Source organism: Xenopus tropicalis, chromosome 8 (assembly GCF_000004195.4).
Source record: "Xenopus tropicalis strain Nigerian chromosome 8, UCB_Xtro_10.0, whole genome shotgun sequence".
NCBI lineage: Eukaryota > Metazoa > Chordata > Amphibia > Anura > Pipidae > Xenopus > Xenopus tropicalis.
In genome coordinates, this window is record NC_030684.2 from 46,441,220 (window position 1) to 46,513,308 (window position 72,089).

General features: G+C 39.9%; 3 protein-coding genes across 6 annotated transcripts in view; all 3 read left to right on the forward strand.

Moving 5' to 3' along the window:
- Window positions 1–2,795: 2,795 nt before the first annotated feature.
- Window positions 2,796–4,609, forward strand: shisa1.2 (protein shisa-1-like). Its single transcript, XM_002931797.5, has 2 exons — window positions 2,796–3,112; window positions 3,535–4,609. Exons 1-2 carry the CDS (start codon window positions 2,803–2,805, stop codon window positions 4,065–4,067), a joined length of 843 nt encoding a protein of 280 aa, XP_002931843.2. The 5' UTR covers window positions 2,796–2,802; the 3' UTR covers window positions 4,068–4,609.
- A 299-nt stretch (window positions 4,610–4,908) lies between these two features.
- On the forward strand, window positions 4,909–57,209 carry mtmr8 (myotubularin related protein 8). 3 transcript variants are annotated; one of them, XM_031890833.1, is made up of 15 exons: window positions 4,909–5,041; window positions 29,466–29,601; window positions 33,456–33,578; window positions 34,454–34,616; window positions 40,222–40,379; window positions 40,864–40,992; window positions 42,834–42,968; window positions 43,993–44,125; window positions 45,075–45,184; window positions 46,245–46,370; window positions 49,217–49,266; window positions 49,757–49,957; window positions 50,680–50,805; window positions 51,653–51,779; window positions 52,520–57,209. In XM_031890833.1, the coding sequence occupies exons 2-15, from the start codon at window positions 29,578–29,580 to the stop codon at window positions 52,943–52,945; spliced, it is 2,031 nt and encodes a 676-aa protein (XP_031746693.1). In that variant the 5' UTR covers window positions 4,909–5,041; window positions 29,466–29,577; the 3' UTR covers window positions 52,946–57,209. The 3 variants fall into 3 exon arrangements, with proteins under 3 accessions (XP_031746693.1, XP_012823087.2, XP_004915812.2); XM_012967633.3 differs by lacking the exon at window positions 4,909–5,041 and adding an exon at window positions 29,075–29,174; XM_004915755.4 differs by lacking the exon at window positions 4,909–5,041 and having other exon boundaries at window positions 29,311–29,601.
- Window positions 57,210–63,312: 6,103 nt separating this feature from the next.
- asb12.2 (ankyrin repeat and SOCS box containing 12) overlaps window positions 63,313–72,089 on the forward strand; it is a 12,755-nt gene continuing 3,978 nt past the window's right edge. The window contains exons 1-3 of one of the 2 annotated variants that reach the window (XM_012966714.3): window positions 63,313–63,371; window positions 63,838–63,985; window positions 70,656–71,499. In XM_012966714.3, the coding sequence (XP_012822168.1) occupies window positions 70,680–71,499 (820 nt within the window). In that variant the 5' untranslated portion in view covers window positions 63,313–63,371; window positions 63,838–63,985; window positions 70,656–70,679. Of the gene's footprint in view, window positions 63,372–63,837; window positions 63,986–68,532; window positions 68,694–70,655; window positions 71,500–72,089 lie in introns of those variants that run through there. The other variant, NM_001045757.1, reaches the window with a different exon arrangement.

Below are 72,089 nucleotides of genomic sequence, written 5' to 3' on the forward strand. Positions count from 1 at the left end.
TTTAAACAAGACCAGAACTAGGGGTAGGGAAAAAAGGCATATGCCTAGGGCACAATGGTTTGACATGTTCCTGTAAGTTATATTAGTCTTGTTTTCAGTTGGAATATTGTAGATATCTTTCCAGCACATTCACATATTAATCCCAAATCTGTCTTTCATGAAATATAATCCATCTTTATTTATGTAGAACTAAGAGCAGTGTTGGGTAGCCTCAGTCACTCTGGAATTATGGGTGGGTATAAATGCTGCATTATGGTTATGCCAATTTTGTTCCCGTTATTGCACCTTGCTCACTGCACTTGTGTATGTAAATGACCCCTGTAGTCTTGCTTCCAAGACCAGAAGATATCAGCAGGCCAGAACTGGCAATATGTGGATTCTGGCAAATGCCAGAGAGGATGTAAGATGCAACAGAAAGTCACTATTTATTGGGCTTTGGGGGGCTGTTAGGGCCTCTGTGCGCTTTAATTGCCAGGGCCTATTTTGAATTCCAGTTCAGACCTGGATATCAGCATAGAATTATAAAACAGTTTGGACTTGTCAATGGTGTTTTTACAGTAGGGTTGAGGGCACCTTGGATTTCCCCATTGGTGAACATCACGACAGAAGCATTTCACAAGACATCTGCCCTGGCAATGCAGTAAGGAGTCCTCATTCTCCCATTTCTGTCATAGTTTTGAACTTGGCATGCTGCTGTGTCTCAGCTTGAGCCACTAAACCCCTCTTGGTCTCCATTTGGACTAGGCGGTCTTGACCCAAACACCAACAAAAGGTTTGGTAAACAGAAGAATTACATTTAAACCGTTTTACAAGATCTTCTGGTTAATATCTCCCTCTCTAAAGCCACAGTGACCCAGGCACAGTAAAACTGTGTGTTCCAGCAGGGCTAAAAGCTTCTAAATCTCTAAATCCCTCAAATAGCAGGAGATACTGCAAATTCTAGTGAGAAATAATGGCTCCTTCTGTGAGATCTAACAGCAAAGTTTTCCTGTTACAAATACAGTATATGCACAGTAGATAGCACAAGCTATGGAATATTTTTCAAAGAAACTTTTATCATTACCACAATTTATTTCCAACAATATTAATTTGGGTGTGTTCTTATTTGCAGCTGTGTCTCATACCATTACTGGCCAAGCTGTGGTAATAGTACCCCTGAGGCGGTGCCCAATGAATCTTCAGATGAAAGGAATTGATCATATCCATACCCAAAACAAAAATTGTAGTTATCAGTTGCATAACAGGCAGGCCACTGAAGGAACACAGCATATTGTTTTGCCAGTTTTGGGTTAGCTTATGACCTACTGTCACTCAAACACAAGCATTTTCCCTCCCAACCACATTAGCACTCACATTGGCACACAAGCACTCACTCTACAGGCAAGTACACAACATGACATACAAGTATTCACTATACTGGTTGCACAAAATGTATCAGGCTGCTTTAACAATGTTTTGTCAATAACTACTACTGGCCTGAGTGGTTCTTTTCAAGTGCTTCTCTTTTTTTTTGCAAACTGTAACATACAAGTGCCCTTTCTGACTGCAGTTGTGTCTATTTTTCCTTCAATGTCAATGATCATGTATTTAGTGATACCGACTGACAGACATGAACCTGAGATGCAATCTGTAGTAAAAGCCTTCCGAAACCAGTCAGCAGAAATGCCTACTTTACAAACCAATGGTTAAAATATTGCCTGCAGTTTTCAACCAAGCAGGTCCCTCTGCTCTCTGTGCATCCTCAGATTTCTGTGAAAAATATGCAGAGAAATTCCAATAGAATAATACTGTTTAATATATCTAAAAAAAAATGGCGTGTTTTGCTGGACGAATTGGCTTCCTGTGGGTGTCAGAATCAGGGGTGACTACAGAGGAAATATATATATATATATATATATATATACTGTATATATATATATATATATACTGTATATATATATATATATATATATATATATATATATATATATATATATATATATATATATATATATATATATATACATATATATATATATATATATAGTGCTGAAATATTGTGCAGCCAGGGCCATTGCCACCATGACAGGCCCTGAGTGAGACGAAATTCTGTTTTTAAAAGGCTTTTCTAATGCAGAGAGAACAATGGACCTTTCCGTAATAATGATTTGAACCTCACTTACCCATTGCAAAGCTCCAAAAGGTAAATATAGGAGGTAAAAGGACAGCTAGGAGCTCAGAATTACCAATTTTACAATGATTATACCTTGTTCACATCAATCTCTGTCTATTGGGGAGTTCAAGGTCCCAAACCCAATTGACTAACACACTAGGGTCAGTTTGATTCACGTGTTTTTCCTTGCCAGTAATGTTGGGTTACTTGAGGTGATTCTCATGGCTTCACATTTAAGAAAGTAGATGATTTTCAAAAACTGCCAAATGCCAACAATTTCATGTTTACAGAAAGCCGAAACCAATGCACGTTCATTAAAATTGGGGGCATCAAACAACTAAGTTTACACTAATCTTGATATGGGCAACTTCTGGTTGCAAACTTCCAAACTCTGAATGTTGCAGTTTATCACTTGTAATATTAGTTAAAGGCCCATTGTTGCCACTTGATGGAACTAAACAGACAGCAGATCCACAAAACTTTTTTTTTTTTTTAACACTTTTTGATTTTTAAATAGAGCATGTTGGCTGTAGGGCATCCCTTGCTTAGAGGGCGTGTCCTTTTAAAGTGATCTACCCCCTGGGCTGTGCAGGTCAGGAAAGGGGGTGGGGCATGAGAGAGCAGCTGATAAAAGTGATTTTACCCATCATATGCTCACCAGAAGTTGCCTAACAATGGAGTTCTTATTTCTGCTGACTGTGTGTGCCCTGATGGGCCTCTGCTCCGGACAGCATGGGGAGTATTGTCATGGTTGGACTGATTCCTATGGGATCTGGCGCCCTGGCTTCCATTGCCCGGAGAGATATGATCTGCCTGAGGCCACTCTTTGCTGTGGCTCCTGCGGGCTCAAGTATTGCTGCTCAACTGTAGAGTCCAGGCTGGACCAGGGATTGTGCCCCAATGAGGAGGATCTGGATTTGCTGAGAGACGGATTGCCCTCCATTCATCTGCCACCCACAGGTAAAAGTTTATCCTCATTTCTGGCCCAGACTAATGTTTAATTGCACTTTATAGATCCAGGCTCCCTATATAAGCTGCCTTTTTTCTGCTCAGTAAAGCACGTGTATAGAGCAGTGTAGGAGCTGCCATACCACTTTTATACATTTCAGCTTTGCATTGTCCCAGTGAGCAAATCTTGTAACTTATTGAGAATGCTTGATAATGGTTTCCAAGCAATCCCTTTAGCCATCTATGTCCTGGACACACTGTTTGTACTAACCAATGCTTGAAGTGTGTGCAGCTATTCTGTACTCAGTAAGAGTCCAACCTCAGTGTTATACCGCATCCCTAGTGGTGATGGTATACTCTAGTTGGTAGCTGTGCTTCCCTAACTGCATGTTGCAAAAACTAATCTTTTCTCATGCTTTGTTTTTCTCCTACAGTCCCCACATACTTTCCATTCCTATTGGTTGGCAGTATTTTTGTTAGCTTCGTTATCCTTGGATCGTTAGTGGGCTTGTGCTGCTGCAAATGCCTAAAGCCTGAGGATGATACACAAGAAAGTGGACCGGTCCCTATCCAGAGTCGACTCCTGGACACAGAGCCGTCTACAGACACCTCAAGACACTCCAGTTCCAGCTCTGCCTCCGTGCCACGGCCCCCCATAGGTGCCCGTCCGCAAAACCTCTGTTCTCTGGGAGCAGAAAATCTCAACCTGTATATGAACATGCCTGCAGCATTTCCTATGATGGGATGTCCCCAGAATACACAGTTTGTGCACCCTGGAACAGCAGGGCCACCCTTCATGCAGCCTCCTTTTATAAATTATGCCGTACCAGCAGAACATGCCATTCTAATGGCCCCTGCGCCTTATATTGATGCCAGGAACTGTTATGGGCAAACATCAAACATCTACTGTCCAGTAACCCAGCAAAGTGATCAGAACATGTGTACTGGATCCTCTTCTAAATGTTAAGGGGCACTTTGGGAACTATTTATTTTTCCTATTTAAAACACTGGTGATATCATCAAAGTTCTTGCAAAACTGAAGCAGGATCAGCTTCACTACTATGGCTGATATTCTGAACACTTTGTGCCAGCAGACTAGTAAAGTTGTAGCAGTGGCAGATCAGTACAGTGGCACATCCGCTAAAGTCTGTCATTAATCCCCAGCTTTGGATGTTGCATCTCAAGTTGCAAGTGTGCAAATTTGGTCATGGTAATTTGCTAATTTACACACATGGGATTCGAGTCTGACTTTAGTGCGCCACTGTGCTAATTTGATTTACACCCAAGATAGCTTTACATTAATTCAGGATGGGGATTTTTTTTTAATGGGCATAATAATTTCAATGTAAATTGTTTATACAATTTTCAGGTATTTACAGCCTGTTATAGTGTATATTTTTGTTGTGTATACAGCATTTGCTTCTGGAAAAGGAGCGTCCTGTTTTACTTTAACCATGTTAAATGCACTTTATTTTAATGGTCAAGAAAAATTAAACACAATCGATGGTTTTTCCGCGTGTGTTGACCTTTTTATTCTTTGTACATAGGTTACTTAGCATTTATTTTGTTAATAGTTTTAATCTATGGATTTATTTTCCCATTAAAAGATTTAAGGAAATTGCATATTAATTGCATGCTGGAAGTTCCCTCACATAATGTGTGGCCAGACTTGCAATTAAGAAGTGTTAATTGTTTCTCTGGTTTGCTGCCTATTTAACTAGTGGCCCTTTGTTATCTATTCTCCCCCCCCCCACCCCCCCCCCCCCAGACACACAAAATAATGGCATTATGCACCCCTCTGGCAAAAGGTAATGCAGGTGCTTGTGGTGAATACATTCTGGGCTTAGCTGCCCCACAGAATTGCACAACAATAGAAACCTGGGGGCTTTCTGTATTTGGTGCCTGGAGGACAGTAGAATCCAATAGCAGAGATCCTGAAAGGTGGGGCTTTCTTATGTTAAAGGATTATGCAAAAACTGGCCTTTAAACAGGGAAAACTGCTTCTAATGGTTTAATACGATGGCTATTTCTTGTACTTACACAGAAACTGTACAGGTATGGGACCTGTTATCCAGAATGCTCAAAACCTGGGGTATTCTGGATACGGGATCTTGGATTTGGATACTCCATACTTTAAGTATAAAGGTTTATCCAGAATGCTCTGGACCAAGGGTATTCCGGATAAGGGATCTTTCCGTAATTTGGATCTCCATACCTTAAGTCTACTAAAAAATCAATAAAACATTAATCAAACCCAACAGGATTGTTTTGCATCCAATAAGGATTACTTATATCTTAGTTGGGATCAATTACAAGGTACTGTTTTTATCACTACAGAGAAAAAGGAAATCAGTTTGAAAATTCTGAATTATTTGATTAAAATGGAGTCTTTAGAGACGGGCTTTCTGTAATTTGGAGCTTTCTGGATAACAGGTTTCTGGATAAAGGATCCCATATCTGTACTAAAAAATCATTTAAACATTAAATAAACCCAATGGGATGGTTTTGCTCCCCCCCAACAAGGATTCATTATATATTCTAGTTTGGATCACGTACAAGCTACTGTCTTATTACTACAGAGGTAAAGGACACATTTTTAATTTTATCCCCTTAAAATGGAGTCTATGGGAGATCCTTCTCATAATGTGGAGCTTTCTGAATAAAAGGTTTCCGGATAATGGATCCCATACCTGTATATAGCATGCCCTATCTGATTAGTTTCTTTGCCAATATTGCAGCCCCCAAACCCTGTAAATCAGTAGGCAGTAGTAGCTGCCGATGCTGCCTGTGCTGCCCCCAGCCGGCACTCTTCCTCCCTCAACGTGCTGAAGGTACGTGCGTCTGGGGGATGGGGTTGGATGAGTCGTGGGGTGGGGTGGGCAGCGGCCCCTTGGGGGGTGCAGAGGCCCTAAGGCAGCAGCCCTGGTGGGCCCTGCACCCCCCAGTCTGACCCTGGTAGTAGAAGCATGCGTTCAATATAATGCAAATGCTTAGTGTATAGGGTCTGAAGTGATGATTCCATTACTGTACCAGTTCTAGCGCAGGTCCCAAAGTAAATGAGCCCCTTTAGGTCAGTGTTGTGCAGCATGCAGCTGGAAAGCTAATTCGTTTAACAGTTGTTTGTATAAAAAAGGCCTTTCTGAGTCTGTCAACTAAATATGACCCTAGTGTTATTATTATGACCTTGCTCTATACACCATCCCAACAAAAACACTTTGTATCTGTGTTTAAAAATATCTGGCAAAATCCTAACCAAGGATGTTAACCTTTTATGTTACCTTGTTAGTATGTTATAGAATGTCCTGTTCCTAGCAACTTTGCAATTGATCTTTATTAATTATTTTTTTATATTTTCCAAATAACTTGCCTTCCACTTCTTTTTCAAACAGCAAGACTATTGCTCTGTGAGCTTACATTTTTATTATTATTGTTACTTTTTACTACTCATGTTTCTATTCAGTTCCTCTCCTATTCATATTCCAGTCTTTCATTTAACCACTGGTTGCTAAGGTAAACAAGACCCTAGCAACCAGATAGCTGCTGAAATTTTAAACTGAAGAGCTACTGAACAAAAAGGTAAATAACAAACCACAAAAAATAAAAAAACAAATTGCAAATTGTCTCAGATTATCGCTGTCTACTTTATACTAAAAGTTAACATAAAGGTGAACAACCCCTTTAATTAAAGCAGTCTCCAAATGAGTTTTGAGATGGTTTGAGGGGAAAATGTATACAATCAATTGGAAACATTTCTTGTACAATTTAGGAGAAACAAGAGATAACATACAACTAATGATTTATTCCGAAATGGCAAAATGAACTGCCAGGAAAACTAGTATGCCTAAGTGCTAATGGCCCACAGGGCACCCAAAGCAGCTATTACTGATTTTATTGGAATCTGTCTGGTATCGGACATTGTCTTGACATTTAAGTAGTTATTGACCTGAAAATTCTGGAATGCACATTTGTAGCCTGAGAATTTCCTGCAATATGTGGCTGTTTGCATTACAGCCAATGGAAGGCAGGGTCAGACTGGGCCAGCTCCCCCGGCCCCCAGATCCCCCTTTCCCAATGCACCCAAGGTAAGAATAAACTATGCTCGCTCGGGGGAGGGGGTTGAGGCAGCCCCAGTGGGCCCTGCACCCCCAGTCCGACCCTAATGGAAGGTGGCATCATGATCAACATTTATTTATATATTGCCAGCAAGTTAGGCAGCATTTGACTTTAATTTATAAAAAAAATGGGGTCTTACAATACAAACAAGGGTTTCAGAATAAAAATGCAATCTGAGGGTCCTGCTCACAAGTGCTTACAGTTTAAAGGATTGTGGAAACAAATGGTTTGTGGCAAACCCAAGGGCTCAAACAGACTGGAAGAGAGAGCACCCTTTGTGTCATTAGCCTCAGGGTATGAACCCACGAGTGCATTTTAATGAATTTCCCCACAAAGCATAGTTCCACCCCAAGGCAACCCATGTGTTACTGGACATTAGTTCCATCTGTATTTGAAAATCAGTACTCAGAGAGAGAGAGACCAGGGCTGATATAATATAGGTCTTGGGTACAAAGACACAGGGAAGCATTGACACTTGTGTTGCTGTATTGTTCAAATCATAGAACTGCATAGTGAAAACAAAAAAATCATTCATGGGCATGGGTGTGTACCCCTAGGCTAATGGCACATGGGGTGATTGTTCCTCCCCTGCCATCCTGCAGAAAATAGTAGTGGACAAAACACCCCTGTCACCACTGGTAAAGTTATTACATGGAAATTGCTTGGTAAAATGCCAAAATTATGTTTCCTGGCTGTTGATTGGGATGGCACTTTTTTACTCAGAAGCAGAAAGAAAAGACACATAAATATTTAAGGTAAAAAAAAAAGAAAAACACCTAATGTTTCTTTTATTTTATATCTGATTCTCTTAGAAATGATCAGTGGGCACAAGTTATTCTGTACAGTCACCCGTACCAATATACAGTGTTACTATCAAATAATTATGAACAGGAGCTGACGTATTGATACCTCTCTTTTTATTCAATGAAATGATCATTTAAAATGATAATTTGACTGAGACAAGTAGCAAAAGTAAATGCAATACCTATAGAACAAGTATCAATTAGATAAGCAATTTGTATTACAAAGCAAGAATAGAGAGAAAACCTATATTTATATCTATTAGGTTGCCCAGAATTTTAAAAGGGGTGTCTCAATGGCGTGAAGATGGGAGAATTTACAGACCAAGACCATTGGTCTGTAAATGTTCACTGCATAGTCATTAAAACTTTAAAACAACAACAAAAACAATGGGGTTATTTTTCAGATAAAAATATTAAAATTGTCCACCCCCCCAGCATTTAAAAACTTTAACAGCAAACCATTGGGCAATGGTTGCTAGATATTAAAAACTGGTCATTATAATGTTCCTTTATGACATATATGAGAAAAGTGTTTGTAATTTATTAGGGAAGGAATGGCCTGACAGTAAAGCATATCCCTTTATGTTCTTTTCCATTTGTTTTTATGCGAATAGTTTTTTCTTAAAGAAGATGTTGATACAGCAGATTGCACTGTATGTATGAAATATGACTGATACCAGCACATCATCTAGTACCACTTACTCAGAACCTTTTTTGATCTCACGTGATCAACAGCTTGTTGCCAGAAGGCAACTACTATGAGCCCACAGCTCAGCAGAGCCTTCATCAGCAGGGACTTATTTGCAGTGTATGCATCCAAGGGCCTGTGCCCAGGACAGCAACTTTGGGCAGGGGGGCACCTCAGGAGCTTATACAGTATATAAAAATAAAAATATTTTTCCCAAAATGTTAGGGGTGGGCGTGTATGTAATAAGTGCACTGCTGCTGATCAACACCCTAGACAAGTTGTACCAAAATTAGCACAGCCCTGAGGTAGTTAATGAGATTTAACTATGCATGCCATTATAGTCAGCTGATTTATTTAACTTAACATAGTTATGCAAACTAGGGTCACTTCATTAATTCAGTAATTAGCTTGTGAAATTTAACAAGCCTAAGATTATTACCGGCACCTTTGCAATTATTTATCTAAAGCCTATCAATCTAAATGTCATTATTGTGCCATCTGGGTGAGCAATAAAATTAGAAAATTGTAGCTTGTTGTTTCCAGTCCTCCAATTACTGAGACCAAATGGCAGCACAATTTTTCCATTGAAATTTGGGCCTAGCAGTGTTGACCAACCTTAAGTGCACATACACAGGCAATTTGTGGCTGCTGACTAGGGCAAACTTGACCACATGGGCAGCCAGCTGAGGCAAGAGATGCACTTATCTTAACAAATTTGATCAAAAATGGAATTTATCCACTAGAGCAAATACTTGTGTTTAAAAAGTCATGTTCAGGGTGAAATATTTTTGTGCATTTTCTTGTGTAATTACTTCTACTATTCAGCCCTGGATTTGTGGGAAGGCCTTAAGGGCCCAGGCCCAGTGCGTCAAGGCTCTAGGGTCACCATGCCACCCAACTGTATCAAATAGAAGTCCAAATCTCCTGGCTGCCGAGTTCCCAGTACTTTTAGTTGGATGTGAGAAAAGGGTACATTTGGAACAGAATGTTGGGTAAACGCACAATTGACATTTTATTTATAAAGTCCCAGCAAGTTAAGAAATTCTAAACAAAGTTATTACAATACATTTAAAAACAAGGGTTACATAATAAGCCAAAAGGATTAGAAGGCAATGTTTGCAAGAACATACAATCTGAAGGCATGGTAAAAATGTACACACAAGGGTGATAATTTGAGCTATAGTTTGCCCATCCTAGAAATATGTATTCCCCTTATTTAGAAAGGGGCCCCAGCCTTCCTCCATAACCAGGGGCCCTCGTTTCTCCAGGGGTGCTGCTGCCATGAGAACTCACCTCAGGGGGCTCCGTTCAAGTTACCAGGGGCATCAAAAAATGTTGCTCCTGGTAACTTTAAGAGCTGAAATTCTGAATTTTGGCTCTTCTAGTACAGAAAGCACAACTGAGCTCTCTGCACTATAAATGAGGCCCCTGTCGACCCACACTTAAACTCTGAACGTTAGGCTCGGGAGTCAAGGGGAGCAGCTGTGGAAGTCTAGCTTAGGCGGCCAAAGGCATAGAATCACCCTTGCTCTTCTCCAACACTGTTCTTTCATTATACATATATAATAAGGCCCTAACCATGACAAATTGTTTTATTGACTGTAAAAACCGGCATATTTATTTGCCCAAAAATCCCCTGTAATGGACAGCCATGGGGCAGTTAGGTGGTGGTTTCAGATGGTTTGGTGCAACAGTAAGTGCCCTTACCCACAAGTGTTTATATGTGTGTTCCCATAAGCATGCATTAATACGGCCCATTCTGTACTATTGTCCCTGTACCAACAGAACCACACTGACTCCCAGAAAGCAGGTAAAACGCAACACTCCTTTTTCAGCACAGTTCTGTGGGTACAGGCATATATGCACGAGTGGCCTCTGTTCCTGTGGGGTAGAACACATAAAAAGGCACAGCATGGGAGCCCATGAATAAGAAGCCCATTTGTAAAATGTCATCTAGAGCCATCCTGTACAAATGCAATTAATATAAATAGCGGATCATTAAAAAGGCGTCTATTAATAGATTCTTTATAATGGCAGTTCTGGCAAACAGCAGTAAGAACAAAAAATGTACATTATAATCCATCTCCATAACATAACTATTAGAATTTAACAAGGTTAAGACACATTATTACCTGGACCCATTCTAGTAGGATATACCCTTCCTACACCAAACTGCCCAAATTCCCAAATTCAAAATATACAAATTATTTAATTTCATGGTTGTTGCCTTAACTCGCTGAAGATTTTCTCCTTTATTTTAATCTAAGGCAAAGGCCACATTTAATTCAGCTCACATAACGATGAAGCATGATCAGGTTCCACTTTATTGCTATCGATAAATGAATTTCTCCCATGCTAATGGGACCTGAAAATAATAAAGGGAGACAAGGTCATTTTTGCTGTGTAATTGTATTCAATACTATATTGAATAATTGAATAGATTTATGGAACTCAGCACAGCTCAGCAGAAAGCACCCCGGCATGCATGGTTCAGTGCTGGAGAGACTAAATGCCTGCAAACTATAAGTAAGAAATACTGATATATTCACAGCATGTACTTAGAGAAGACGGTCATTTATTGAAGATGCTTCTTTAATCATCTTTGTCATCAATTTCAGATTTTTTTTTAATGAAAAAGAAGTTCTTGTACGCTGACATTTTACTAAACCTAAAGTCATTCGATTTTTTAAGTTTTTAATTATAAAATTGTATCCCTTAGCAATAATTTATAGATTGTTAATGAAGCCATTAGAAGCACTGAGCTCAGTGATGTTCCCAGTAGCACTGTGAGGCTACATCTGAGATGTCGTTCCACCAACCCCTGAAGCCTAAAGGTGGCCATACACGAGGCGATTTCGCTCGTTGTGCGATGAACGATTATATCGACAAACGATCGTATGGCGATCGAGTTCCCATACGATATGCCATCCACGGGCAACGATAATTCGGGAAAGATTTCGTCGCATCATTATCGTAAAATACGTACGATCGTACATCTACGTACGATCGAATGTCGTTGACTTCCGCTGCTGGCAATCGTGACATGCGCAGAGAACAATCGTTGAAAGACAAATGTCTGACACTCACACCAACTGGCAGATTTTATCGTTAAACGACCAAAATTTTTAAACCTGGGCGATCGATTTTGGGGACGATAATGTCGGCTCGTTTAGTGGGCCGACGATCGTTTGTGCACCACCAACTATACGATAACTTAACGATAGCATCGGATTGTTCGGGAATCGGTCGTTTGTAAGTAAAAAATCGGTCCGTGTATGGCCACCTTTAGTCTTTGTGAGCCTGTATAAGGGTAGTGTATGTTGCCTCTACACCTGCGTATGGTTCTGCCATGTACTCTGGTTTCCTTCAACACTTCAAAAACATATAGGAAGATTTGTTTGTAAGGGGAATGTTGGGGATTATTGTGAATATTAAAGGGGAAAACACAATACAAAAAGTGAAACATTCAATTTCAAGCAATTTTGCAATATACATCAATCAAAAAAACTATGCAGCCTTTTCATGATTTTTAATGTAATAATATGGCTTGGAACAGTTACCTTTGCCTGGCCCCCTATTCTCCTGCTGATCTGGCTGACTACTATGTGACTCAAATAAAATGTAACAGTAGTTGATTGTCCTCAGCCTGCCTTTACCCTGTATCCTCTCAATCCCACAATTCCCTGCACATGTGATGTCAGTAAGAAAAGTAACATTACAGTGCAATGCAATGTGGGTTATGTAGTTCCGGCATGCTGTGTGCAAGCTTGTTACAATTTGTAACATCAATATTTTAGTCCCTCCTCCCCTACCAGCATTTCGAATAACCCAGAGAAAAAGTTCTAAAGTTCAACTGTTTTGCAGCTGGATTTCAGCATATACAAATAGTATTTGTTTATATATTTTTAAAGGAAGAGATTACATTGATATAGGGGTTCCTGTGTTGTGTGGAGCTCTTTAACAAGTTTTGGTTTGGAAGCTGGACAGTGATAAGTGTTAATACAGTTGTTGTGGGTGTGCAGAGGGTCAAAAAGTAAAGGGAAGTAAGGTAAGCAGTGGTAAGTGGTTAGAGGCAGGAAGCAGATCAGTGAGGGACAGTTAGGAGAGATATTGCAGTTGTAAAAAAAATCCTGTAAATAAAAAACAAAATCCTGTTTGAGTCACTGAGCCTTCCATACATCTATTGACTGTTACAAGTTGGCTTCCAGGGAAACTCACATTGAGTAACAAAATGAGGCAATTTGAACAGCAACAAAAAGGAGAAGGGCACTTATAAAAAACACAGACTATATAAATGATGTAGAAAAGGTAATGAAAAAACATCTTTGAAAAAGCCTTACGTGTTTTGTGCCCAATACAGTGTGGTGATGGTTGCAGAATATCTTGGGCCAGTACATTTTTCAATGAAGATAATCCCCAGCTAAGGGACCAAGAGGGCTCATAGAGAGCAAAGTACAAGTTTGAGCCCAATTGCCATGTTTTTTTTCCACAGTGCAGCATTTTCCCCACAGAATTCCAGTGTCATTCGGATGTTGAATCTGCTGTAATGATGTTGTGCAACCGCACCCGATTTGCCAAAATTACTGCAACTCCACATATACTTTGTCTCAAATCAGGTACAGTTTTGCCAAATATTTACAAAGTCTAGCATCATTTCCGGTGTTCAGTATGCAAGTGTCAGGTGTGTGTTCAATTGTTTTAGTGAAACTGTACTGCGCTGATTGGCCGCTCTCCATGGAGGATATAATGGAACAGGGGGGTTTGGATTCCCTCAAGGTCCATGGCATTGAGATAATTGTTTTAGGTTGTAGGTATGGTGAATTATCCAATAAAATATCGAGGTGGGAGAGCTCAACATGAGATTTCCTTTGTGTTATTAATAGATATGTCCTTACCGTACAGGGTTGATTTGTATTTGATTTCATAATGGGATAACATTGGCACAGTCAGCCACTTTAAATATATTGGATTAAATGGAAAAACAATGCTAGTATGTTTAGGGCTCTGGTACACGGGGAGATTAGTCGCCCGCGGCAAAACTCCCTGCTCGCGGGCGACTAATCTCCCCGAGTTGCCTTCCCCCTGCCATCCCACCGGCGAACATGTAAGTCGCCGGCGGGATGGCAGATGCGGCGGGGCGATTTCGGGAAATCGCCGAAAAAGCCTCGCAAGTCTTTTTCGGCGATTTGCCATTTCAGTTGTTTTTGAACAACTTACTGGAATGAGTGCAGAAGGTGAATTATGTGGTCATGCCCTCACTGCTTATAATAAAAAAAAGGGGGTGAGTACAATTTTCCCTTTTGCTAATAGTTTATACAGGGGCATTAGCCAGCTCCTTCTTCTAGCTTCTAGCTTCCACCATTCTCAATGTCTGTAACCCATTTTGGTGATTTAAAGGGAAAGATCACTGTAAAATTAACTTTAGTATGATTTGTTTGATGTAGACAAATCTTTAATTACTTGGCTCCTCAGTCTGGAATTCCAGCAGCTGGTTGCTATGATACAGTGTTACTTAGTAACCAGTCAGGAGATTCAATGACAGATTAGAAATGACTTCAACATAGCCCACCATCTCAAATATATTATAAGGTTATCATTCAAACATTTTTAAGGTGGAAATTTCCAAACACTTCCTTTAATAGAGCTGTCCTCGTCTGACTTTTATTTTTAATCTAAAGGAGTTTATCTTCCTGCTGCAAAGTGTTCTAAGACACAAGTAATAAAAGTTTTTTTATTTTGTTGGGGTTGTTTTTTGCTAACAATATTTTGTAATGGTTTGGAAAAGAATGAAGCAAAAGAATGATTCACTTCTCTTATGTAATGGACAAAGTAAGAAAAAAAAGGCATATTTCTATTTTCAAAGCAATATGGGTTTCTAAAACCTCTGGCAAAGCTAAAGCACCGCAGTCCCTGGGAGCAGACAGTACTCATCTATAATTCAATTTTAAAGATTTCAGATCCAGCACAGGGAGAGAGCGATGTGGGTTTTCTTTATATGTTCTTTGTGGGAAATTAATCAGAAAACCGTGCTTCTCTTCAAGCATTAGCTTAGCACTCTCCTCTAGTGATTATCCTATTAACTGCCCTTGGCACTCCAAAGATATCTAACAGTTATATAAATATATATATATATATAACAATAAGAGGATCTGCACTCGCAAGACTTATAAAGAAGAAACTGTATTTATTGCGAGAAGACTAACGTTTTGCCTAATACACTAGCCTTTTCCAAATATTCTGTGGCGGGAAAGGAGTGAGGGTGACGTCATCTTATGTCCCCATATAACGACATCTCCCACCAACAATATTACACAACAAAAGTGAACAAATAGAAAAGTAAAACAGATATAAAAAAAGATATACAAGCCAAATAATAATCTTAACAGTTCAATGTAGGGAGTCTCTCTCTCTCTCTCTCTCTCTATATATATATATATATATAGGGACCCATAGGGTTAAGCTCCCCTATGGCTTTGAACCCTACCACTTCCTGATTTTACTGTTACTGGGCAAGGTCCCATGTATCTAGTATACAGTTATGTCACTATACCTTATTGGTTTATGTGGTTGTGCACACCCCTTGCAGCCTCATATAGTGTCTAGCAAGGAGGTGTGGCTTCCTCTTTGGCTGCCTCTGTCTCTCAGTGCAAAGGTCCATTGAGCCTGGGAGCAGAACTAGGCCCCAGTCAAGCCATTTGTCCCAGAATGTCACCATCCACTCTGGAGAAGTCGGGGACAGGGCCCCGTGAACAAGGTTAAGTAAGACCTTGGGACTGCACCCAGGCTTCTCTGGACCTACTGATATGTGAGTGCCTGTCTACAAGCAATATATATATATACTGTATATATATATATGTATTAATATCATGTCTAAATATCCTTATAAACAGAGCTTAGTGCAGGGTTGGACTGAGCCAGTGGACACTGGGAAAAAACCCAGTAAGCTCTGCCAAACCAGACCCGGAAACGATGGGTGCTCCCCTTTTACCTACCCCAGTTGTGGCTGCAAGGGAGAAGTTAAAGGTATGCAGAGGGGGTTTACGGCATCAGGCATGTTGTGGAGGAGTTCATGACTGGGGCAATAAGGCCCCTGAGGGGGTGTGGAGGCCCCTGAGGTGGCTGCCCTGGTTGTCCCCAGACACCCCAATCTGACGCTGGCTTATTGATGTCATTAGTTTTCATCAGTTCTGAGTGATGTAATTTGTGTTGTATGACTCACTAAAGCATTTGTATTTTAACAAATGAAAACTGATGTAAAATATGAGGATATTAGAAGCTATTGATATTGATACTATTCATTAAAGGTACTTGCATCCTAGCATACTCTTTGCAAATCTGTGTACTTCCTACTCTGCTGTGATGAAACACAGGCTAGCGTGCCTATCGATGCAGGGGAGTGCAAAAAAATGACACATTTCTGACCACAACTTCAGTTTGTCAAATACACAATTGTGTTTGTTTTAATGCACATCAGACACAACTGCTATGGCCAGAGATCTTTGCACAGCTGCAATTACACTGACATTCTGGGGGGGGGGGGGGGTGAACACTGCATTGTGGGTAAAAAACACAGTGGGCCAAAACTTCACTATGCACATTGCAATCACATTTAAAAAGGACTCCTCTTTATTAGTACATTTATTCCAAATTTAATTCTTCAAAATTGTTATATGCTTATGGTGACTTTTTTTGTGGTGAGCTACAATCTCACATTTTTAAAGCGTAGAAAGCTATAGGGGGAATCAGCAGATCAAAATTGCTCTGCTATTTTAAGTAATATGTCTGTGGTGTTTTAGAATTTAATATCACATTGGGGCATGTGAAACTGTTGGGACAAGTGATACCTACAGGGAAATATCTCTGTATGAAACAAAGTTTATGTAATAATCTCATTCTGACCGCATTCTCTTCTTATCCTGAAAGGAATACAACACAGGTACAATGAAAGGCAAATGAAAATAAAAGAAACCACAAGATGGCGCTTTTCCACCTAATGACAACAATAAAAATAGATATCAATTACAATAAAACGACATTGAAGGATACAGTTTTATCCAGAAAGACCAAGCTTATTCTTTACTTAAATAAAGTAAAAGAAACAACTATATTGCACAAATAGAAAAGTAAATCTCTTGATAATACAATTATGTAATTTCTCAAGTGTTGTAGGTTGTTGGTATGCCTGAAAGCAATGTGCATTTCTCTGTAGTATGGGGAAAGTGGTTTTGCTTCAGTTTTGTTATTTTTGTTTTTTGCTTGTGTAGGGACCCCAAAGAATTGGGCCCCTCCAGGATTAGTTCCCCTTTAGACAGGCACCATGAGGGTGGCCTTATGAGATTTGGACACCTAAAGGTGGTCCTGGGTGTTTATGTGTGAAAAGGGAGTTTCCCTGCAAGTTAACAGCCACCACTAGATGTCGCTGTGCTAAAAGTATAAAAGGGAATGACTCCCAGTTTCAGCAGGTCTTCGTCCTGGGACTGCTTCTTGTAAAGAAGCGTATAAAAGGCTTGTGTTCTAGTACAGGAGGTACTGTAACAGGTCACTCTAGGAGTGACAGGCAGGCTAGAGAGAACGGGCAGTGATAGCCCCAACAGGAGAGAGAGGGGTTAAGACCCCCCAGCACTCATGGCTGGAGTTAAGGGCCTGTAGTGTGTTATAAGAGGAGCCAAGTCAGCACCTGGGAGTGTTCCCAGTGAAGGGGCCCTACGCGTGGACCGGGGTGAGTTCCTAGGTGGAAGCATCCGGCGGGAGTACTGGGGGTAGCCCAAAGAGAGAGTGTGTGACTTGAGCTGTCTGTGTGACATCCTCTGAAGTGTTCTGCCTGCATCAATAAACAAGTTCATCTGGTTCACCATTTTAACCAGTGTCTTGGTGGTTCATATACTGAGGATCCTCAACTGCCTGGTAAGCAGCTACCCCAAGGGAGGGGCAAGGTACCGGGAGTTGCTGGGAGTCCGGGTCCAAGGAGGACCTCATAGAGTTTTCCCAGGGAGGAGACATATAGTTCTACCTATACCTACCCTGGGTGGAGGCACGCCATTCATTTATATTACACCTGTCCCCATAATAAGCGGGGGCTCAGGGCTCCTGTAGCGCCACACGCAGGTGATTGCGTGTTAAAAGTACAACCGTAGCCAAAATAGGGTTACATTTGGAGGCACTGCTGAGATGAGAGCAGGAATCATTAAGCAGAAAGGGCCCTAAGGGAACTGAGGCCTTGTGTGAGTGCTACACCCTTCCTTCCATCCGTGTTAAAGTTTGGGCCACCCTGATCCACATCCAAGAGGGATTTTGGCGCGAGAGGAGTGAGGAAAGGCTCCTAGCCAATCGGGTTGCAGGGCTGTTGGCGCCAAAGGGACCGAGAAGGCACACGCGAGGAAGCGTGAGAGAGAGGGGTGTAACCAGTGTTTGTATCGGTGCCGCCCAATTGCGTGGGGCGACCGACTGGATCAGCGAGAAAGTGCGCCAAGAGGCCTGGGCGTGACTTAAGGAGTGACGTCGCAGTGGCCATTTTGGAACAGAGTGAGTCAGTGCGAGAGAAAGCGTGTGCACAGTTACTGGTAGCTTTTGCCAGCAAAGATGACGGCTGCATCAGAGAGCAGGGAGATCCTGTGTTGGCCAGAGGAGGATGCCCGGCCGCAAGGAGACCCAGGAGGGTTCGTCAGTCGGAGTGTGGACTGACCAGAGTGCCCAACCCGTTGGTTGGAGGTATCCCAGGGTACCGATTTCCTTGGGACATGGACTCCCTTAAGGAGAGGTGGAGACTTTGATTTTCCAGTTCAATAAGTTTTAAATTTGGTTAAGGGCAACAAGTGTCCTTTCAAATTTTTCTTGTGTGGGACTTACACAAAGATTGAAGGGGTTGAAGGGAAATGTTTATTGTGTTTAACATTTTTTCCAGGTAACCCATTGACCCATCCTTGACAGACCTCAGGAGAGGCTGTTGAAGCGTGATGTAAAAGTACTGTGTAAAGTATTTGAGTGTGTATGAGATGTCAGCCAGGAGGTGACAGAGTTTCAGCGGGGGAGAATGTAGGGACCCCAAAGAATTGGGCCCCTCCAGGATTAGTTCCCCTTTAGACAGGCACCATGAGGGTGGCCTCATGGCTGGAGTTAAGGGCCTGTAGTGTGTTATAAGAGGAGCCAAGTCAGCACCTGGGAGTGTTCCCAGTGAAGGGGCCCTACGCGTGGACCGGGGTGAGTTCCTAGGTGGAAGCATCCGGCGGGAGTACCGGGGGTAGCCCAAAGAGAGAGTGTGTGACTTGAGCCGTCTGTGTGACATCCTCTGAAGTGTTCTGCCTGCATCAATAAACAAGTTCATCTGGTTCACCATTTTAACCAGTGTCTTGGTGGTTCATATACTGAGGATCCTCAACTGCCTGGTAAGCAGCTACCCCAAGGGAGGGGCAAGGTACCGGGAGTTGCTGGGAGTCTGGGTCCAAGGAGGACCTCATAGAGTTTTCCCAGGGAGGAGACATATAGTTCTACCTATACCTACCCTGGGTGGAGGCACGCCATTTATTTATATTACACCTGTCCCCCATAATAAGCGGGGGCTCAGGGCTCCTGTAGCGCCACACGCAGGTGATTGCGTGTTAAAAGTACAACCGTAGCCAAAATAGGGTTACACTTGCATGAAGGAAAGTATTTCCCATAAGTTGTGTAACTGCCATAACAACTAGCAGTGATCCTTTATCTGAAAAGGGGCTGGAACTAGGGGTAGGTAGAAGATACATTTGCCTGGGGTGCACTGATGGGGGCGCTGGGCAGGCACCTCTCTTGTCTACTCTTATTCCATGCTCTCTTGTTATTGCCATTGCCCCCTTCACTTGTCATTGCGCGGCTACCGCTTCCTCACCATGGCATTGTGCATTTGGGGGAGGGTGCAGGGTTGAGGTAGCATAGGGTGCTGGTCAGGGGTGCTGCTACCATGAGGCGATTTGAGAAACTCACCTCAGGTGGCAGTGCCCCCAAAGTTACCAGGGGTGGCAAAAAGCTGCAGTTTTTAGAACGGAAATTCGACTCTGCTACACTAGCGATCCAGCACCCCCCGGACCCTCTCCGGCGCTGTAAAGGTAAGTGTGGGGGGCGGCATCGGAGTAGCCACCTTGGGCAGCCCAGGGCCAAAAATGCCCCTGGTGCTGGTCCGCTTGGCCCACCCTTGATTTGAAATTCAGATTCCTTTTTTTTTTTATTACACAATGCAATATAAAGAAAACATGAGCTAATTGTAGTTGTGGCTATCACATAGAGACATGTATGAGAGAGTGTGTGGGGGGAAGTCACTACATTTTAGGTATCTTTTCTTGGCCTTCACACACTGCTGAGAAGCAATTGAGCCTACTATTAAGCAGAAAGTTGGAAGATATGAAGAGGAGAACAAACAAAATTATTAATATATTTAATTATGTGACATCTAGTCACATACATACTCTTTGGGTGAAAACACACTGAGCAACTAATAGCAGCTACTTTCTTAGGTTCTTGGCACACGGGGAGATTAGTCGCCCGCGACAAAACTCCCTGTTCGCGGGCGACTAATCTCCCCGAATTGCCATCCCACTGGCGACAATGTAAGTCGCCGGTGGCATGGCACACGCTGCGCAGGCGATTTCGGCAAATCGCCGAAGTTGCCTCGCGAGGCATTTCGCCGCTGCATGTGCCATCCCACCGGCGACTTACATTGTCGCCGGTAGGATGGCAACTGATGGCAACACGGGGAGATTAGTTACCCGCGAACAGGGAGATTTGTCGCGGGCGACTAATCTCCCCATGTGCCAGAGCCCTTACAGCTACTAAACACCAGAAAATACCCTGCCATAGACAATACTGAAAATTGCCTCTGCTAAAACACACGTAGAGACAATTATCAGTAAATGATCAGCATCTAAAACACTGTTGCCTAAACCCTAAGTCAGGGATCCCCAACCTTTTATACCCGTGAGCCACATTCAAATTGAAAAAGTGTTGGGGAGCAACACAAGCATAAGAAAGGTTCCTGGGGGTGCCAATAAGAGTTATGATTGGCTACTTAATAGCCCCTATGTTGACTGGCAGCCTACAGAAGGCTCTGTTTGGCATTACACTTGGCTTTTATGCAACCATAACTTGCCTTCTTACCAGAAATTCAAGAATGAGCATCTGCTTTGAGGCCACTGGGAGCAACATCCAAGGGGTTGGGGAGCAACATGTTGCTCACGAGCCACTGGTTGGGGATCACTGCCCTAAGTCCTAACAGTCCACAATTGCTGGCTTGTTAACCAGAAAGTGGGTGGAATTTGAATTTTCAGCAGATCAAGATGTGACTGGGTTAGGATTTTCACATTTTCTAAAAAAAAATACAAGGCTCCCTATTGTTTTATGTAGTATTTTCCTATTCCTAACTTTGGCATCAAGCATTAGTTTTACTGGCCATGTGAGTAAAATACCAGCCAGGTGGCAACTAGCGGCATAATGGCGCAGCACTGGGCCCCCCTGAAAAATTTTTTGGAGGGGCCTGCATGCACTACATGCTACTCCCCCCCCCCCCCCGCTTACTCTTCTGCCTACGCAGGCAGTGGGTGAGCAAGTTCTCCATGGGGTAAAGTGGCTATAGAGTAAGCTGACCCTGCCATCTGGGCCACCCTTTCCCCCGATCACTGAAGCTGCTTCCACTGGTAGCAACACTAGACTGGACATCATTGGACATGCACCAAAGTGTGCAAAACCCTTATCAATTGTGTGAATTTAATGTGTTTTTTAGGCTCACTTTACACCATTAATATTTTTTTCTCCAGTTTTACTTGAAACCCCCATGATGTGATCACATTATATGGACTGCCTCTTACAGGAGTTTTGAGGGGGACGTGAAGTTATTTCCATGGAGGCAGGTTTTGTGTGTACACCACACAGTGCATAGTTCTACATAATTAGAAGTGAGACAGAATTTAATATATTAAATTTTAAATACAAAAATAATCCATCAGTTTTAATTAAAAAGATTGACAATGGCAGGTGCTGCTTCTGAGTAGGAAAATGATCTAGTTAGTGACACTTTGGTAAACTTCCTCTGTGTGTCCTAAGTCCACTCTGCTTAATTACATCTGACTGGCTCACAGGGGTCAGCAAGGCAAAATTAATTAGCAGAATATTGTTCTACATGAGACCAATCTGCATCCTATACACAGAAATAGAACTTTAATTACTGCGTCCACATGAATTTCACACTTTTACTGAAACTTTAACAGGAAAACAATTCACTCAAGTGTGCACATCTCATTAGCTGAATTCTTTTCTGTGGTAAACAGCCCAGTCTTTTCATTGCCCAGTAAGGTTTTTCACAATATTCAGAGCCCCAAGAAGTAAAGGAACTTGGGCTTATTTATTAAAACATATCTTACTTGATTTAAATGACAAAGATAGTACAAATCATCTTGTCATACACCCCAAGTAAATAAAATTGCTACATTTTACCCTGGAATAGTATACCTGTATAGTAAAAAAAAACTGGAAAGCCAATTCTGTTTGGATGATAACTGGGTCTTGTAAAATCATTACTGCAGGAGAAACTATACTGGTGAACATGAAGGGACTCTGTCTATTGTTGTTGGTAACTGCATCTCCATCATAAACTGCTATACTGACTATACCCAACTTTCTAATCTACAAATGCTTCTCATGGCACTGCCCACAATTTTATGATTAGAGGCTGGCATGAAACTTTATCAGAGCATTGCAACTTAAGTTGTTCTAGATAAGCATTAGAGCCCCTAAGCTCACCTTTAAAAACAATAGCTGAATAATAAAAAGTAAAAAAAATGGGTCATTGTATTTGTCCATTTGTAGGGGTTTGATTGTGTGAAAAATAGCAGTTTGTGTTTCCGTTTGCTATGTATTTCACATCACCATACATGTAAGATTACTTAGATTGTAAGCTCTATGGGGCAGGTACCTCCTTCCAACTGTTTCTCTTACCACATGACATTTAATCTGTGTATTTATACTTATTGATTGTATGTATTATAGTATGTGTAGTCGCTGTATGTACTGTTGTAAATTGTACAGCACTATGCATTCTTGTAGCGCTTTATAAATAAAGTTATACATAAATACATTCCAGAGACATCTTCCATACATACCAATGCTACAACACCCCTAATGGTCATAAATATTCAAAGCTTAAATTCTTATTTTGTGACATTGTGAGGCTGATTTATTACAGATAAAACTGAGGAATCCAGAAGGTTCAGAGATTTTAATTATTTTATTGCCCATAGAACATCCTTTCTGCCTTATGTGTTTAGGTTTTTCCATGGTCTTTCATGGTTGTGTAAGTATGGGGTCTTGAGATTTTAATGCTTGAATATAAGTTCCTGAAGCCAAACTCTGCTTTCTGATTCACCTATTCCACTAGCCAGTTCTATTCATCCAGGGCTATAATAATTTAGGATTTGTATTCCCAAACCATTTACTTATTGTTCTCAGCTGGAAAGGGTGTAATCCTTCCTCTTCCAACACTACATAAATCAATTCTAGAATGGGTGGCTCCTGATGTCTTCTTGAACACCAAGATATTGCTTCTGATCCTTTTTAGTAGCTAAATGATCAATGGAAAATTATTTAAATCCCAGCAAATTGAGCAGAAATGAACAATAAATACATTTGTGAATGTGGCAATATTTCTACCCCACTGTTGCTACCCACCTTGTCGAGATGATGTGTTAGATCTTCATCCAGCCAGTCAGGTATGTCAAGTTCATGGAATTTGATGGCATCAATTAGCTGCTTGTTGTCACTGTCGTTAAACAGTGATTGGCCAGTGGCCATTTTTCAGATTGTGATGCCAAAAGGCCACCAGTCTACTGTTGCACTATATGCTTTATCGTGTAGAATCTTAAAGTGATACTGACACCAGAAAATAAACCTTTTTAACATCTTTCATAACATTGTCTTTGCATGAGCTTTATAATTTTGCCATGTACGTATTTCCTGAGGCTTTTACATTTCCTATCTGATCCCCCATGTTTCTCTATGAGGGGGCTGCCTTATTTGTGCAGCAGTAGTCCGTTAGCATTAGAAGCTATAACTGACAGGCTGAGAAGGGACAGTCAGGTTGGCAAAACATTTGGGTTTTGGAACTTAAAGTAACAATTACTCACAAAAGCAGCCCTATCAGTGAAAAATGATCAACATGGCCAATAGGTAACTTTTTATGTAGATTCATATTTTAAAAAGTAGTTTTTTCATGTCAAAAAAACTCACTTACCAAATTGCAAAATGGCACCTATTAAGTATGGCTACTAGGATAATATTGGCAACAGTGTTCAGTGGATTCAGAGTTTATGGCATGCAGTGAATAATGTATGTGACCAGTTGGTTTCCATTGCTAGGATGAGAACAGTCACATTTTCCAGATCCCAATAGGATGTATGGGCATAACTCAGCCACAGGCAAAAGAAGCTACATCCACTGGCCTATTATGTACCAGTACCTACAGTGTACTGTAATACCAATATTGATGTAGTTTAGCATGGCTATTTTATATAGTGATAATGTACACCTGTTGTAAAATAAAGGGGTTTTGGAACTTAAAGTAACAATTACTCACAAAAGCAGCCCTATCAGTGAAAAATGATCAACATGGCCAATAGGTAACTTTTTATGTAGATTCATATTTTAAAAAGTAGTTTTTTCATGTCAAAAAAACTCACTTACCAAATTGCAAAATGGCACCTATTAAGTATGGCTACTAGGATAATATTGGCAACAGTGTTCAGTGGATTCAGAGTTTATGGCATGCAGTGAATAATGTATGTGACCAGTTGGTTTCCATTGCTAGGATGAGAACAGTCACATTTTCCAGATCCCAATAGGATGTATGGGCATAACTCAGCCACAGGCAAAAGAAGCTACATCCACTGGCCTATTATGTACCAGTACCTACAGTGTACTGTAATACCAATATTGATGTAGTTTAGCATGGCTATTTTATATAGTGATAATGTACACCTGTTGTAAAATAAAGGGGGAAATTATAAGTCACTGAGGATTTTCATGACCAAGTGTTTTTATACAGGTCCTGAAACTCCAAGGTGACTTCTACTATCCTTATATTTTACAACAGGGGGTACATTATTTATTATTATACACAAGTTTCAGTGAGTCATTTGAAATTACATCACTAAGCACTGATTATAATTGATGACACCACTAAGCTCTGTTTATAAGGATGTAATTTAAAAAATTAATTCTGTGGATCTTTCCTACTAAATATCCCACCATCAACTTCTTAGAACTTTCTGAGCCTCCTTTGCGCATGCACTGTTTGGTAAAATCAGAAAATGTAACTATTGTATGCATGCACAAGTCTAGGGGGCACATTTACTAATCCATGGATCCGAATCCGAATGGGAAAAATTCGGATTGGAAACGAACATTTTGCGACTTTTTCGTATTTTTTCGTTGCCGTTACGACTTTTTTGTAAATTGTCGCAACTTTTTTGTAGCCGTTACGACTTGCGCGAATTGTCGCAACTTTTTCGTAGCCGTTACGATTTGCTCGTATATTGTCGCAACTTTTTCGTATTGAGCGCTCATAAACGGCGGGCAAACCTTTCAGGCTTTGCATGATTTTGGAAGCCTCCCATAGGACTCAATGGCACTCTGCAGCTCCAACCTGGCCCAAGGAAAGCCTCCCATAGGGCTCAATGGCACTCTGCAGCTCCAACCTGGCCCAAGGAAAGTCACAATACTGAAGCTTGAATGAATCCGAAACTTTCGTACTCGGCGCGATGGCCACAAAAAAGTTGCGACAATTTGCGCAAGTCGTAACGCTATGAAAAAGTTGCGACAATTTGCGAAAAAGTCGTAACGGCTATGAAAAAGTCACGACAATTTACGAAAAAATCGCAAAATACTGATAATTATGAGAAAAACTCATTCAGACGTGGATTAGTAAATGTGCCCCTAGGAGTCCAAAACAGACACAAGGGAGCCTTGGGAAATAAAGGTAACATGGCGGCTTATATGCTTATAAGAAATGACAACAAAGGAAAATGAACACACAAAAAAAACCCCTATAATAATATAAAAAAAAGGAGAATATAATTGGTAGTGATATCATAAGCAATGTTATATGGTTTGAGTGGAGTTATTTGGATAGCATCAATAGTTCTTAGTTGCTAAGAATGACTTCTGTTATAGATGGTATTTTGGTATGTGTAGAAGTATGTGAATGATATATATAAGGGCGCTTTCTTATTTGTATTTTGATTCAGTCTGTAGGTATAACATTGTCCTTTTTGTACTTATTTAATTTATCCAAATATCATTATGGGCATCTAGTTTGTCGTCCAACCAAGCTGATAGATAAGAAATGTTTTGTATATAGTTAAATCTTTGGTGCAGTTGCAACAGTGATAGAGTGGGGGACAGCCAATTAAGAGCAGTCACCCATCTAGCAGCTGCTAAGATCTGTAATAGTAGGGATTTACAATCTTGTGGTATCCTCTTATGTGGAAGGCAAAAGAGAGCTGATTCCAGATTAGGTTCCACGTTAACGTTAAAGATCTTTGTGGTTAATTGAAATACTTGAGTCTTCTAATGTTAGCATCAAAGAGGCAACTTACAAAGTAATAAGCAGATGGTATATTACGCCACAGTGTAAAAATGCTATCATCCCAACTGCTTCTCCTTTATGCTTCTCCTTCAGAGGATGTGGAAATATAGGAACTTACTTACATGCATGGTGGCAATGCCCCATTGTGGAAAACTTCTGGTATCTAGTATTCTCCGACTTCTTTATGTTCTCTTCCTTTGTTCTCTATTTGAGGCCTGGGGGTCTGAATCTCTGAAATCAGAATGCATTCTCTTGTTATTTAACTTTTCCTCTTCATCTATGTCATGTTCTCCTGTTCTTTTCTTCTCCTTTGAGGACAAGGGGTCTGAATTTCTGAAATCAGAATGTAATCTTTTCATTTTCTTATGTGGAAATCTCTCCTGCTTCTGCTCTCTCTGAAGTCTTCCAAGCAATTGTCATTTCCCAAGCTGAAGTGACACATATGTTTTCCAACTGACACTTTACATTATCGACAGTGGGAAAACATTTGGAGATTAGTTGCCCCAAGCTAGAGGAGATTAATTGTGGGGCGACTAATCTCCTTACGTGTAAGGGCAGGGGTACACCGGGAGATTTGTTGCGCCGCGACAAATCTCCGTTGTCACGGGCAACTAATCTCCCCGCAATGCCATCCCACCGGCTAGAATGTAAATCGCTGGTGGGATGGCATTCGCGTTGCTGCGATGTCCCGCAGTCGCCCGAAGTTGTCTTGAGAGGAAACTTTGGGTGACTGCTATGCATATGCCATCCCACCGGCAATTTACATTCTAGCCGGTGGGATGGCATTGCGGGGAGATCTCCCCATGTACCCCTGCCCTAAGTGGCGTTATTGAGACAACCTTTATAGTCCCAAATAGAAATGCTATCTAATGATCATTGGCAGATTGCACTGTTCTGTTTTTGTTGATCTCAGCTATTGTATCAGTAAAATCTATTCTCTGTATATTACGCTCTAAGCAAAACTGAATGAATAATTGGATTTATAAATATTATTTTTTAGAACATTCATTTATTAAAACTTAACTAGCTTAATGCTGTTATTGTGATTAAAACTATTATTTATAGAGAGAAACTGATTGGGGCAGCAAATGTGCAAGATCGCTAAGTGGAGTTACAGTGGAACACATTGACATCTTGACTTTTTTTTCAAGAACCAGGGAGCTGAGAAGAACCAAGGACAAGCAGGGCAACATGGGACATTTAATCATTTAAATAGGGACAGACAGAGTAGTAGGAAGGATCCTCAACCCAAAGTTTGCCTAAATGTGCCTGATACAGGGACAGCCTGAGCACTACTACTAAAAAGTATAACTGGGCTCCATAGTGAGAATATTAGCCTTCCAAGGTGACTTCGGCTTTGTGCGTTTTTATGGACACCCTCTAGGGTGCAGACACATGTGCAGGGGTAGGGGGCAGGTGCACTTTTTGCATCACTAGCTATGCCACTGAGGGGGCACATTAATCCATTTACTTCCCTTTTAACCACAGGCAGGCAGACAATAGACTCTCACATAAATGTCATTAAATTTGCTATCCCATAAAAATACATTAAAGGAGAAGGAAAGGGTTAAAAATGCAACCCCATACATGCATAGGCCTCATGTCCCTGTAGCTGATCGCTACATTTTTTTTTATCTTTCCAGCAAGTATTTTCTGAGCACTTGCCGATTGTTCTAAGCGCTGTTTATCAACTATTGCGGCCGCCATGTTGGATATTTAAATAAGTCCAACATGGCACTGCTTAAAGGGGACCTGTCACCCCAAGACACAACTCCAAATTATTTTCTATATTGTTAGTTAAGCAAAATAAACGTTACTTACGCTATATAAATAATATAATGCTTGTTTCCTTCTGTCTTGGAATTACTCAATCAAAGCAAGCAGGCTGGCACCATTTTGTGGACACAGTTATGAAGGCAAGCTTTGTATCATACCAAAATCTAGTTTATGTGCCAGAATGGGGGACCAGATGCCCATACACATGCACTGGCTACACAGTTGAGGTGGAGGGAGGGGAAAAGTGAGATGTGCAGTGACATCTTGGTAGTGCTGAATGGAAAGCTAAAGTGACTGTCTGCCTAAGGCATAGAGGCGGGGCAAGCAATATATGATTGACAGCTGGGATTTTTAAATGCCTTTATAATGGGTTTGGATGTGCTAATATAAAAATGATTTTGGGTTTCTTGTTTAATTTGAAAAGGACTTTTATTATACAGCTTTTTATGTCTGGGTGACAGGTCCACTAACTAAATGCGCATGTGCGAATCTTCTCCCTCCCCCTAGATGTGAGTGCGACCTACTCTACCCTACTGTGCACTGCGCAAACACAGGCACGAGCTTGCTAGTAAGACGCGCTCACAGAATATATAAAATGTGCTTCCTGATAAGCGGTCTTGGTTTAGCTGTAGGAGCATGGAATTATGGGAATCTTCTTTACACAGCTCAGCATTTTTTCTTCCTGTTTGGCCTCTGATCATCTGAACAGGCGAAATATGGGGAGACTTAAGGGCACTATTGATATAACTGAAAGTATTCCTGCAGCTTGAGATTAACTCTCTACTAACCTTTTCTTGTCCTTTAAAAAATAGATTATATGCTTTCCTACAAACATACATAATCCTATTTTCTTATATTTACAGAACATCACATACTGTTTATGACACAAAGTATTCATTTTAATCATGCCATTACGGCTACTGAGAGTTTGCCTAACTCCTTCTACACCCCCTTGCCTTGCAGGCTTCCTTTACACGCTATACAATTGCCCGCATGACAACAGGACTGTACACAAAGGCACTGATTGGCCAGAAGTGAAAGAGGAAAGCCATGCAGACACGCTCACACACACATGGGAGCTGTTAATTGGCTGATAGGGTAAGAAGGCGGGACGCGTAGGAGTGATCGGATAGGTATAGGCGGCACTGACTTGAGGTAATTTATGGAGGGGTGTGCCAATCAGCTATGGGAGGAACTTATCGTAAGGGAAGGCGTGGCTATAAAGGGCATTATCGTGCATAAAAGATATAGAAGTACGATTTGGACAGGATTACGTATGCGTAGCTATGCCAGGCTGTACAGACCTTATAACCATCTAAATCGTACCAGTGGTGTTCCTCTCTTGAATTGGTGCTGTATCAAAATCTCGCGAATTTTGTCTTCTGTCAGTGACGCGTCTAATCACATGACACCTGAAAGGGCCGACAGGAAGATGGCGGGCAGCGCAAGAGTAGGATGGGCGGGGAACTTGACAAGGAGGTGGTGAGGAGCGCAGGTAGTCATGGAACACATATCTACTCCGAAGGTGAGTTGCCGTGTATTTATTTAATACAATTATAACCGGGACATTGTCAGGCTACTACTCTCCACTCTTTCCGTACCATCGAAGGTGGAAGAGTTTCAGAGTTGTAGTTTGGCTAATGTAGTGCTGTCATCCTCTGATACATGGAATGGAATAATCCACACGTCCGTCATACGCACAGTGTGTAGCTTGGGTTAAAGGGCCAGTAACACCAAATCATCACATGAAAGGTTTTGCGTGCAATCACATGTAATGCAGGGTTCTGTTGTGCTGGTAACAAGTGTGTGTTTGCTTCAGAAGCACTGCCACAATTTATATATACATGAGCTGCTGTGGAGATTTAGGCTGGAATTGGGCAGTCGGGCACTTGTGTACACACAGATACACAATAATCCATGCCAAATACTCAGGGAGATAAACAGTGCTCAAGTGCCATTCATGTATCTACATAGTGCTATCCACTGGGAACCTTTTCTATGAAAACAATTTAAAGCAGTCACTGCACCTTTAAATCTTATTCTCATTAAATAAGTGTGGCTGGGGTGTACATATGACAATTAAGATTTCTTGCCACATTGTTTTATTTTACTTGCATTGTGGGAGTGGAAGAATTACATGTTGATTTTGCCTGATAAGGAGTATTTGCCAGAAGGTGGGAAAGCAGAGCCTCATTGTTCTAGATCCAACCATTAGAGTCTGTGACATGTTCTCACTAAGGGTGAAGACACATAGAGCTGCTAGTAGTTAATACAGACAATGCTGATCATTTTCGCAGCTACTAAAATCATGAAAAGACCCTGCCATAGACAATACTGCAAATTGCCTCTGCTTAAACACGTAGAGACAATTATCAGTAAATAATCAGCATTGTCTTCTTTAGCAGCCACAAGTAGCTGCTACTAGTAGCTCCGAGTGTCTTCATCCTTCGCAGAGGAACTTCTCAGTATTGTCTATGGCAGTGATCCCCAACCAGTGGCTCGTGAGCAACATGTTGCTCACCAACCCCTTGGATGTTGCTCTCAGTGGCTCCCAAACCAGGTAGTTATTTTTGAATTCCTGACTTGGGGGCAAGTTTAGGTTGAATAAAAACAAGATTTACTACCAAATAAAGCCCCTGTAAGCTGATAGTGTGCATAGAGGCTGCCTAATAGCCAATCTTAGCCCTTATTTGGCACCTCCATGAACTTTTATGATGCTTGTGTTGCTCTCCAAGTCTTTTTACATTTGACTGTGGCTCACGAGTAAGAAAGGTTGGGGATCCCTGGTCTATGGCAAGGTATTTTCTGGCTTCTAGTATCCGTGACAAGTAACTGCTACTAAGTAGCTCTGCGTGTCTTCATTGCTTGGGTTTATTTTTATTTATTTTTACTAAGACCTTCACTATAGAAACCTTGGGGTTTGGCATAGGACCAACTGTGTTCATTTTTGCAGAGAAGTTGCCCCTTGTTACAGAAGTAACTCAAAACTTTTGATAAAAGACTCTCCGCACTCTCACTACAAGCTCTTCCTCACATTCAAATTAAGTACGTTTCCTGGTACTTATATAGTTCTGACCCATTTCCTTGGCACTTTACAGACTTTATATAGTTTCCACATTGGTTTCTGTGCCAGTGGAGCTTACAGTTTAAAGATACTTTCACATTTACACACTGTGGTCAATTTTACCACAGGTCACTGAATCTGCCCATGTTTTTAGAGTGTAGGAGGAAACTGGATTAACCAGAGGAATCCCATGCAGACACGGGAAGAACATGCAAACTCCTTGCAGATAGTGGCCTGACAGGAATCAAACTCAGGACCTCAGTGCTGCATGGCAGCAGTGAAGCTATATATTCTATATAAATTACTTCTTTGCTCCATTTCTAAATGACACCCAGAGTGCCATAGAATGTGCCCACTGCTTCACACTGCCCTAGGGACTGGAGACCTGTGTGATTTTGCATTTTGTTTTCTGTGGTTTTTAAATGATTAGCTTTCCTCGTTTGCAGTGTAGTTGTTGGGGGTCATTGTAAGGCTTCAGTTGTATTGCTTTTCTTGTTTTTGTATTATTTATTTTACAGGTCCTCCTCAGGTCATCCATTTAATTTAAACAATGCTCTCTGCTTGCTAGGGTTATTAGCCCCACCAAGCAGATAATAGGTTATATTCCATCCCCATAAGCTGCAGACCAAAACTTCACTGCACAATTTCAAATATTGCATTGCATTTTATTATTGTAAATACTTGTACCTTTATTGCACACTTTTATTATATTTAATATTTGTATTTTTTTTTGTTTTGTTTGTCTATGTAAAGTTGGGAGGAACACGGGTCAAAAAAATTTCATTACAGTAATGATGCTTCATTGATATTTGTATATGACAATAAACTTGAAACTTAGGGGGAACCAAAAAATATGTCATTTAAAAATAAAAATATGACAAGTTGCAGTTTGTCTACCCCATACTGAAATATAATTTGAAGGGAAAAAAAAAACCGTTATGTCTCTATGATGTGGATATAGTATTGTACATTTTGCAGTTGGTATTTTATTATTCTAGGCTTGGTTTGAGCGGACATCTAGGAGATTAATAGAAAGATTAAAAAACATCTTTTAACATCAATAAACCCTCGGGTAATAAGTCACAACAAATCAAGACCAGTTATAAAGTGTCTCTGTCTTGCTAAGTTAATTTTAGTTGAGCTGTCTCTTACAGGGGTTGTAATCACAACTAAAATTTGTCTAATGAAACCACATATAACACTAAGCAAATCTCTACATAACATTAATGACACATTTTAAATGTTTTTCTTTTTTTAAAAGTTATTTGTAAATGTAGTTGCTATTGAAAGCAGTATCTGTTGATTCTCTGCACTGCTGGTTTTCATTATTGAAACAATGTCTGCAGCTTATGTGAAAATCTGCCACACTGTTTCAGGAAATAAGGTGTGCAAAGGAAGAAGTGAAATGATACAAATGTTTCAGGTTAGGTCTGAACACAGCAGCCAGCTCACGAAAAACAAATCTCTATACATGTTGGCTTTGTGCCCAAACCTAACCCTATACATTTTATCACTTTAGTCTTTCTTTGCAGTTTTTTATGAGGGCATAGTTCTCATAAACTGCCAGTTTGGGAAACAATGCAAATGAAAACGGAAGCAAAGGATTGAGTTAGAGTGAAACAGATAGGTGTGTGCTCTAATTGATTCAGGCAGGATATATGCACTTATAAACTGAAAGCTGTAATTAGAAACTCTCTTGATGCAGAATATTGCAACTGAAGAGACCAGTTGGGGAAAGTAGAGCAAATTCTATTTACTCTTTGTACAGATCCCTAACTAGATTTCACTTGCTGAACAATTTATCATGTATGCTTCGGCTTCTTTCTTTAGAAAAAGTACTATAGTCTACTTAGTCTACAGTGTTACTATAACCTGCCAGGCAAGGCTGCTGTCTTGGCCCCTCCGTAGTTGTTACCTTATGAAGACCATTCATGGGCCAAACCATAGTCCTTACCTGACCACTCGTGGCGACATATCTGTTGGTCAGATTTAAAAATTACATTGGGCCAACTATAAGCTCAGCCCCACTTTGGCACACCATATGGATGGCCAAATTGGGCAAATATCCTCTTTTCTGATAACCCCACCAAAGGAGTGGATCTTGCCATGTATGACTAGTTTGAGCCTTCTCTCTTTTGCAGAGAAAGTGTTGCTGTGCATACTTCTCACAGCTCTTGTTTGCTTTTTCACAAAGGGAAATATACTGTAAACACAATAATTTCTCATGCACAGTTATGCACGCTATAAAATGTATTGTAACGTAGTAAAGAATGAGCATCGCAGAATAGCATTTTGTTTTAAAAATTCTTTTGCAGGTGGAGAATGTAAAGTTATTTGATCGCTACACAAATAAGAGACCTGCCGTTGGGACTTTGTATTTAACAGCAACTCACCTCATCTATGTGGAGTCTGGAGTTGGAGCCCGTAAGGAAACATGGGTATGTGTCAATTAATACAGCTATCCTGGCCCAGGTTAATGGGCATGTTAAACACTACCATGTCTCTGCCATCTTTTTGTTTCCTCCTTTCAGGGGGAGACCGAGAAATGAATTTTAGGGATCCTGTAGGAAGACATACTTAGTACTTGTCATCTGTTAATATTTACCTTTCTATTTGGCCTTTCTCACTACTCATATTTAAATTTTCTGGTTGCTATACCTAATAACCAGGGTAGAGATTGTGTGGCAAGATTTTCAATCATTTTTAAAGCTTTTTAATATTAAATTTCCCTTTTAAGCCTATCACTTAATCCACTGGCTGAAATAGTGTAACTCTGTGCTCCCCCCACCACCCGCAAACAATAACAAAAATATTTTCAGGGAGCCTGGCACACACCCTCAGCCATACATGCGCCAACCCTTACCCCCCATCCCTGCCACTGAGAAAAGCGAGCAGGTGAGTGGCAAATTTTATTGCACTGGTGTGTGAGACTGCCATGCATTAGACCCCTGCATTGGGCCTTCCCCCTCTGGGCTGTGGCATGGTATTACACCACTGTCTGGCTGGTTGCCAGAGTCAGAAGCAGCAACACTCCAAATCCTCCCAAAGTTCTATGACAGGTTCAGTAATATCACAGGGGCAAAACCATTTTTTATGCATGTTGATTGCATTTTTATGTGCCAATGTTGATGCCCACACCTGCTGAGATTTTCCCGCACAGAGTGGTTATGTACAATACAGCCACATTCTGATTGACTGAGCAAAGCAGTTATATAAGTGCCTTGCATCTGTCACTATAGGAAATTTTTTTTTATCCCGCTGGAGTATTGCAAACAGATTTGCATTACACATTGATGCTGTCTGTTCCTTCTAGATCCCACATCATCACATTTCCTTAGTGGAGAAGCTGGCACTTAACACCACTGGCTGTCCACTTGTAATTCGCTGCAAGAACTTTCGAGCAGCACATTTTGTCATCCAGCGAGAAAGAGACTGCCACAAAGTGTACACGTCGTTGCTTAAGCTTTCCCAACCAGGTACTGGAAATTTTGGTACAATCAAAAATAGTTACTTGTTGTGCTCCACCTGTTACAGCATTAAATTACCATCTGTCTGTTACTTCAGCTGCTGAAAGGATGCTGGGAGTTCTAGTTTTGCGTATCTTAGGGTGAGGGTTGTCTCTTTGATGTGGTAGATGAAACGCCAGTAGTGAAGCATTGAGTAAATTGATATTAACGTTCTTCTAATGTCCAATTGGTAAAATATCATTGATCTCTTTGATTCCCCTATCCTTTTCCTGAGCTAAAGTCTTTTTTTTTTTTTTGTAGGCACACAGTGTAGTGTTGGAATTTTCTTATTTAAGACTGTATAGATGTTGTATTCTGGCATGGATTGCTGCGAGAAGACATTGTTCAGTTATACTCTAGCCTGTCCCAATTGTGCATCATCCTCTAACCAGCATATGTAATAGAGGCACCTCTAACACCCATAAACAAGGAATCTCTTGTACTGTGTTGGGTACTGCCATTGGTTTTGAGCCTAAGTTGCTATTGGGGGGGGTAAATCCATTATAGGGAACTATTTCTGATAGTAGAAAACTGTTTTTTGTTTTTTTTTATATATTTGGGTAATGCATTCCCATGTCTGAGATTCTGCATTTAAAAGTTGTAAAAAGCTTTGCAACTTTCCTATTTCAATGGTACTGCAATTTAGCTTTTTAGAGCTAACCTAATATAGCTGCTTGCACTTTTATAAATAAATATATACAGGTATAGGATCTTTTATCCAGAAAGCTCAAGACCTGGGTTTTTCCTGTTAAGGGATCTTGCCATAATTTGGATCTCCATATCTTAAGTAATTTAAAAAATTATTTAAAAATGATATAAACCTATCAGGATTGTTTTGCCACCAATTTGGATTCATGTAGCAATTACATGTAGCAATTACAACAGGGGGCTCAAACTCAATTTAACTGGGGGCCGCAGGAGGCAAAGTCAGGATGAGGCTGGGCCGCATAAGGGATTTCACAAAAAATTGGCTTTCAAGGGATAATGCAAGGCACGGCGGGCGGGAGCTGCTGATTGCGGAAATGACGTTATGCCATCATAACAGTTATTATGGGAAGACGTTCTGTGTGCACAATTAGCTGCTAAGGAGCTAATTGTGCACACAGAACGTCTTCCCATAATAACGGTCCATTCATTGCTTTTGAGAAGGCGTTGGTGCGGGCCACAAAATACTGTACCGAGGGCCGCAAATGGCCCGTGGGCCGCGAGTTTGAGACCCCTGAATTACAAGGTACGTTTTATTTTTACAGAAAAAGGTAATCATTAGATGAGAATTAAAATTAGAATTATTTGCTTAAAATGGAGTCTATGGGAGGTGGCAGTCGCGTAATTCAGAGATTAACTGGTTCCGTATAACCTATCCCAGATCTGTACTAAAAATAAATTCCAAATACATATTTCAGAGCTATATGTCTGAAGCATGGCTGTATTGTTTTAACTGTTTTACTCAGAGAGGATGAAAAATTAGAGTTTCACCAGATACATACATTATTTGGCCCAATGCTGAATCTTCCACAGGTTTTGCTAAATGCTGAAGGGAATCTGAACCCTAATTTGCATATTAAAATTTGATAACATTTTAAAAACCAGCGTCCTCTGCAAACAAAAAATGATCTTGTTCAGTTGTCCAGAGATAAGGGGACGCTTACTTTAAAGCAGTGATTCCCAACCAGTGGCTTGTGAGCATGTTGCTCCCAGTGGCCTCAAAGCAGGTGCTTATTTTTGAATTCCTGGCTTGGAGGCAAGTCTTAGTTGCATCTGTACTGCCAAACAGAGCATCATGTTGTCTGCCAGTCCACATAGGGGCTGCCAATAGCAAAACACAACCCATATTTGGCACCCCAGGAACTTTTTGCATGTTTGTGTTGCTCTCCAACTCTTTTCACATTTGAATGTGGCTCACAAGTGAAAAAGTTTGGGGATCCCTGCTTTAAACATGATGGAAAGCGGGTAACTCAAATAAAAGCAGGAACACATTTCTCTCTTTGCTGTTATATCTGCTAGCTATTTATAATACCCTTTTGTGTTTTTCAATGACTGAACTGATTTTGTACAAAGATTTTGCTTTAAACCACTGTCTTAATGATTGGTTAAAACAAGAAGAATGCTTTCATTAAAACAATCACATTATTTTGACAAGTCCCATAATTTGATTGTTCTCCTGACTTCATGCAACCATTATCTATTGCTTTCTAAATAGTGCTTGGAGAGACCTTACTGAAGGAGAATAACCTTGTGCCCTTCAGTTTCCTTCATGCGTTTCTGATTGCTGATTTGACAAAAATACAAAAAACACACATTTAATTATAAACTTTTATGCCCTTGCTGTTTTTCCTGTTCTTTTTAAAGGGAACCTATCAAGATTTGTTTCCCTAACCGGAGGTGCTGGCTAATAGCCTGCAATCCAGTAGAGGGAAAAAATATTTTTTTCTAAAAATAAAATAAGAAAAGCAACCAAACCGATGAAGCTTCCAGTACAAACAGCATGCACATAAGTCTTTGTGCCATTCATTATCAAGGGGGGTTCAGATGGTTGATGCAATTCTTTTGGGTCTAAGTAGTGTTCATTTACAAGGGATCCTCTTGTACTCCACTACCTTACACTGAAGGGTATGAAATGCACTGGATTTGAATAGTATGTGGGATCACATACTATTCAAACACTATTAAAGGGGCAGTATGCCACCTTTTCGACAAGAGTTTATAGGAGTGGTTCACCTTTAAAGTTAACTTTTAGTATTTTATAGAATGGGCAGTTATAGGTAACATTTTTAGCGCCCTTCATTATTTTTTTTTTCTTTTATATAGTTTTTGAATTATTTGCTGCCTTCTAACTCTTTGCAGCTCTCAAATGTCAACTCCCGGCAGCCAAAAAGCTATGGCTCTGAAGCTACAATGTTAGTTACTTTTTATTACTTCTCTTTCTATTTAGGCCTTCTCCTATTCGTATTCAAGTCTTTTATTCAAACCAGTCCCTGGTTCCTAAGGTAATTTCTATCTTAGCAACTAGCTTCTGAAACTTGAAATTGGAGAGCTGCTGAACACAAATTTAAATAACTAAAAAAAATACAAATAAAAAATTAACACCAATTGCAAACGGTCTCAGAATATTATTTTCTACATCAAGCTAAAAGTTAACTCAAATGTGAACAACTCTTTAATGAACAGGACTTGTTTTGATTGTACCTTTTGCCCATTATTTTAATGGCAAAAAAGTATGGTTTTGGTTATTTCTTGAGCTAAACAGGGAGGGAGATTAAATTACTTCATATTGGTCCTTGTGGGGTAGATAATTAGATTACCTATGCTCATATAAACAGAAACGATTAGGGCAAGGGCACACCAGGTATATGCTCTGCTTCACTTAGCCTGTTTTCCAGAGAGAAGCAGATGGACTCCAATATGCTTCTATATTTAGCTGCAGTAACCGGCAGAATATTGGCCTGAGTGCAGCTACATGGAGCTAAATGGAGGTCTGCCCAACGTTTGTGTTTCGGCCAATCTCCGCTCCATGTAGCTGCACTCAGGCTGACGCTATGTCTGTGTGTGGCATACGCCTAATGTGCCATTGACCTTATGAAGTGGAATTGCCTTTTTAATTACCTCCAGAGCATCTTTTGTGGCTGACAGGTAGGCTAAGCTAAGTGGGATGGATAATGTGACCAATATTAGACCAGTAGAATCATTAATGTTTTAAAATTTCAAAACTTGCTATCGCAAGTAAGAGCTTATTCATCCCTGTATACCTTTAAATAGTTTGCATGCTATGCCCAAAGGAGTTATGTACAATATACATTTTTTTCAGTTTTTGTTAGAAATTTCAGACTTGCTTTGCTGTCATTTTGACAGCTCTGAGAAGCCTGGCATTCTTGTACAGGTAGTGCTGGGCGGTATGACCAAAAATTTATATCACGGTATTTTTCAAAATTATATCGGTATCACGGTATTTGACGGTATTTTTTTTTCCCCATGGATGATTAGGTGACCACCCAAACACCCGCCACCCGCACCCCCCCCACCACCCCAAACCCCCCCCACCATCCCAAACACCCCCCACCACCCCCCATCCCGCACGCAGCCCCCCACCCCCCCATCCGCACGCACGTCCCCACCCCAAACACCCCCCATCCGCACGCACCCCCCCCCACCCCAAACACCCCCCAACCCCACCCCAAACACCCCCCCATCCGCACACTCCCCCCCAACCCACCCCAAACACCCCCCATCCGCACACTCCCCCCCAACCCACCCCAAACACCCCCCCATCCGCACACTCCCCCCCAACCCACCCCAAACACCCCCCATCCGCACACACCCTCCCACCCCAAACACCCCCCCATCCGCACACCCCCCCCCCACCCCACCCCAAACAGCCCCCCATCCCCTTCACATAAATATAACCCCCCACCCCACCCCATCACAACCCCCCCAAACACAACCCCATCCCCTTCACATAAAATATAATTACTTGCCAGGCACCCCCACCAGCTCACATTGGTATCCGACTCTGAATGCGATGGCGCTTTTGTAGAGTGTGCGCGCTGACGTCACGTGCGCGCTGACGTCACGTGCGCGCTGACGTCACGTGCGCGCTGACGTCACGTGCGCGCTGACGTCACGTGCGCGCTGACGTCACGTGCGCGCTGACGTCACGTGCGCACCCGGAAGTATTCAAGCACACCGGTATGGGGGTATGTAGAAAATACATATCGGTTTAAAAAAAAACACTGGTGATCGGTTTTTACCGGTATACCGCCCAGCACTATGTACAGGTATGGGACCCTTTATCCAGAATGCTCAGGACCTGGGGTTTTCTAGATAAGGGGTCTTTCCATAATTTGGATCTCCTACCTAAAGTCTGCTAAAAAAATTATTTAAACAGTAATTAAACCCAACAGGACTGTTTAGGCTCCAATAAGGATTAATTATACCTTAGTTGGGAGCAAGTACAAGCTACTGGTTTATTATTAGAGAGAAAAATGAAATCATTTTTAAAAATGTGAATTATTTGATTACAAATAAATTACAACTATGGGAGATGGCCTATTCGTAACTGTCTGGATAATGGGTTTACGGATAAGGGGTCCTGTACTTAACTATGGCTGATCCAGTAACTGTTTCCCCTAGTCTTTGCTGTATTAAGTACTTCACACTGAGAAAGCTCTGTTCTCTAGTTTTGTTATGTTATGTTGGCACACAGGTAATTTGCCTGTTCCAGAATACTAATGATCATCTGTAAGTGGCTTACCATTTAAGGATTATTGTGCTTAAGTCTGCCCTGGAAGTACATATTACTTGATTATAAACTAATTTCAAACTAACTGGTGCACAGTTTTTGCATGGGTATAAAGCAAATTCTAAATGGTCCTTTGTCATAGCAGCAACTCCACTAGATAAGTTACAGCCCCGTGTGCAGTTTATAAACAGGCTTATTTGGGAAGACTGCATCCTGCTGATAGAATGTAAAAAAGGCAAAAGCTGCAATATTTCTGCTACTGTTTCTTATTCTTCTATAAAATCTTATTGAATAAATTCTCCATAGGTTTTCTGTTTCTAAATATCTTTTCTTTTCTAGCAAAATATGAAGACTTGTATGCATTTTCATACAATCCTAGCCACGACAAAGATGAGCGGGCTGTGGGATGGAAACAGGTTGACCTGGAGGTGGAGTTCCTTCGCATGGGCATCCCTAATGAGTTCTGGAAGCTGACTGATCTCAATAAGGATTATAAGGTACACACGTGCCTTTACTAGAACCCAGTGGAAATTACCCCTGTAATATTGCTGAATCACACTGAATGCATTTATTTCTCGCCTTTCAATCCTCTATTAATCCACACAGCTTGATTGAAGCCTGTTGAAGCTTCATATAAATAGAAAGAATAATAATAAAATCATTTTGTTTAAGTAAACATAAAAAAGGTATTGTGAGCCTAAAATAAAAAATGTTTGGTTTTTTTGCGTCTTTTTTTGCTTTTTTTTAAGTGAAATCCTGTTAGTTCTGAATTCCCTGTTATATTTATATGTATCTATATGTAATATATTTATATTTTGTGGTAATTGTAACTGTAACATGGTAATGAGTTTTTCCCTTGGTTTAAGTTTGCATTCTTTGCTTAAGGGAGAAGAGAAGTCTTATGAGATCCTGAAGCACCACTCCTATTTTTTCCAGGGTTTGCATGTCAAACATGATGATGTTTGTGCTTTTTTGTTGCAGGTTTGCAGCACCTATCCAACCTGTCTTGTTGTACCAAAGGAAGCTAATGAAGCTACAATTCTTGGGAGCGCAAAGTTCAGAAGCAGAGGGCGGTTTCCTGTGCTGTCGTATTATTTCAAAGATAACAATGTGAGTCACATGCGCCAACAGCTTTCTGACCTGTGCAGTGCTCAGAAAAGGAAGTGCTGATTTCCTGAGATTGGCTGAAGAGGAACATGACTGTATTTCAACTTTGCAGTCCTTGCAGAAGATATGATATGCATATATTTCCTATAAACCTGGGGTCTGAAAACTGTTTTGCCAACAGTATCAAACCACATACATGCTTTAAATCATTTCTGACATAGTTTGTGCTGTAACATTGTGAGATACTTTAGTCCTCTAAAAGAACAACTGTATGGTACAACTGTTACTAAAATAAGTGCCCTATCCACATAGAAGAGGGTGTTGGCATCTAAAATATTTTGTTGTGACTTCTGGCCATACTCCATAATCTCAGGATAACATATGCACATGTGTATAAAGGAGTCTTGAAGTGGACACATTTAGGAGGAAGTATGCAAAGCACAAAAAGCTTTATTTAGAAATATCTGTAATCACAGTTACACCCTGCCCTGCTCTGCTGAGCAATAAGAAACTTGTTATTAAGTAATAAGCAAGGACACCAGATTTACTGTTAAGGTAATCTTGGGTTAGTGTTAACACGTTTTAGCTTTAAAGGATTCAAAGTGACACGCACACATTAGCTACTCAAACAGGTTGACAAAGTAGTGTACTACGTGCCTACTTTTTTTTTTTATACAGAACCCTGTAAATCTTGCTGTTTTTCTTATGTACCTTACTGCCCTAACCCTCGCCTCCATTTAATGCTTACTGGTTGTTCATAACAGCTAATCATTCACTGACAGAGGGGACAGAAAACAGACTTTAGTAAAGTCTGATCTGTTTGTTAATATTTTGTAAAGTTTCTGAGGGAAAGGAACCATGATCTAGGGGCAACTTAGATAAAACCAAGCATACAAGAAATTGATGTTAATCGTTTGGTTTTAACACTCTAGTGTTGGAATACAGCAGTGCCTTTAATGCAAGTGGACTTATCTGATTTAGTCACTGCATCACTGGCTGCACCTTACAGTCATTGTGTCTTACTTACATATTGACATCTGAATAATAGGTTCATCTGTGCCTTTGGTAAGACCATAAAATATCTGTCCTGCTTTTTTGTTTGTGTTACTTAAATCTTTTAAAAGGATATTGTTCTCACATAATTATCCTCTTTGGTTATAATTATTTAATTTTTTTGCACAGGAGATTACAATACAGGATATGTCCTCTGTTTATTTTGGTTATAAACTCAAAGCATCCATTTATATTGCATGGGTTAAACCTCCTTATTGCTTCACGCTCTTTAAATCAGCCATGTGTATTCCAAGCAGTTAATTTTAATGATCCATAGACATGAAGGATAATTGGTCTTGTTTTAAAAGACAGTGGCTCTGATCCTGAGTGTATCTAGATATCCTTTAATAAAGCAGTGGTTCTTAACCTTTTTCCGAGTGCTGAAAAACACTTGAAACCTGCCCATGCTGCCTGGCGTTGAGTTTAATGGAAACAGTCCATCACCGCAGGTATAGCAGTTTCCATTAAACATAATTACAGACGACATGGGTGGTTTCAGGCTTTTCTCCAGTGGCTAAGAAACTGTTAGGTAAGACATAAGCTAAAAACAAAACAGATTTTCTGTTTTTTGCCTGAAAGAAAATTGAAATAGTCACATGTCAACCTGGAAAAGGGGTTAATCTACACAAGTATAAAAAATCCTAGGAACATTTTCAGCAGCAAAGTTCTCCCCCCCCCCCCCCAAACTGCATTACTGTTAATTGTTTTCAGTGAAAAATGTCCTTTTCCCTGATACTATACCTTTAAATTTAATTTGTTTTCATCCTATCAAATCTTTTCTATTTCCTTAGGCTGTGATTTGTAGGTGTAGCCAACCTTTGTCCGGCTTTAGTGCTCGCTGCGAGGATGATGAGAAAATGCTTGAGACAATTGGCAAGGCTAACCCAGGAAGCCCCTTCATGTATGTTGTAGACACGAGACCTAAGGTATTAAGTTTGGTTTAAGACTTTGAAAACAAGCTTTTACAGGGTTTTCTGGGACCATTTATGATATTTAGTTTTTTTAATAGGCATTAGCCATAGTCAGGTTCCTGTTGTTTCTAATGGAAATAAGATACATTTATGAGACCAGCATAATTACTGTAGAACAATCTTATTATGCTTAAACCTACATGTTGCGTTCAGGCACTTATCTTTTAAGGTTAGGGTCATTTTAGAAGGACCAAATAAAGCCTTTTTTCCCTTTAATACACATTTGCTTGTGATATTTTTATGCTTAAAGCTGCTGAATCCTGTTGGTTCTCCAGGGTATTATAGTTTGTGCATATGCAGCTTCTCTGTGGATCTAGTTTGGCCCTATATGCAGAGTAGGCAATGGATGCAAAACATTTCATTACAGCTAATCATGCTCTATGCCCCCTTTGACTTAAACATGGCTACCAACAGACTTGTTTCCACATTTTAAGGCTGGTGTTATGTTGGCAATTGCAGTAATGGAATCTTTAACTATTGTAATATAAGGCATACAGGAATAATCATTCTTTGTAGAGATGTTTTAAGAAATTAAAGTCCTTATGCCAAATTTGTGGCAGAACTTATGGGCTTTAGAGGGAATTTTTATATTTGTCATACGGCTGGATTGGCAAAATACAATGTTTGCAGATAGCTTGTTGTGCAGGAACAGGTGTGGATTGACATTCTGCTGTGTGGCTAAGGCAGGACCAATGTCGATAGGTCGGTTTTGCCTTTACTGCTGCACCTGCCACTTGCTGGAACTAAAATAGGTTTATTTATGAAATTAAAAAAAACATTTCTGCTTTTCTAAGCATTTTAAAAATATATTTTAGAAATAAGTGATATATCAACTGAAAGAATAGCTTTTTTTGTTGTTGTTTTTATCGGCCAGCTAATATCAGTGATTTGAAGGTATTAATTGTAGTGTTTTATAATATTTTAGCTTGACTGTTTCTTACCTGTTACTAAACAATGGCCTTTATTTTGTGTTTGACAGTTGAATGCAATGGCTAACAGAGCTGCAGGTAAAGGCTATGAGAATGAAGACAATTACCCTAACATTCGTTTTAAGTTTATTGGGATTGAAAACATTCATGTTATGCGTAACAGCCTTCAAAAACTTTTAGAAGGTAAATATTTTTTGCACCGTTTCAAAATTTATATTTATTTTGTTTATTTATAACCTGTATTTTTATACAGCGCCAAACTTTTTTTAAAAATCAGTTCCTGCCCCTGTTGAGCTTACAGTCGAAGGTCCCTATGGCATTCATGCACAGAGGGAACAATTTTTGATTAGAAGCCAATTAACCTGCCTATTAATTTCTGGATTGTTGAAACCGGAGTATTTGGAAAAAACCCACTCATACAAACTCAATGCCCAAGCCAAAACTGACAAAAATACATATACTGCCACACAAACCAGATATCTGCATGAAAATGTATACTTTCTCATTTACAAGCTGATATCTGCTCCATGTAGCTCCACCCAGACCAACACCATTTGAGCGGCCAATTGAGCTACAGCAGTGATCCCCAACCAGTAGCTCGTGAGCAACATGTTGCTCCCCAACCCCTTGGCTGTTGCTCCCAGTGGCCTTAAAGCAGGTGTTCATTTTTTGATAACTTGGCTTGGAGGCAAGTTTTGGTGGCATAAAACCAAGTGTAAAGACAAACAGAGCCTTCTTTAGGCTGCCATTCCACATAGGGGCTTCCAAATAGCCAATTTTAGCCCTTATGTGGCACCTCCAAGTACCTTTTTTTATGCTTGTGTTGCTCCCCAACTCTTTTTACATTTGAATGTTGCTCACGAGTAAAAAAAAAAAAGGTTGGGGATCCCTGAGCTACAGGAAGGGGTTGCATGACAACAGATACACTTTCCTCCGCCTGGGTAAAAATAATGCAGGCAGAGAGTGTATGATCTGCTCTGTGTGTCCCTGGCCTAATACTTGCTACAGACAAGTAAGCCAACATCTAGGGCGGCACTATTTTATCTTTCACTTGCAGCTTGTCAGGCAGTTCCTGCTAATTCCAATTGTGGAAGTGCTTGTAGTTAAATACATTCTCAACATTTTTATCTAGTGTGTGAAATGAAAAGTCCGTCCATGAGCAATTTCCTGACTGTCCTTGAGAACTCTGGGTGGTTACGGCATATTAAAGCTGTGATGGACGCCGGCGTTTTCCTGGCAAAGGTACTTCATGCCATTATTTCCATTAGGCTGAGTTTTCTTGTTTGTTCATTTAACTCAAGCTTGGTGTTGGTGCTGAGTACAGGCAGCTTGCAGTGGTCCAGATGTTGTTAAATAAATAGGTACAGGTATGGGATTCCTTATCCGGAAACCTGTTATCCAGAAAGCTCAGAATTACGGAAAGCCTATCTCCCATAGACTTCATTTTAATAAAATCAGAATTTTAAAACCGATTTCCTTTTTCTCTGTAGTAATAAAACAGTACCTTGTAACTGATCCCAGCTTAGATATAAATAATCCTTATTGGGTGCAAAACAATCCTATTGGGTTTAATTAATAGTTTTTTAAGTATTTAAGGAAGGCCACAACTGACAAGCCTCAAGGGCAGTTTAAAATAAAGATAATTACATTTCTCAGTTCTTCATTCATAATAGATTTAGAATGGGAACGGGAAAGTTAACATTTCTTTATTATGAATTCACAACTTTTTTTTTTTTATAAAATACACTGTGATATATAAACAGTGGCTATGGCACTATTGCATTTAAACTGTAATCTTGTTGCTATGAACATTGACCTAGCAACTAGGCAGTGGTAAGCATGACAGATTGAAGGAAAATAAATAGAAAAGCACTTAAATATGATGATTAATAGTTTCTGGTCTCACAGTCCTCATTCCAATTGTTAGGACCATTAACCCTAGCAACAGTTGCCAAGGTTTTTTCAAGTGTTCTTGTGGGCCCTTCTGTCATCATGCTTTAATCGCACAGTGGTCTTATGTCTTTTCTTATTTTGCTCAGAAGTAATGTTTTTGTTGTAAGGAAAAGTGTTGTTTTTTTTTTTTTTTACAGCATATCACAAAGAGATTAAAACCATCAGGCAAATATATAGTTATTCCAGGCTTTGTTTGCTTGGAAATGTAATTGAAACTGTTTGTTTAGTTAATAGGTGACTTGGTAGCTTGGGCTTTTATGCTGTCAGGGTTCTGTTAATGTATTTATTAATTATTATCATCTTGCCTTGTTAGCGGTTGTACCCTGTTTAACCCTGTTCTTTCTGCCAGGTAGTGCAAGATGAGAATGCAAGTGTGTTGGTTCACTGTTCTGATGGTTGGGACCGAACAGCTCAGGTGTGCTCTCTAGCCAGCATTCTGTTGGATCCTTTCTACAGGACTATCAAAGGATTTATGGTGAGGCTGAGATAAATGTATCACCAAGCAACTAGAGAAGGAATCCGTTTTTGTGCCCACAGTACAATAATTAAAGCTACTTGTCTGCTATAGATTACTGCACTGTGACAAATTTATTTGTTATTTGTAAATGTGCCCCATGTGAGCTGGACAGTAATACTGACTTGTGGGGACTACCTCAGCCAAATCAAGCAAATCAACTTAAGTGTAAAATTCTGATTCATACTTTACATCACATGACTGGAAAATTGGGCAAGGTATTTTGTCTATTTCTCATTCTAGTACACTTATGAAAAGGGAAGAAAACTATACACATACTGTCTGAAAATAGATGTATGAAACAAAGCATCTTAAGTGTAGCACCATGGGAATAGGTGGGTGTGTACATTTGCACCCTTTGTAGGAAGGATGTAAGGGCTGATGTTTACATTAAATCATACGTTTAAGTTTCCACATCATGATTCAGGCATCTCTACATTAATGCTTCAATCAAACCTCCACAACTTGATGTGTTTTGATGCACAGTTGGCACTTCTAGCCTGTGAGGTTGGTAATAAAAAACGTGCAGGTACAGGGAAGCAATGAAGCATGCAAAAAAGCTATCAAGCAAGCTAAAATAGAGATGGAAAGGGATATTGCAGCAAGGAGTAAAAAGAATCCAAAATTATTTTTTAATTACGTGAATAGTAAAAAAATGAAGCAAGAAGGGGTGGGAACTTTATTATCACGGGGGGGTACGTTGGTTGATGAGAACGGGGAAAAAGCAGAAATTTTGAACTCTTATTTTTCATCTGTCTATACATCTGAGGAGCCAGATAATGAAGGCTTCCCTTTTAATTTACCCAGTGCTAGTAGTTTAGCTACTGACGCATGGGTCACTCAGGAGGAAATTCAAAAGAGACTTGAACATGTAAAGGTAAACAAAGGTCCAGGACCGGATGGGATTCATCCCAGGGTATTAAATGAGCTGAGCGCTGTGATTGCCAAGCCTCTTCACATAATTTTTCAGGATTCGTTGAGGTTTGGCATGGTGCCGAGAGACTGGCGGATTGCTAATGTGGTGCCATTATTTAAAAAGGGATCTCGTTCTCAGCCTGAAAACTATAGGCCTGTTAGTCTGACATCAGTAGTAGGAAAGCTTCTGGGAGGGGTAATAAGGGATAGGATAGTTGAATACATTGCAGTTCACAATACTATTAGTTTGTGCCAGCATGGTTTTATGCGTAACAGATCTTGCCAGACTAATTTAGTTGCCTTTTATGAGGAGGTGAGCAGGAACCTTGATGCTGGAATGGCAGTTGATGTCATCTACTTAGATTTTGCTAAAGCGTTTGATACAGTACCTCACAGAAGGTTAATGATCAAATTGAGGAATATTGGCCTAGAACATAATATTTGTAATTGGATAGAGAACTGCCAATTCCAGGCAGTGTCATTCTGTGGCTACTACAGCAAATAAAGTGCTGTCTTGTATAAAAAAGGGCATTGACTCAAGGGATGAGAACATATTTTTGCCGCTTTATAGGTCCCTGGTAAGGCCTCACCTTGAGTATGCAGTGCAGTTTTGGGCTCCAGTCCTTAAGAAGGATATTAATGAGCTGGAGAGAGTGCAGAGACGTGCAACTAAACTGGTAAAGGGGATGGAAGATTTAAGCTATGAGGTTAGACTGTCAGGGTTGGGGTTGTTTTCTCTGGAAAAGAGGCGCTTGCGAGGGGACATGATTACTCTGTACAAGTACATTAGAGGGGATTATAGGCAGTTGGGGGATGTTCTTTTTTCCCATAAAAACAATCAACGCACCAGAGGTCACCCCTATAGATTAGAGGAACAGAGCTTCCATTTGAAGCAGCGTAGGTGGTTTTTCACGGTGAGGGCAGTGAGGTTGGGGAATGCCCTTCCTAGTGATGTGATAATGGCAGACTCTGTTAATGCCTTTAAGAGGGGCCTGGATGAGTTTTTGAACAAGCAGAATATCCAAGGCTATTGTGATACTAATATCTACAGTTAGTATTACTGGTTGTATTTATAGTTTATGTATGTGAGTGTATAGATTGGTTAGTATAGGTTGTGTGCTGGGTTTACTCGGATGGGTTGAACTTGATGGACAATGGTCTTTTTTCAACCCTATGTAACTATGTAACTATGTAACTATAAAGGGAGTATGCAACATGTCATGCTTTGGAGCCCTTATTTGAGTTTCTTATTAAAGCCAGTTGTGTTGACTGCTGATTGATGGGAAATAAGGAGTGTACGCCTTTTTGCCCACACTTCTGTTGCATATTTACCCAGTGCTGGGAATTATATTCTTTTGACATACAGGTAGGGGATCCGTTATCTGGAAACCCGTTATCCAGAAAGGTTCAAATTACAGGAAGGGCATCTCCTGATTTTTTTTTTTTTTTTCTGTTATAATTAAACCGTAATTTGTACTTAATCCCAACTAAGATATAATTAATCCTTATTGGGGACCAAACAATTATGTTTAATGTTAAAATTATTTTTTAGTAACTTTAAGGAGATCCAAGTTACAGAAAGATGCCTTATCTGGAATACCCCAAGCATTCTGGATAACAGGTCCCATACTTCTGCTTTTCTAAAGGACTTGGATTGTGATTATCTCAGGGGTATAAAGTCTCCAGCACTTCTCTGTTATGGAATCACAATGTCCTAAACCTTCTTCTTGCTTGCTCTGTTATTGGGCAGTTTTGTGGGAGCTGCTTCCAGCAGGAGCTGCAGCACATACATTTACATTTAATAGTGTAGGAAAATGTTCAGGTTTATATAACTGTGTGCTAGATGTTTTCTGAAATATCACTGAAGTGATGCCTTTTTCTTCTCCTGAAAGTTTCTTATAGAAAAGGAGTGGATATCTTTGGGACACAAATTTACTCAAAGGTAAGTGTATAGAATACAAATATACCGCTAATTAAGTGAGATCTACTATGGAGAATGTTTGGGGCCCAAGTCTTCCAAATGTGGAGGTCTTTCCATAATCTGTATATGTTTTTAACATGAATTTATGCTCTCTTAGTTACCATCGAGTACATAGCACTGTATTTTATTAAAATAAAAAAGCAAACCAGTCAAAAATGGAAAAAATTTTAATCATACAATATGCTACACAATATTCATTTTTAGAGGACATATTACATAAGTTTGAAAAAAAGAAATTCGAAATGTTAAAAAAACCCATCAAGTATTTATGATGGCTCATTTGTTTAACGCTTCAACAATAACCACATGAAGAACTGTGACAAACATTTAATATTAGACATCTGTATGAACAAACAGAACCTAGTCCCAGACATATTAAGATGCAGTATCAAAAACGTATAATATTTCTATCGTACTGTGGCAAAACTCATGTATAAATTGTCCATTGTAGATGTGGCCACTTAGACGTGGATCCAAAAGAGGTTTCACCTGTATTTACACAGTTTGTTGAGTGCGTGTGGCACCTCACGGAGCAGTTCCCCTGTGCCTTTGAGTTCAGCGAGAGGTTCCTACTGGAGATCCATGACCATATTTTCTCCTGTCAGTTTGGCAACTTTATTGGAAATTCCCAGAAGGAACGCGAAGAACTAAAGTGAGTTTCTAAAGGGTTAATGTATCAGAGGAAAACTATATCTGGAATGCAAGCTTTTTTTCATTCAAGATAAGAGATTTTTTGTCTTGGATGAACAAATATATGATTTATAGAGCCATTGGGGAACATAACTTGTGCTGCACCCATCAGAACAGAAGGCTGCTCTTGGTCTTCAGTTGGCTGTGTTGGGGGGGGCTGCCAGACCAATCTGTCTGAAAGTCCAACAGATACCTATCAGTTAGGTTTACAAGTTTAATCTGGCAAGCACTGCATAAATCCTCTGGTCGCTGTAAGCCTGTAGTGTGATCCAATTAGGCCCTGCATGTGGTTGGCCAAATTGGTCAAACATCCTTGTATTTGGGGATCTTACCAAACAAGTGAATGTTAAAATGTATAGGCAGCTTTAAGTACTGTAAAACAAACAAAGCTGTTTTACATGATAGGCATATGTAATTTTTATTGCTTATTTTTCAATTGACTCTTTTAATCCTCAAATCCATGGTTAGTTCAGTTCTGACCTAACTACTTGGACTCACATATTTCAAGAATGTTAATTAACTTGGCCTGTAGACCAACAGTCTTAATTGATTTGCATCATAAGAATTTGCATCTAGCCAAGAGATCTGGTTTACACTAAAAGATTTGTTAATGATTATTTGATTCCAGTCAGTTTTGTTATATGTTTTGCTTCACAATAATGAAACATGTTAATGCATTCTTAGGATCTTTGAAAGAACTCATTCTTTGTGGCAATTCCTCTTGCAAAGGAAACAAGAGTTTGTGAACCCCTTATATACACACTTGGCCTACAAAACACTTCGGCCAATCACCCTGCCTTTCACCTTCAAGTAAGTCCTCCAAAGTTTTTGCACAATTTTTCTGGGGAATGTTCATGTTAAGTATCCTACCATTTGGGAGGGACCCCTAAAACGTTAGATGAGCAGTTTATAAATGATGTTACATGTTATGCAGCATATAAATGTCCAACATTTGTAGTCTGTGTGCATTTTTAATACAATATTTACCCTAAGTGCACCTTGCTTCTTTGTTAGCCCAGTCATAACCATTTATTTAAAGCAAATCTCTACAAAACCCTAAGAAAGACACCCCCTATATGAGTTGCCCCCGCCACTTGACAAAAACTCCTTCTAGTTTATGACCTGTTTGCTTTAACTGAAAAATCATAGGTTCCATGCCAAAATACTGGCAATAAGAAATGTGTTAACTGTTGCACCACTGATATAGCCTCTGTATAAGAGGCCAAGGAAGATCAAAGCTGCCAGGGATGCTTGTCCATAAGGTCAGCGGTAAAACATTTGTCACCAAACCCATTAATGACTGTGGGTAAAAGTTACTAACTGGGGCTATGGGTTTCAGGCCAACCTGTGCATTACTAATGCAACTGATACCCATTTTATATGTAAAGGACAAGCTGATTATTCACCAGGTCAGTGCATCTGTTTGCATTATGTTATATGATCATGCTTTTCTTTGCTTGCAAGGCATGCAGTCCCTTTTTTATTTTTCTTTAAACCCAACCAATGAGGCATTTACAATTTCTGGCTGATTAGGGAATTCTAAAGTTTGACTGAACTACACTGCAATTCCTGTCAGTCTGATCTTATAAGTGCTTTGTATTTATACTTGCTTTATTGTCATAGAGCATCTGAAAACATGTTTATTTTGCTTGAGCAGGTTCTGGTGTGGAATGTATAACCGCTTTGACAAAGGGATGCACCCCAGGCAATGCGTTTTGGATTACCTGCTGGAATGTATGAACAAGAAAGCAGCACTGGAGAAAAGTGAGATTGAGGCAGAAAATGTAAGTTTTTCAAATATATGAAAGGAAAGCAAGTCAAAGGCCAGTGAACACTACAGTAAAACATTTGTACTGCATATAACTTACAACCTGACTGGGCGGGAACCCAATCCATTTAAGAGTCATGGCACACAGCATTTTAGTTGGGGTAGCAGGACTGTCGTAGTAAGGCTACAGTCACACATGGCATACTGTCTGCTTCTTTCCACATGAGATTTGCAGATAGGCAGAGAGAACTGAATTTGCTCCACTTTGCCTGCCTACAAAAAGCAGATGGAGAGAAGTGGATGGTACATCACATGTCATTGTGGCCTAAGATCTATGGAGATCCAAGAATCCTTCCTGGCTAGCAGCTGCCTACATTTCACTTGAATGAAAACCCACATGGTAAGAGGCTTTTACTTGAAAACACTGACAAGTGTGGACATCAGATTTTCCATTCTGGTGGGAAAAGGGCTGCTAGTAAGGAAGGAAGTTTTCATTCTCTCAGATTTATTATTAATATTGGAAAAAAAAAAAAAGTTTTTAACGGTGTAGTCGGATACCCTCAAATCCATTTTTAAATGGACAGTATAATCTTAACAGAATAGGCATATACTGCCCCTTGAATGTATCTAAACCTAAATTTCAGCATCTCTGAGTAAGCAGTAAATATCCCAAGAACTAGGATTCTGGTTTGAATTCAAAACTTTGGAAGATATGGGTTTGACTTTTTTTTTTTTTTTTTCCTTCTTACGGAACAGAAACTTGCTGCACAGGACTTCCCTGAGAAGAAAGGACCCAGTGTATTATCAGTGCACTTACAGACTGTACCTACAACTGAAGTAATGGCAAATAAAGACATTCCAGAGCTTTCTAAAGAAGAGACTAAGTGTCAGCTGTCAAATGGATCCATGACAGATAGTGACCATAATTTAATTGAGACATTGGAAAACAATCAGTCAGTATCCAATGGTCATAATGTTACTGGAGAAGTGGAAAATAATCTGTCAGTAGCCAATGGTCATAATGTTACTGGAGAAGTGGAAAATAATCTGTCAGTAGCCAATGGTCATAATGTTACTGGAGAAGAGGACAGGACTTCCTCTACCTGTAACCTTTTACCTTCAACTGGGAAATTAGATACTGGTAATATCATTACTCAGTCTGGATCGCCGCAAGAGATTTAAGTATCTCTACCATCTGTCCCTACCGTCGGGTATATCATATCTAAAATCCCACATGACCAACAAGATGCATGTGTACATCTTAGCATATCATGTAGCTAAGAGTTGAAGAGGCCTAGCATGACTGAACTGCCACAGTGTATTTTCATTTGGTGAGGTATCTTATCTGGACGAAGATCTGCTCCCCATATCATATTGTTCCAGGATAAACTGTAAGAAATGGGGAAAACAGCAGAGTTCAGTGTTTGCCATTTGGCATTAAAATGATTAAGGTGGAGGATTTCAAGAAGACAGCAGATGCTCCTAGGGGTGTGGGGATATTAAATGCCTTTTATTACAAACAAAATGTGCCTGTAATAGGTTTATACAATACTGCGCTAACATTTCATGCCATGTTAAGGGTTAACTTACATGCTTTATGTTGCCTGACTCCAAGGCCACACTGCATCCTTTGACTACTTTTATTGTTGATATGGATGCCAGTGGGATTTTTGCCACACAATTAAAGCCACTGGTACAGAAAGGATTTTTTGGAGAATAAAGTGAGGATGTTACAGTTCTCCTGGATATCTGGTGCTGAAGAACTTTTTTTTCTTTACCCTTTTGCAGTATTCTCTCTGTAATATGAATTAAGGGTACATTGCCATGTACATTTAAAGCTGTTCACTGTGCTCTATTGGACTTTATTGAACCACCATTCACTGCATGAAGAAACTATGGCTGTTTAGGCAGTTTAGAAATATGTCTTTGTTCTCATGGGTCTGGCAACCAAGTTTTACTAAGTTCAGCTGCTGTGTACTTGGTCTGTGGCTTTTGATCACCACAAGATATGGTTGGCATAGCAAGACGTATTGGAAAATCATGGCTCAGCTCATTCAAAAAGTAGGAACAAGGAAAGTTTGTGGTAGGGTTTCAGTTGAGGAATTTGAGTGCCAGAGTCAGTATCTGTTGTTTATATTAAATGTGCACTTAACAAACTGGAATTCAGTGGCCTTCTGTTGCTGGAGCGTGGGCACTGAAATTCAAGACCAGGTTGGCTTGAAGTGTCAGTGCTCCTGCTTAACACTCACCACTAGGGAGCCTGGACACCAGGTGTGATGCCACCAATCCAGCTGTGCCACAGCCCAGTTGATATGGTTGATAAGGGGGCAGGGAAACCTGGGGACACTACTGGTAAAAAAGAAAAAAAGGCATTGGTCTGTTTATCCCTTTTTATTAAAATTCTGCAGGGAAAAAATGATTTCAATAGGGTTATAATAGTAATTTAGTAATAGTGTTATATCTATAAGTGCCTATAGTTAAATGTGTGACAGCATACTTTAAGGCTAATGTGCAAGATGTTATGCCCGGGGCCTGTCTATCCCCAGTGCCATGCAGCTGCAGAACAGGCAATACATGTGCCAGCCTGGACTGTGGTATGTAATGTAAGGAACAAAGAAAGAATTCTTAGTTCCCATACATAAATGATGCCTGGTAGCTTTTGTATTAGGCCTGGCTGACATTAAGCACTTCAATTAACACTTGCAATTGCAGATTTCATAAAAAAAACAGTCTGTATACTTACAGTTGTAGTTGTCATATTAGTCTCGAATAGCTGGCCAATGCTCACTATAGGAAGTAAATCTTGTAACTTAACACCTAAGGGCTATGTTACAAGGGGTGCTTTCTACACCTGTGTGATTCAAGCAGCAGGGTAGAACCTGAGACAACCCAGGGCACCTACCACAGACTTCAATGGGAAATTCTTGACATTGCCCGTGAACCTATGGTTCTTAGCCTGGAAGCAGTATAATCTTGTCCAAATAAGAACTGCATGTACCATGCAATTTCCGTTGGTCAGTGGGAGTTGTCAGATTTGCCACGAGCCTAAACACTATATTAAATTTCTGTATAGCTCAACAGAGAATTCTGTTGCTTGTAAGTAATTGAACTGCACATGAAATTCAGAAGGAGGATCTAGTAGTGACCACTGAAATCACTTGTGTAAACAATGCTGTTTTTTTGCATAGCAATACTGGTTGCTTAATTGTCCTGCCTTGTCACCCATGCCATGACTTTGTTTTTTTTATTTCCGTTGACCTTCCTTTTTATGCTATGGCTGATCAAGTTGTAGTCACTGTTAATGGCATACATATGTTTAGTGCAAATGCTATAGTAGGTCTCTCTGTATTTTTAAACAACTGTGCTAAAGGCTTATACCAGGATTATGAATTTGCCCTTATAGCGCCACTTTTTATTCATTTCAAGAACCTCCTGGATGCCATGCTGCTGATTCTCTTAGCTCAATGCAAGCTCTTCATTTGGTCAAGATATTGAGATTAACAAATGTTTGTCTTTTTTTTAGTATATTTCATTATAAGAAAGGACAATTGAAACTGCTTTTAGTAGTAGTAACCAATATTGCCAAAATGTTTTGCGGTTTTCTACAGCTTAAGTAGCCCTTTAAAATGACATTGCTATTAAGAGACTGTTTTTTTTTTTTATCGGTTTTAATTACAGTTGCACCCAGGAAGCTGTAGGTCAAATTTATCTGGTTGCTAGGAATCTACTTACCCTAGAAACCAGACAGATGTTTGAATGACAGACAAGAAAGAAAGTGGGGATTATTTATAAACACGGGGCAAATATGCTACTGGGCAATAATACTTAGTAACTAATCAACAATAAGCATTTTTTCAGCCAGCTGCAAGTAGAACAGTGGAAGCAAACATCTGACTGTGTGCCATGGGTTACTGCTCAGGGGCAAATTTGCCCAGTTCATATATAAACCTCAGTGGCTAGGAGTGGGTCTAAAATGGCAAATAAAACACACACAGAAGTGTAAAACTGCACATCATACAAATGCTTTATTCTAAGATTCCCAGTTGATACAGGGCTTATTTTTGCTTTTCTATTTAAAAAAAAAAAAAAAAAAAAAAAAAAAGTTCTGTTGATTTTTTTACACAGATCCAGACTGGGATTCAAATTAGACCCTGGCATTTCAGGTACCCAGAGGGCCCAAACAGCCCCCCACCAGCCCAGTAAATAGACATATGGCGCCTTACAGAGTCCAGGACAGCTAGTATATATGATAGATATAAATGTTCTAGGTGAGATTATTGCTTTGCTGTACTTTGCACAGATTTTATAGGTTTTATGACAGATTATATGTAACTTTCTTGTGTTGTCCAATTTTTCTTTTTCTTGGTTCAGAATGATAATGAATCCAATCAATAAAATGACTGTTACGTGAGAATGAAAGGGCTGGGGTTGTGCACTGATGGGTGGGAAGTGTCCCTAAGGGTTGTTGTCTGATATTAAAATATATGCAGTATGTACATATCCACATTATAATTAATAATATTGTTAGCAATAACTGAATTCACAGTAGAAACCAATCATGTGTCCCTCTGAACTCCAGCTTTAGATGCAACCACCATGCCCACCTGGTATCTGGGCCAGGAAATGAATGCCCTCTCTCCTCTGCTGCCATCTCTGTGCTGATATTGAATGGCGCACAGAAGAGAGAAACACTTATCTACAGTAACTTTCTCTCTCATGCTAAAAAGCAGACATTGTTACATGTTACAGTTAATGGCTATCATCGTACATATTAGGGATGCGCCAAATCCCGGATTCGGTTCAGGATTCAGGCCGAATCCAGCCTTTTTTTGATGGATTCGGTTTTGGCCGAATCCAACGTCCATGTTGAACTGAATCTGAATCCTAATTAGCAAAATTAGCATATGCTAATTAGCACTCAGAAAGGGTTAAATTTTAGGGGGGGGGTTAATGCTAATTCGGATTTGGCAGAATCCATCAGGGTGGGTTCGGGGTTTCGATGCATCCCTAGTACATATAAGCATATGTGACCTCAAATGTGTGCCAGGCAGCAATTTTTGGGTGACCATGTGTGCCATAAGGATGTTGGTTCCCATTGTCAGGATCTGAAAATAAGTCCTGGTGTATTTGTGCCACATTGTGAGAAAAAAAAACAGAATCTCCCAAAAACTTGCTGTTTACCCTTTTTTCCCCGCTTATGTTTACTGATGTGTTAACTGTGAGGGGTGTGTATATATGAATGGCAGCAAGTGTCTCCTGTGTGCATGGGTACTGTGGCACTGTAGCACTATGTGTGTCTGTTTCTTTAGCAGGGGAGGCAAATGAAGTTACACATACTGCTGTACAGTGCACTGCTCTATACCTGTATACAAATACAATGTGACCATCCTCTTATTAAATGTTGCAGTTGTCTTTCTAAAGGAAATAAACCACTTTTCTAAAGGTTTTTTTTTAGTTATTTGTGTTCTATGGTGTTTTATTCTGTGCTGATAAATATTGTGGTATGTTTTGCTCTATGAGTAGGTTGTGGACATTGCTGGACTATGGCAGTGCTGCAAAGCTCTCTCAGCATTCTGATCCTTCTACTTCAGATAAGCATTACCTTCATAGCTGTGTATAAAGATAATCAGCCCATGTGTCTCTCGCTTTTATAAAAATGTAGCCTTACAATGTAGCCTGACTAAATTTCATTTGAATTTTGCTGAAAATATGTCACAACCAATTACCATCTAAGCACACTGTTACCTTTTTTTAATGTGCATTCATTAAACTCAGTTTCTTGATTCTGGCATTTGAAAACACACAAAGTTATTATTATTAACATTTATTAAAAAAGCGCCAACATATTCCGCAGTGCTGTACAATAAGTGGGCCAATTAAAGCTTGTACTTTGAGTTGCCATATGGAATGCCTGTGCCCCTGACCCACCCAAGGTTTATCCAAGCCTCACTTACTTTGGGCTTACCCCTGCCCATTTCTCAGCATTCCATTAAGGATCCTGTTTACAGGGGAAGTGTGTTTGCACTTATATGTTCATAGAAAGCATAACACTCTATTTCTAGTCAAACAACAAGTGTCTTGTCTTGCTTTATAGCATATTTTCTAGATCAGTGCCTTAAAGGGGAGAGCATATCTTTGTAGCTTAATGTATAGAACGTCTTAATGCCCTATATATACTGATAATGGGTTAGTGCAGAGGATTTCTACTTTCTGTCTGAATATGTATGAATTCTGTGGTCACAGCCTTACTACCCCCCCCCCCCCCTAATGGTTACAGTGATGAGTACAACTTTCCCTTTTTTGTTATAGTTTATACAGGAGGAGTGGCCAGATCCATGTCATAGCTTCCACCTTCCCATCTTTCTTTAAAGTATAGGGCATTTTTAGTAGCTTAATGCATAGAAAGTCAATGTCCTCTATATACTGATAATTAATGATGTGTGAATCTGTTCCACTGAAAATTTTAATTTGCAAAATGGCAAAAATGCAGCGTGTCCAAAAAACATTGTCACATGTGCCTAATTTTTGTGACGCGTACAACAATTTTTTTTATGTGGGCGACAATTCTTTGTTGCACTGCAAATTTTGACGCCGTTGCGCAAAACAAGAAGATTCGCCACAAATCCATGCCTGCAGAATTATTTCGCCCATCACTACTGATAATGGGTGAGTGCAGAGGATCTCTTGTTTCTGTGTATATGAATTTTGTGGTCACAACCTCAGGTTTGCTATAGATCAACACCTAAAGTCAAAGCCCATTCACTATGCCCCTGTACAAAGGAGTTGGAGATATAACAACAGCTGCTGTCATGTATTTGGAACCAAGGAGCCTACTTATTCTTCCCCAGATTTACAAGTGAGCCCCACAGTTTTAATAACAGCCCTGTGAACCCCAGAATCTGTTTTGTTGGGTACTTCTATCAAATTAAAATTCTCTTAAGTAGCTCATAACTGTGCCCAGCTTTATTAACATTGGGGGTTATGTAATAAAAGGAAATAACCCATCAACAGGCTGCATTTACAGGTCACCTGTTTAAAAGCAAACATCTTTGGTTGTTAATATTATGTTCACAATGTTCATGTTATGTTTAATATATTCTTAGCAATGGTGCTTATCATTTCCACTCACAGAGTCTTACTATTATCACTATAAAAAAAAAAGTTTGGTCCAGATCTTATGGAACATAGTGGCCAATCAGAAGGTAACTTAATATTAAGCAAACTAAACCTCTGTAATATTATTACCAGTAAGTCTATATTCTCTAAATACAAATAGGAAAAATAAATTTTCAGTCCTGAATACAGGCTGCCATAGTCTGTATACAGTTACTGTGTACAAGGGTGCAGAATATATTTTAGATTTTGTTTAAAAAAAATTGTTGCAAGATTTTGTTTTGCAAAAAAACACCTGGCTTTCTTCTAGAATTACAGTAATTCTGACATTTAAAAAGCTGTAGTTCACTGACAGTTGGAGGACTCCAGGTTGCACTTTTCTTCCCTCCCCAGCATTCTTTTATTATCTCTAAGCCCTTTGGTTTGTAAACCTGGCCTCCATGCTCAGTCAATGGTATTTTTGGGGGCAGTTATATTGATGGATTTACTGCATGCACAAATATTAATAGGCCCCTAGCCTGGGAGGACATCTGGAACCCTATGTGTCATTTAGGCATGATGTATTAAATACTTGAGTGTTGGCAATCGTATGGTTTTGAGGCTCTGATGAGTAAACTTTAAAGGAATAGTAAGGCCAAACTCAGACCTGGTGTACAGTCTGCTTTTCTCCAACTGCATTTTGTAGGCAGATGGAGAGAAGCAAATCTGCTCTTATCCACAGCTCCTTGTACAGGCGCCTGAGTGCAGCTTAGTGAAGTGGTGATGGCCCTGAAAAGGCCAGATTTCACATTTTTTGGCCCCATCTCCACTTCATTATGTGTAGCATGTTTCCACATGTTATGTGGAAACTGTACCTGTCAGTGCAGCTGCACAGAGCTGTTAATGAGACTGGATTTGCTTCAAGCAATATACATAAATTTTCATGATCTTTAATGTAATAATATGGTTTGCAGTTCCCTAAGCCCCGCCCCCTGTTCTCCTGCTGATCTGACTGACTACTTTGAGATTAAAGGAGAAGAAAATGTAAAAGCTAAGTAAGCTTTATCAGAAAGGTCTATGGAAATACAGCCATAAGCACTCACAGAAACACTCCTCTATCAAAAGTTCTATGTTCTTCGTATCAGACTTCCTGCTCTCAGAAAAATCCTTCAGGGCAGGGGCATGAATCTGCTCAGTTTGCTCCTCTCTCCCCCCCCCCCTTCTCCTGCTCCCCCTCCCATCAGAATGTGTGATCTGAGCTACCAGCAGCTAGAGCTGCAGCATTGAAGCTGCTGAGACCAAGCTAAAATGGCAGCTGCTATCTTAAACAAACATGGACCTTCTGGGGCTGCAGCTAGTCTGAGCCTGCCTTAAGCCTGCATCCTTCAAATCTCATAATCCCCTGCACACGGGAAGTCAATAAGGAAAGGAACATCACAGTGCAATGCATGGCAGTTATGTAGTTCCTGTGTTTTTGTCCCTCCTCCCCCGCCACGATTTCAAATGATACAGAAAGAGAACAACTGTTGCAGCTGTATTTCAGCTTATAAAAATGTATTCATACTTTTTGCAGTGATAGGTATATTAGGGGTATCTGTGTTGTGTGAAGTTCTTTAACACATTTTGGTTCTGAAACCAGAGTTCCCCTTTAAAGTTATTCAAATATAATGTGCTCTTGCCCTGTACTGGTAAAAGTTGTGTGTTTGCCTCAGAAACACTACTATTACTTATTACTATTAGTCATGGGGGTAACCATTGATCCTGAAATAGGGCTAAATGGCACAGGATATATAATAGATAAGCTCTGTAAAACACCATTGTTATTGGCTATCTGCAATGTAAATGTGCCTTTTCTCTATTTTTTCTAGTTAGAATGGCTGCCCCTGTGGCTACATAGCAGCTTTGTTTATATAAACTATAGAAGTCATTGTATCCTCTAATGTGGCTATAACAGCAGTTTCTGAATCTCGCCCTCCCTCCCTGTCACTGTGCATGGGGCCACTAGTTTTGTTCCTACGTGCTGGCAGATTGGGACTGTTTCTGATTTGCACTGTTAGCCATTATGCAAAAGAAGCAATATAACATACATAATGTTAAGTGGTATAGTGTATATCTTGTTTGGCTCCAGCACAATTTTACCTACTTCTAATAGATTCATTCTGCCGAGTTGTGTCCTTTGTGCAGGTGTATGTATGTTTTCCAGATTCTCATTCTCTCTCTGATTTCTTCATAAGGATCCAGCAAAAACATGATCTTAAAATTAGATTAAGTCTTCAATATTAGGATGAAAAACAGAAAAAATCTGCCAACCTTAAGTGGCACCAAACTGCGTGCAGTTCACCTGTTTACCTTTAAAATAAGGAATGTACCATTATTGGCTCAAAACGTTTTGCTGTAGAATAAATGATGCTGAACACTGAAGAGGAGAGTCTCCAATATATAACTGTTAATTTCATTTTAATTTTGTACCGTCATACTGTGGACAAAAAGGATTACATATATTATACTCTGGGGAAACCAGCACTCACCTTGCCAAGCGATTCTGCATGGAACATATAGTCGCTGATGCTGAGTGGCTAGAATGCAGAGTCTCTTCTTACTTTCTTCCTTCTTCTGCTGGAAAGAAAGGGAGCAGGCAGCAGAATGGGCAGCCCTGAGACAAGAGTTGGGGGAACGGGGTATGGCACAGAGGTACATGTTAAGGAGAGGAGGGGTGCAGCTAGGGGATTCGCTATTATATGGGGGGTCCTGTCACTGGGGTGGTGGGCCCTGCACGCCCCAGTCTGGCACTGCTGACTTTTTAGGTTTTTTTTTTTGCTCATTTTCCCAAATTCTGATTTTGGTTTTAATCCTCGTTCTTAATTTGCTTCAGTGCCTCTCTGCTCTCCTTTCTGTTCTCTTCTCCCATCTTTTTATTCTCTACCAGGCTCCTTGATTTTTTTTTTCAGCTTTTTTACTCATCTTATTTTCCTTTGTTTTTGGTTCCTCCTCTTCCTTACTACTCCTTTTAATTTTAGCCTGGCTTCTGGCCTGCTATCCATTATAATAATATTAATAATAATATATATATATAAAGCACTTAGGGTGCATTTTATCTGCCCCCCCCCTCCTATTTACTAGCCCTTCTTAAAATGCAAAGCTGCAATTCAAAAGTCTTCTCTTTTTCTCTTGGTGACTGTAGATGTTCCTCTCTACACTAATCCTCTACACTAAAATGTTAGTCTCCCCATTTTCAAATCAATGCTGTTCACTTGCTTCTAGCTGCTCCTCGCAACCCAGCTGATCATTATCTGCTCAGTTCTCTTGCTTATAACTGTCATTTCATGACTTGGCAAGTGAACCCCAGACTTATGCAGGACTGTACCATTGCAGTATTTCCCACATTTCCATGCCTCACCACAGTAAGAAATATAAAAACCTATTTCTGTCACCAGAGGAATCTTACGTGACACCAATAGGAGCTAAAAAACACAGACATACCATACAGTATAGTGTTTAAAGCAATAAATCCAGAAACATAATTTTACAGTATAACCACTGTTTGCAGTGACCCCTTTAGACCAACCATATAGGTTCTTCCATCTTAAGTCAACTAGATGTAGGTAGGATTTATTTGAGCAATGGCTGAACTTGGTGTACATGTGTCTTTTTTCAACATTAATTGCTATGAAAGCTATGTAACTACATGACCTCTTGAATCCAGAGGCGCTGCTGCTATGTGGCAAGGTGACAATCTTGTGTTAGGTAGCAGTGCCCCGCAGGTTCAAACAAACAGTTTTGGAGGGCACACCACAATTGCTAAAGCAAAAATAGCTGGCTTTAAAACAGAAAAATGGAAAAAGAAAAACGGGGTGCAAATGAGAATCTGTTCCCCAACCCCACATAGGGGCAAACAGAATATTAATGCAAATCAATCAGTTACTCAATGCACACCTACTAGCCACAAAAAAGGCAGCAAATGGTATGTTTAAATATAATGCTCTTTATATGCTAAATATTCACAAAACAGTAAACACAATTACAATGCATAATATACATACCACTAGTTGGACAAAATGTAATAAAGCAGAAAAAGCAGACACGTGTGGATGAGAAAACCCCAATACTTACCAGGGGCAGCAAAAATTTTAGAGACCAAATTCTGATTTTTAAATCGCAATTGCGCTCTCTGCACAAGTGATTTGGTTCCCCCTCGACCTCTGCCAAAGCTCCAAATGGCAGGCTTGGGGGCGGGGGTGGGAGGCATCAGAAAGTCTGCCTCAGGGCTGCCAGGGGTGCAGAATTGCCTCTGCTTAAATCCATGGTAAGATGTTCCTCTTGCTGTTAGACTTCCACTAAGTAGCACCTTCACTTCATTAGCAGACTGCACTGCTGGTTTGTGTGTTTAATACTACACTATACAATATTACACCATGTCTATACTGGCACTTAAAGGTAGAAATTATAACATTTTCATTTCTCTCCTTAGCAGAAACAAAAGAATAGGAATATAGCTGGGATCAGTCTCCAAAACTGGGTAAGTATTGGGCTTCTAGGTGTTGGATCCAAGAAGGCAACATGTTTATCCCAGGTTCTTTTATTAATGCAGACAGGACCCAGTTAAAGTTTTTAACACATCCCCGGCTCCCCCAAGTGGAATCGTTTTCCTTGGCCCCTGCAAAGTTCTATGAGCAGTTGTGCAGTCCCTCCCTCAGGGAAATGCATGGCATTGCTGTAATGTAATGGCTGTGCCCCTTTTAGAATACAGGGCACAGAACACATTATAACTGAACATCATTGCACAATATGTATTGTTTATTTATCTAGAAATGTTTAAGACCTCATAGGGCTCATTTACTAACTTCAGGTACAAGTATTAAACTGTACATGTCAATGGGCACATAGGGCCTGTACCTTGTGGTCATGTAGAGCAGTTATGCTGTGGTTTGCCTTTTTTTTAATGCTAAGTAAGTAAATATCACATGTGTTTCTTTTTTCCCCAGGACATGGATGGACATAAGTTGTGCTGCTTTGAGACCACACACACTGTTTTTTCTACCTTTGCACTCTGACAAATATGAATAAAAGCTGGCCTTGGGATAAGTAACGCTGCGCAACTCAGTGCAGGGGGCGCTCCTCAACAAAGTCTGAGTAAGTGCTCCCATTATTTACCAACACGGGGCAGAGCTCTACAATCTTCTTCCCTTTTTAGTGTATGCACAGATGCTCATAGTATTTTCAGTGCAAACATAGATGCTCATAATGCTTTTGGTGCAGGCACAGATGCTCATATTCATATCAGTGCATAGTAGATTTTCACAGTAATTTCAGTAGATACTGAGTTGCTCATATTAATATCATTCTATAATAGATACTAAAAGTATGCTCAGTGCATACAAATTTTTTGATGTAGATTGAATGTTTTGATGCAGATTGGACACAACTAGCATTTCCAGAGGAAAGGTTACATTGCTTCCAGAGTGTGTATTCAAAATAGTGTTGGTATATGATTCTCTGGAGCAGGGTGCTGGAGCTACTGTCTGGCCCATGGCACCAGTAGCTGCAGGGGTCTCCAGCAGTATCAGACTGGGGTCTCCAGGGCTCACTGGGGCTGCCACCCTAGGGGTCCCCCATCCAGTCTTAAAGTCTGCCGGCTTCCAGCGGCCCCACCGGACCCACCACCCCCTTGCGCAGTGTCATATCATGTCATGTTGTTTTATTTATATTTGCCCGCAATAGGGTGGAGCGCCATAAGTCTGGCAGGGACAGTTGCACACCATGTATCAGAAGAGCCAGAATGCACATCATGCAGGAACATGTTTTGGATGCAAATACTTTAATGAATTGCTTAAACTCTATTGTGTCCATCTCTATTGTGCCCACAGCTGTATTCCTAACTTATCCCATTTGACTTTGTCATGTACTGTGTCCGCACCATATAACTGGCATGTGTATATCATTATACTAATTTATTTTAGTATCTTATTTTTGACATTATATGGTCAGTAATTGGCTTATTTATCATTTTTTTAACTTGAGCTTGTTTCTCTAAATCGAATAAACTCATTGAATGCACATTTATTTATTAATAAGGAAAACTGGTTTGAATAAAAAACTTGAATACCTCAAATTTACAAACTCAAGTTTACAAATATGGCTTGACTTGCCCAGGAAAACTCCCATTGTCTTCTATAGAAACTCGCAAATTTTACGCTCCAATTTTCGATTTTTTTGCACTTAATAAATACCAGACATTTGATTTTTTTTTAACATAGTTCGAATTCAAGTTTTTTTTAGCTCAAAAATACTCAAATCATGAAAAAAAAAAAATCAAACTAGAACATTGATGAATCTCCCCCTAAATCTTCATCTAATTTTTGTCTCTTTTCATGAATTTATTTCTATATACTCAATAATCCTTTTATGTAAAATTGGCAGCATTTCAATTTCTTTTGCTTTACCAACAATCCTGACAGATTTTATTATTATAATTATCCTTTATTTATATAGTGTTGCGATATTCTTTGTAGGTAGAATAAATGTAAATTCCTAAATCCGGTATCACAGGACAGCCTGGGCCAGATAACAGCTGCCACACACACATCTATTTTAATTATAGCTTTTAAAAGATCCCTGCTTCATCCCTTCTCTCCCAGACGTGCCTTAAAATAACACTGAAGGGATTCCTAGCAGCCCCCGTGTTTGGTGTTGCATTTACATTTACACGTGCATTGCATTAAGGGTATTATCTTTTCATTTTTATGGGGATATCAGTCCAATACCATAGGCTTTATTAGGAAAGAAAATATAATCTCCAGAAAATACTTCACAACCCAATTACCTGGCTATGAAAGTGCCCTCCAAAACTACCTCTGTGTGGCACATGAGATACTTACACGTGCCATGCTACTCCTTCCCATGGGTTGAATAAACAAACTATTGCTGAGTTTAAACGGACAGTCTGACAACTCTTTGAAATAAGTACAATGAATAGGACATGTTTTTTGTCTATTGTTTTAATCATGAAAATGTTATGGTTTTTGTTATTGTTTTTACCTAGAAAACTAAGGCTAACTAAGACAAATATTGCGGCAAAAATGCATGTTTCGCTTTCAGCACCGATATCTGCTCCATGCGTCTGCATGCAGGTCGACACCGTGCAGATACACAATGGAGCTGATGGAAGTGCATCAGTCAATGCTGCTCCTTGTCCGACTGATATATGGCTGAAAAGTGGCCAGATATTCATCAGGCACATTTAAAAATGCCATTGGGGTAAGGACTGCATCGGCTTGTTGATACAGCCTGAATTTGCCATTGTTGTGATCCAAGGTGGGCAGACTGGGAAAGGTCTGCTGGTTTGGTGACCTTACCAGACGAGCAGATTTTTTAGTGCCCAGTAAAAAGTTCTGTGAAAAAAGGTTATATGAAAAATGATTTGATAAACATAAAGGAACTCACAGGTAAAGGACATGTCAACCTAAAAAATAACTTTTTTGCCTAATAAAAGAAAACATAATTCTAAGCAACTTTGCAATATTCATCCATTACAAATTTGTAATGGTTTTTGACTTATTTGTATATATAATTGCCATTAAAAGCAGTGTTTGTCCTTTTCTATTCTCAGCCCTGGTGGCTCTGGTGTTTGAATCAGTGTAACACAAGGCAGCAAACTGACAGACCTGCCTCGCTGGAGGAGACTGCCCTTTGCAACATTGGTTAGAAAGAAAACAACCAGGAGTTCAGTAAATGTTGCTTTCAATCATTTCTAAACACTAAACATTTTATAAATTCATATTGGAAAGTTGCTTGGAATTATGTTTTCTTTTATTAGAAAGTGATAAAGAAATACTGGACAATTCTACATAAAGATGAGATCTATGGTCAGATATTCCAAGAGTCAAGAGTTGTTTTGTTAAACCTCTGCAAAAATTTGCTGACTTTACATTGACTTCAATAGGTTTGGCGAAATCTGCCGTTTTGTGAATTTTTTGGTCAAGTGAAATGGGACGAATTTGCTCATCACTAGTTACCAGCATTTGTTTATAAAAGAGGAAAAGATAGAGTGCTCTATTACTAATAGAGAAGGTACTTTCCCTTGCCTAAACTATAACCATTGTAGTGGAACCAAGCCTGGACTGGCAGAGGGGCTGCTGTAAGATGCCATAGACTCACTATTGGAATCCCTGTCCAGGCCTGAATGGACTCATAAAAGGGGATAGCCAATATCCCTGTAAAGGTCTTTAATGCATGTTCTTCATCTATTGTGATATATGCCCTTAAATGTCCCAGCAGTCTACTATATATAGGGCTGACATTGAGACAAATTAAGATTAAACTTTATGAAAATAAAAGTGTAGAAAATAAATTACTAACCATTTGACCAAAGTTGCATGAGAACAAAGTTACAGCTAAAGTGAAAGGTTAAAACCAAACTGGCATTTAGTGGCACCGCTGTGTGTGTTGTCATAGCTAAGTATTTGTAATTATTTTATTGTTATTTTCTACTTCAAGGGCTGAACGGGATATGCAGTCCCAAATGCTTTGCAGTCTATTCCTTCTCCAAGATTATGGACTTACGTTCTCTAATGGATATGATGGACTAATATGGACAAGCACTTTTCTTCCCACATTTGGACTGATAACACTGTATTAATGGCATACATGGCGAGGTCCATTTATCAACATTCAGATTTTTATGGTTTCCACTAAAACCACGAATGTGTAGTGATTTATTAAAAGATCTGAATGAAAAAAGCACAAACAAATTAAAATATGGAATAAAAATGAAAATAACACGAAAACCACTAATTTTTGGGTTTTTTTTTTTTTTTACATTTTTACGTGAATCTTCTTGGACTTACAAATGAAAAAAAAAAAACCAAAACATCTAAAACCACAAATCAGATAAAGATTTTTACAATTTGCGGAAAGCTCCCATTTACCTCAACAGCTCTTAGATGGAATAGTTTTGTATTAGTGTTTTTTGTTGTGTTTATTCAATTTTTTCAACAAGAAAACACAAATTGAAAAAAAAAAAATTCATGTTATTAAATGAACCCCATAATAATGGTTTTCACATACCAAGCATCTGTTTGCATCTGGGAGGGGGGAAGCATAGCCTTTTAATGTTTTCAATGTTTTGTCACATATATTCCTGATGAAGGAAGCCCCCCAAAATGCTAAACCTATATTACTATATATCTGGCTATTAATTAAAGGCTAAGAGCTATTGTGCATCATTGGTGAGTGCTCCTTCCCTTATTTTGGGAATCCAGTACTCTTATTGCATGCTGAAGAAATCCACTATAGTAAGTAACTTGTTGGCACTACAGAAATAATAGATAATAATTTCAAGGTTCTGACTAGGTAGTGACAAGTGAAAAAGCTTCCTAAACCTTGTAAAAACAGCAAGCAACAAGTAATAAAACTTTACATAAAGTGCATAAATGTCTCCCATAGCAGAGTGCCTAGAATGGGTATTAATGGGATTCTTACCCATTCCAAGCTTTGATTCATTTTGACTCCAAACAGACAAGAGCACCTGCCAGCCACCTCTCTATATTTACTCAGCCAGCAGGCTCCGCACTCCAAGAATGGACATGGTAAGCACAGTTATTTTTAGCAAAAACAGAGAGCCAAGTGCCTTATCCATTTGGTGGGAGTTCTTATCACACACAGCTATTCCCCCCCCAACACATCACTTCACCTTCATGAGAAACCATGACTGGGCTTAGAAGACTTGGCCAGTTTGTTACTGTTTGTATGTAGAGAGCAGTAAGTTCAGTGAAGCTGCATTAGGTTACAATGGTAGTAGGGTAACCAGCTCTGGCACCGAATCCCAGCACAGCTCACAGAGGTAAGTCATTGGCACACAAGCACGGCCATGGGTTGGCTTAACAACTGTCCCGCTCTGGTGTTTTATATGATTTTAGCTCATTTATGAATGTGTTGTGTATTTCCATGAGAATGTAAATCACTATACCATCGGAAGTATGAATGGCATTAGTAGGGATGAATGCAGACAACAAATGCTAGGCATTTTGGAGCAGACATCCAGTTAACTTATTGTCTTCTACTGTCTGCAACAAATGTTCATCTCTGTATTAGTGTGCCATGTATTATCTGTACAGCTATGCACTGTAACTGCTCCATGAAAGGGACATTATTCCCATTACTTTTGGATTGTTAAGGGGGCAGAAGTATAAGGTAGAATTGGGGTAAATCTAGTGCAATGTTATTGCTCTCTCTTTTTGCTTGCTGTTTTTTGATTATAGATTTGATTTGATTTATTGTAGTGCTGGTCCGGTTAATTGATACAAATCAACCAATGAAAGTGACTTTTATTGTAGGTCCCCCAAGGATATCATCAGATACACAATACATAAGTAGCTTTTTCGTTATTTGACCAAAATTTTCTAACCTGTCAGATCGACTAAACAACCAATGCGATGGTACAGAAATTATTGGGATGATAATTTGGAGCCACACACGGTCCGAAAATTGTACTTAACTAAGTTTCATATGATTTTATCGGTATGTGTATTGCCAGCTTAAGAGAGCATGTGTTAGGAAATATATGTAAAGTATATACAGCAAACTTACCTTACCTTTCTATAGTAATGAATAGCAATTGAACAGCATTTTTATAGGTCTGCACTTCCCCAGAAGTGATAACTTGTCAGAGATGGGAACTATTTTTCCCCAAACAAGCCGATCTGTGCCCAGGTGGGCCACCCAAGTGGTAGGCAAAACTGAGTTGGGCTGAGTTTTTTTGGATTATGAGCCATCGATTAGGTCACATGTGAGGACCAATCAGATTTGTTTTGATTTTCCTGCCTTCTCGATTTATATTTGACCAGGCCCAGATCATAGGAAATACCATTATTTTGCTCCACAAATGCTTGCAAATTGAATAAAAGTAGCCAAGTAGACAGTGAACATTGACCAATTTACTGCCAGGCGCAGGAGTTGCATTCTTCATTAGCTGAAATGTTTCCAGATCCAGTCACGGTGCATGTCGCTCATTTTAATGAAATTTTCTGTTATATACATCTTTCCAGGTCAGACACCCATTGGTTATGGGTATTCAACCTCGCACCTGCTTCAAGCAATATCACTCACTAATTAATCATTAAATATATCCAAAACTATAAGAATCCAAGTGAACATTGTACTTTAACAACTAGCTTTACCTGGTATTAAATATGAAGCCCCCTTTGCTGGCTGCACCTATAGGCACTTAGTGTAGTGCCCCATGGATAAAACACAATCAAAGGGCGAGTTTTTGCACTTTGCACTCCTTAATCAAATCAGCCTTGTTTTGTAAATCAGGTTTATTAAATTGCTAGTTGATAGTATTTATATCTCAGTAGTTCTAGCAGAGCATTTAAAAAACTAATTACTCAGTGCACACCTGTACAAAAATCAGAGTCTCAAGGAAGCAGATAATGCAGACAATGCAGACAATGCAGATAACAGATAATGCTCTTTATATAGTAAGTAAATATTAACAAACAAGAGTTTCACACTTCAGTGCATAGTCTACATACCACATAACAGAAAAGATATAGAAAAAAACAGATACACGTAGATTGAGAAAACCCCAATGTTTCATAACCAACTCCTTTGTCAACAGATCCTCATGTGCACCCATTTCTTTTTAAAGATATTGCTTGTGTTTGTACATGTGGTATGCCTCAAAAACATATCAGTCAAAATATTATACACATATGTTAGTGGTTCAAATGACTATCCATATACTACAACATAGCTACAAACTGCCCACCTATCCTAAACTGCTTTCCTGTTTCATCCACAGCATTTTAATACTGATTGTTTCGGGATGAAAACACTACTGCACAAATACATCAAAATGAGTGTAATGGACATCAACAAGATTTTCTCCATGCTGAAGCCCAAAGAGGATGACGAAGAGCTTGCAGAGGCACGTGAGCTTCACTTAGCGGTAACCATGGATAATCCTGAGTATCTAAATTCACTGCTTTCACAGGACAGATTTAAGGGATTAATCAATACACGATGTGGATGGGGAGTTCCAATGACCCCTCTACGCTTGGCTGCATCCAAAGGCTCTCTAGAGTGTTTAAAGATTCTCTTGGCCAATGGAGCAGAGATAGACAGCCTGGATGTGAAGGCCCAGACACCTCTCTTTGCTGCAGTCAGTGCTGGACATTTTGACTGTGTCAAGGAACTGCTGGAAGCTGGAGCCAGCCCATGTGGCAGCATCTATAATAATGGTTCCCCTGTCCTCACTTCTGCTCGGGAAGGCAACGCCAGCATTTTAAGGGAACTCCTAAAACATGGAGCAGAAGTAAACGTCAAGTCAAAGTTGCCTGATTGGGCTACGAATAACACAAGCACCACAGGACCTTTATATCTTTCTGCAGTATATGGACACACACAGTGTTTCAAAACTCTTCTCCTTTATGGAGCCGATCCTGATTATAACTGTACTGACCAGAAACTTTTGCAGAAGATCAAGCAAGCCAAATCAGTGTTGGAGATCTGCCTGAAGCATGGCTGCAGAACACATTTTGTACAACTGCTCATTGATTTTGGAGCTAATTTGTATTTGCCTGATATCCATACAAGTAAAGCATTCCCAAACCATGAGGCAAAGGAACTTCTCATGAGAGAAAGAGGTAACAGTTGACAGAGTATTGATATTTATTACTATTCTATAGATACCAAAAATATATGGGGGGGGGGAAGTAAATTGCTCTTCTTAGACCTGGGTATATGCAGTTATATCTTGAAGGGGAATATACATGGGTTTAAAAAATGTGGCTTGTGTTGTAAATGTATATAATAATTATAAAATATGTATTTTTTATGCGGGTAGGACAATGACATTGAAAGTATTTTATATTATGCTTGCTCTCATCTCCATGCTTTATCATAGCTACAAGAGTATAAATGAATCAGTGTAACTTTACCTATTACCTTAGCTCCATATAATAGACTGCAGCTTGTCTATAACCCTCAGACAGCCTCATACAGAGATCACTATCTCTCTTTAAACATAATCAGGTAGATGTACCAAATCGTTTGGCCCCCAGATCACAATGGAGGTCCTTACCGTGGCATGATCCTTCCCCATAGGGTTTCTATGGCCTTCTCAACCAATATATGACCTGCTCTAATTAAATATCAATTTGGGAGGCCACAGATCTGGCTCCATAGATGGGGTAAGCTGTTGATACAGTTGTCAGTATTGGCAGTCAGCAACTTG

What these genes read in the sequence shown, in the direction of transcription:
- mtmr8 (XM_031890833.1), top strand. Translation starts at nt 29,578, where the DNA reads ATGGAACACATATCTACTCCGAAG. An exon ending in ATTATTTCAAAGATAACAAT is followed by an intron (nt 40,993 to 42,833) that starts GTGAGTCACATG and finishes CTATTTCCTTAG; the next exon opens with GCTGTGATTTGTAGGTGTAG. An exon ending in AAGGAACGCGAAGAACTAAA is followed by an intron (nt 49,958 to 50,679) that starts GTGAGTTTCTAA and finishes ATGCATTCTTAG; the next exon opens with GATCTTTGAAAGAACTCATT.
- shisa1.2 (XM_002931797.5), top strand. Translation starts at nt 2,803, where the DNA reads ATGCTCACCAGAAGTTGCCTAACAATGGAGTTCTTATTTCTGCTGACT. An exon ending in CATTCATCTGCCACCCACAG is followed by an intron (nt 3,113 to 3,534) that starts GTAAAAGTTTAT and finishes TTTCTCCTACAG; the next exon opens with TCCCCACATACTTTCCATTC.